This window comes from Hyaena hyaena, unplaced genomic scaffold, assembly GCF_003009895.1.
Source record: "Hyaena hyaena isolate Hyena2069 unplaced genomic scaffold, ASM300989v1 scaffold_313, whole genome shotgun sequence".
Classification (NCBI taxonomy): Eukaryota; Metazoa; Chordata; class Mammalia; order Carnivora; family Hyaenidae; genus Hyaena; species Hyaena hyaena.
In genome coordinates this window covers 1,808,660-1,880,748 of record NW_024080945.1, presented here as the reverse complement: position 1 = coordinate 1,880,748, position 72,089 = coordinate 1,808,660, and the positions used below count along the sequence as shown (strand labels likewise).

The 72,089-nt window shown below is 42.7% G+C and overlaps 1 long non-coding RNA gene across 1 annotated transcript; it reads right to left on the bottom strand.

The window, feature by feature from the left end:
* Window positions 1-27,586: 27,586 nt before the first annotated feature.
* On the bottom strand, window positions 27,587-53,691 carry LOC120242686. Its single transcript, XR_005531136.1, has 4 exons — window positions 53,539-53,691; window positions 37,338-37,475; window positions 33,351-33,538; window positions 27,587-27,866 (listed from the first exon to the last, which is right to left on the bottom strand). It is a non-coding gene; the product is annotated as an uncharacterized LOC120242686 (long non-coding RNA).
* Between the last annotated feature and the right edge of the window lie 18,398 nt (window positions 53,692-72,089).

The following is a 72,089-nucleotide window of genomic DNA, read 5'->3' as shown; positions in this document are numbered from 1 at the left end:
TTTCTTCTTTTTAAAGTTTATTTACTTAGAGCACACGTGCACACGATATGTATATAGATAGATAGAGATATATAGATATATATATAGATATAGAGACATATATATAGATGTATAGATATAGATAGATATAGATATATCTATATAGATATAGATATATCTATATCTATATAGAGAGAGAGAGAAAGAGAGAGAGAGAGTGCTGGGGAAGGGCAGAGAGAAAGAGAATCCCAAGCAGACTCCACATTGCCAGTATGGAGCCCAGCACAGGGCTTGAATTCACAAGCCATGAGATCGTGACCTGAGCCAAAATCTAGAGTTGGACGCTTAACTGACTGAACCACCCAGGCGCCCCCATCTAAATTTCTAAATACCACAGCAGCTCAGCATTTACCTGCAAATTAGATGTATATTTGAAGAATGATGTCAGGATGTAGTATATTAGGGGATAAAAAGTGCAATCGGGTTCTTGTAAAACATGTTTCAAGTTAGGCTAAACCGGGGGAGGGGATCCAGATGCCCAGCTCTGTCCCAGATGCTACTGTGAGGCAAGGACAACCGGAGATCAGGAGGGGGCTTTTTAAAAGTTGTCAAGTAAATACAACTTCCGTTCTGTTCCATTAACAGTCCTCAGGGGCTAGAAGTCCGAAATCAAGGGGTCAACACGGCCATCCTCCCCTTGAAGGCTTGTAGGGGAGAGTCCTTCCTTGTCTCTTCCAGCTTCTGGTGGTTGCCAGCAAATTTCCACGTTCCTTGGTTCATAGTTGTCTCATCAGGTCTCAGCCTCCACTGTCACATGGCCTCTTCCCTCCATGTGCGTCTCTACCAATACTCACGCAGAACCACCTCATCTTAGCTTGATTACATCTTCAAAGACCCTGTCCCCAGGTCGGCTCACATTCACAAGGACTGGAGGCTTGGACCTGAACATTCCTTTTGGGGGCGACACAAATCAACCCATGGCACCTAAATGTAGAAAACCAATGTTTCCCTTCCTTTCTTCTGTTTTATATAGAAAATGCGGGTGATTGTTGGAGTCTTTTCTCTCGTTTATATTGGTCAGTCGGGCTACAGGCCTGTCCTTTTTGTTGGTGGCTGTTAACGTTACAATTTAGTCTTTCGATTACAGAATATAATAAATCAAGATTATGGCTGAACTAGAAGCAGAATTACCATCTCCCAGAGGTGGCTATGGTAGTGGATAAGATTTTGCATTTTCCCTCTCTAGGAGGAGGGTGAGGGTATGTTTGTCTAAGCTGGAGGAGTTGCATGCTGTTAGGCAGATGTATGATGCTGTTCCTACACTTGCTCTAGGGTAGAATGATGAGGATAGTGCCTGGTAGCCAAAGTGTAGACCATTCAGTTATCTATGCAAGACTGATGGGGATTTAACTAAAGAGAAAAGAAGCCACTCTTTGTTTCCTGCTTCTGATGGAGCTTCCAGAAACTTCTGGGTGCCTACTCAGTCAGGGCAGTTCTAACATTTGTAGCAGGAACGTGTGCCCTGCCTTCTCGGAGCTCTGACTTTGGCAGTGGTGGTTACAATGGTAGGTGACCATGGGCTCCTGCAACTTGAGTGTGGGTGTGGGTTCTTGGCTTACTTCTTCTATTCCTTCTCTGATGTTCTTCCTTGCTTTACACAGATCTGAGTTTCTGACCTAGATCATTTTCCATCTTTTCAAAGGATTTTTCATAACATTTCTTCCAAGGCAGGTCTACTTGTGACAAATCTTAATTTTTATTTGTCTGAGAAAGTCATTCCTTCTTTACTTTTGAAGAATCATTTCATGGGGTCGAGAATTCCAGTTTGGTGGATTTTTCTTTCAACATTTTAAATATTTCACTCCACTCTCCATGCAAGGCATGGTTTCTGAAAGGAAGTCTGATATAATTCTTGTCTTTGTTCCTCTGTAGTAAGTTAAAAAAAAAACCTCTGGCTTCTTTCAAGATATCCTCTTTGTTTTTTCTTTTCTTTTTTTTAAATGTTTTATTTATTTCTGAGAGAGAGAGAGAGACGGCGTGAACAGGGGAAGGTCAGAGAGAGAGGGAGACACAGAATCCGAAGCAGGCTCCAGGCTCTGAGCTGGCTGTCAGCACAGAGCCCGACGCGGGGCTTGAACCCACGAACCGCAAGATTGTGACCTGAGCCGAAGTCGAACACTTAACCGACTGAGCCACCCAGGTGCCCCTGTTTTTTTATTTTCTACAGTTTGAATATGGTACATATAGGTGTCAAGTTTTTTTTGTATTTATATTACTGCTGTTCTCTCAGCTCCCTGCATCTGTGGTTTGGGGTCTGTTATTAATTTTGGAAATTCTCTTGTTATTACTGAAACATTTTTTTCTGTTTCTTTCTTTCTTCTCCTTCTGGGATTCCCTCCTCCTGAATGTTAAACCTTTTGTAATTGTCACCCAGTTCTTGGATCGTCTATTCTGCCTTAATTTTCTTTTCTCTTTGCATCGCAGCTTTAGAAGTTTTTACTGACATATCTTCAAGCTCACTGCTTCTTTCTGTAGCTATGTCCAGTTTCCTGAGAAGCCCATCAAAGACATTCTTCATTTTTGTTACAGCGTTTTAGATTTCTAGCATTTACTTTTGATTCTTTCTTTGAGTTTCCATCTCTCTGTCTACATCACCCACCTTTCATGTTGTCTCCTTTACCTGTTAGAGCCCTTAGCATATTAATGACAGTTATTTTGAAATTCTTATTGTGATATTTCTCAACTTTCTGTCATGTCAGAGTCTGGTTCTGAGGCTTGCTTTGGCATACCATGGTTTTTGCCTTATATTTTTGTTATTTTTGTTGTTGTTGTTGTTGTAAGCTGGACATGATATATGGGGTGAAAGAAACTGAAATAGACTTTTAACATGAGGTTTTGTGTGGATCTGGCCAGCAGTTAGGCTGTGTTTACTCTTTGCTGTATCTGTGACATCAGAGGGTAAAAGTCCCTCTCATGTCATTATTTTCATCCGCCCCATGTGTCTGGGGTTTTCCTAGAGCCTGAGGCCGCAGGTCTTTTAGCCGTAATCACCCCTTCTCATACAGGAGCCCTAAGTGATGTCGTGGGAAGGTGTGGGGGCAGGGAGAGTGTTCTGCAGCCCTGTCCTTAGGTCTTCCTTCCAGGGAGCCTGGGGTGGGTGTTTCCCTTCCGCCATGTCAAAGGCTAGAGGGCGCTGTAGTCGGTATTTCCCTTCCCCTGGTTGGTTATGTTCCAGTGAAATCCCCTTCGGTTACATTTGGCTAAAGAGTTTCTCTCAAGGGTAGGCTTTTCTGAGGAGAATAGATGCTTTGGGCTTGTTTAAAAATGTTTACTCCCTTCACTCCCACTCCTCAACCAGAAGGAGGAGGGGATTTTCCACCCATCTTCACTGCAGGAGACTGGAAGGGCTCCTGGAGTTTAAAACTCAGGAAAGGGGGTAGGAAGCCTTTAGGACTAGGCCTCAAGGAAGCTCTTAACCCCCAATCTCAAGTACCCTGAGCCTCCAGTAATTGGTCCATCAGAGTTTAAGTGTTCCTACGGATACGGGTTTCAGTTGTGGATTTCTGTTCCCTGTGAGCTGCGATTCCCTGTATCTGTCTGTCTGTCTCTCCAGTTTTGGGGGCAGCAGTTTGCTCTGTGACCTCAGTTCTCTGGTGGATCTCAGAAAAGTCATGGAATTTTAGCTTATTCCACTTTTTTCTTATTGTAAGGACAGGGGTGACAATTTTCAGGCTCTTTACAGGTTGGGCTGGAAACTGGAAGTTCAAATACAACTTTTTAAGTTTATCTTAGAAAATCTGAAAAATGCAGAAAATTAGTAGGTAGAAAATAAAAATCTCCAATAATTCCACTACACAGAGATACTCACTGTTAAACTAGGGGTGGATATTTTTTCCTATGCCTATGTGTATGCAGGTATAATATATGGAATATAGTTTTTAAAAGAATTATGCTATACATAGTTTCACAGCTTTATTCACTCACAAAATAATAAGCTCTATACTTCCCCATGTCAGGAAATGTTCTACATTTAATTGTCTATTAATTGCAAATATTGCAAAATATTTAGTCATATTTAAATGGAGGTAACATAGCAGAGAGGCAAGTTCATAAATTCTGGGGTTAGATGGCCTGGCTTAAACCTTAGTTTTTCTGCTTACAAGCTACATGTTCTTCGTTAAGTTCTTTCACTTCTCTGTGCCTCAGTTTCTCACCTGTTATATAGAACCAATAATCCTCACTGATGTGAGATTCAGCAGGATAATAAAGATTATTAGAACAATCACTTAGAATAGTCACTTATTGAATGATTTATTACATGTCAATGGGAAAGTTAATTTTAAAATAATCTCTTTTGTGAGGAGCCTGGGTGGCTCAGTTGGTTAAGCATCCATCTTCAGCTCAGGTCATGATTTCATGATTCACGAGTTTGAGGCCCTCAATGGGCTCTCTGCTGTCCTGCTTCAGATCCTCTGTTCCTCTCTCTCTACCCCCCTCCCTCTCCTGTTCACACTCTCTCTCAAAAATAAATAAACATTTAAAAATAAACTAAAATAATCTATTTTGCATCTTGTTTGTGTATAAAAATGCAAAATATTTTCACACATGCTCTGTAGTAATTTTCCCTGGAGGCAGGAGGGCACATAGGTATATGAAGCTGGCTTGCCAGCTTTGGTTGCTTCTCCTTCCTCTGTCACACTCTTCTGTGTTATTATTACATCACTTCCATGTAAGGTTAAAAATAATGGGGGCACCTGGGTGGCTCAGTCGGTTAAGTGTCTGGCTTCCACTCAGGTCATGACCTCATGGTTCGTGGGTTTGAGCCCCACGTCAGGCTCTGTGCTGACAGCTAGCTCAGAGCCTGGAGCCTGCTTCGGATTCTGTGTCTCCCTCTCTCTGACCCTCCCCTGCTCACGCTGTCCCTCTTTTCTCAGAAATAAGTAAAACATTTAAAAAATTTTAAAAACAATGTCGTATGCAAATAAGAAGCATGCAAAAAGCACTAAGCAAGCCCACACCCACACACATACCAAAATGACACAGACTAAGCAAGCAACATAACTCTAAACAAACTATAACTTCAAACTCTCAAAAACACATTTTCCCAAAAGCTCAACATTCCTTTGAATGTAATTTTCTTATGTCATTAATATCTCATTGCCATGTAAAGTCTATGGACATTAAGACTCCTTTTGTTTGTGGGTTTCATTTATAAAGCCTTTATGATTATCCAAATGCAGCCAGTCTGCAGATCACTCACCTTTTGTAAGCACGGTGCTCTGTATAGCACAGGTTATCCGTGTCTGTTAGCATAAAGGAGACCACTGCCCAATGGGCCTCACCAATCTGATAAAAAAAAAACCACAAGAGTCTTGTTTTCATACTCCCCTTACCTGTTATCTCTCACATTCAATTAGCTGCCATGTTCCTGTGGGTTCTTTTTCCTCTGGGATGTCTTTGAAATCCATCTCTTCTGGTACCATCTTAGCACAGGCCCCCATTCCTGGCCACCTGGTTTATTATAATAGTCTCCATGCTGTTCTTCTTGCCTACAGATTTTCCCTGTTCATAACCTCTTACCACAACATTTTGATCTCCTCAAAACACTAATCTGATTGTTGTACTCTCCTGGTTAAGGTGAAGTCCAAATGCTTTTGTGTATCATTCAAAGTCCCCTCAAATTCCTACTTTCATTTCTAGCTATATTTGATGGCAATCCTTCTCCCTCCCAAATAACCCTCTAGATTACCTGGCCCCTGTGTCAGCCCCTGTTTTTCTCTACTTTGTCTTTTAGAGCCTGGTTTGATGTCACCTGATCCAGGAAGACTTCTTTCTCCTTTCCCTTTTTAGGCAGAGTAGATTATTCCATCCTTTGGGTGCTTTGTCAGGGGGCTTCTTATACTAAGACCCGCTTGGTACCATATCACAGAACAGAAGGGCACCTGCTATATTCCCTGCTGAGTCTGAGCTCTGAGGGCAGAGACCATGTGGCTTTCACCTGTGTGACTCCCCTTTCCCTCCCAAACCCAAGTACATAATATGTGGTCAGGAAACGTTTTTGAATAATCAGCATTCATGCAAGTCCAATCTGAGAGAGAGAGAATAGGGGAGGGGGCAGATGGAAAGAGAGAATCTTAAGCAGGTTCCATGCTCAGTGTGGAGACCAACATGGGGCTCGATCCCACAATCCTGGTATCATGACCTGAGACGAAATCAAGAGTCGGATGCTCAACTGACTGGGTCCTTCAGGTGTCCTGAGATGCTGTATATTCTTAAAGGAAAACATAGAACTATTTTTGGAATTTAATGTCCGTTGTTTTTGTTGTCATTAAACTTCTGAGAGTTTCAGGGATGAAAAATTATGTTACACTGGGGCAGGATCCTCTAATTAGTACAAGGCACTCTTACTGGCCTGAAAATGGCAATCCTGCTTGAAGGCTCTGGATACACACATTAAAGAAAGTAAACAGGGAGGGTCCCTAGAGGCAAGTTGGCTCAATACTCTCATTTTAAAGTAGATGAAGAGATGGAGACCTGGAGAGGTTAATGGTCTTGGCCAAAGTGAATGGAGGAGAGAAGTAGAATCAAGAACTCATTCTAATTCAGATTCCTTTTCATTAAGTCAGAGCTTTAAAAAAAAAAACCAAAAGCTGTGATTAAGACTTTTGCTAATTCAAGTTAGTCTTTTCCCCAAGTAAGCTGAATTAAGGAGCTATAGTTATAGCTGTTTTTTTTTCAGCCTGTACAGTTTTTATTAGAAAGAACTGACCCACATATAGTCAGGTGAGAATGGATCTTATTATCTGTTCTCATTACCTATCACTGAAGGATAGGTAAGAGAAAGAAAGATAGGTAAGGAAAGAGAAAAGAAAAGAAAAGGAAAGAAAAGAAAAAAGAAAGGAAAGGAAATGAGAGGAGAGGAAAGGAGAGGAAAGAAAAAAAAGAAAAGGAAAAGAAAAGAAAAGAAAAGAAAAGAAAAGAAAAAAGAAAAGAGAAAATGGATCTCCTTAACCATTGTGAATGGGGAGAAGGGAGGGACTACCTAGCACCTCTGGTCTAGGGACCTGTGTTCATACTCCCCAGTGTCCTTATTTAAATATTGTTTGCAATGTGTTGTGAGAGGACAAGAGATTGAGAAGCACTGGTAACTAACCCTGACTCACGAGAAGAGAAAGCACCAACATCACACAGTTAGTGGCCTGACCACAGCAACTCCCAAAGGAGCCGGGCAGACGGCACCATTTTTCTCTTGAATTCCTATTGGCTTAAGGCCCAAAACCCGAGGTTGGACCTTTATGTCGCTCCTCCTACTGCCACAGAGTCTGTGTTGAGCTTACTTTTCCAACATCATGAATTAAGCCACTACTCCCGGGGAAGAAAAGGCCACGGGTGCCAAACCGTAGTTTTCCCACCAGGAGCCACGGATCTCTGCGTCTCTCAACTTTGCAAGGAGCCTCTGGTGCGACGCTTGCAGAGAAAGACCAGCATATTCGTCCCTCGGCACACATCACAAGAACCACGGGTTAGGACGACGTCAACGTATGCTTCTCTGGTGTTGTCTTCTGGCTTTTTTAATATGTTTTTCAGAAATAGGATTGGATAAACACACACATAAATAAATAAATAAATAAATAAGTGGAAATCTCCTGGGTACTGAAACATGTTAGGCAAATTCCACGATGTTTTTATTAGACAAAATAAATGTCTACGGCTGAGGCACCCAGGTTTGTTCCAATAGCTAAATAGGCCTGGAAAAAAGCCATCATTTGGACAAAAATTAGACTATGACCAAACACATAGAACATTCTCCCTTGAAAAGGGTTCACTTTTTAATTTTTTTAAGCTCTCCACAAATAGAGCTTTATGAGGAGACTCTCCAGAAGTCTTTAGGAAAGTTATAGGAACAAATTAGAATCATATAAACCAACACTGGATAATCATAAAATATGAAAAAGCTATCCTTTTTTCCGGATATTTTCTTTTCTCCTGTTCTAATTTGGATTATGTATCATCATTGTCTATCTACACTAAATACCACAAGTATTTTGTTTTATGTGCAATTTACCAAATGTACAATATACTGAATTTTATGTGTAGCAGAGAATTACAGCAATGATTCCCTTTCTGGAAAATATCCAGGCTAAGTGCTTGTATTTTAGGTCAGAGTAGAAACCTAGCCACTCACACACAGATAACTGTGTCTCCAAATTATCAGAAGGGTTTATTCGATGTTGTACACAACTATTGAGAACAACCTGAAATGAGGCATTTCTGGAAAAAGACTACACAGTCTCAGAATTTGTGCCATCTTTCTAGGATCATCGATGCGGAACTCTAATAAATAACAATCCAGGGAAAAGGAAGAAAAAGCACCAAAGCCATAAGAAGGACGATGCACGTGGCAAAGGGAAAAGCTATTTGAAGTGAGATTCTAATCACATCACTTCCAAGTCCAAGATCTCCATTCATCAGATGTGTGACTTTGGACCATTCATTTAAACTCCCCAACCCCAATTTTTTTCCATGAGCAAAACAGTACTGAGACAATAGTTGGTCCTTTCTCACAAAGGTTTCAAATATATGACTGTCACAAAAGTACTTTGTAAACCATGACCAGAGGGCAGCACAGTAAAACCGTGGTTTGCGAGTAACTTGTTCTGCGTGTGTTCTACAAGATGAGCAAACATGTCTAATAAATTTTAACTTGATAAACAAGCAATGTAATAGGAGTTGTACGCGATGCCAAATGTCACATGATCATAACTGAGCCAACGGTTCTTGAAATTCGTTTTGATATACCAGTGCTTTGGATTACAAGCATGTTCCTGGAATGAATGAGGCTTGCCAAGCCAGGTTTTACTGGATTTAACTTTGAAAATAAAAAAGAAAGAAAACCCAACTCTACAGTTTATTGAGCATCTCCTACATGCCCAGCATTCTACCACGTGTTTTGCAGGCTTTTGTTTCTTCTCACAACCCCAAGAAGTAAGTATCCTTATTCACATATCAGGACAGAATTGTCAGTCACATTTCCCAAGCCTTTCTCTGCCTTCTTATTGCCAGGTAATCTCATCTCTGGTCTCTAGTTTCAGCTCTGGGGCTGCTGGGTTGCTTAGAAGAAACCCCAGGCACCTTGCACTTGACTTTATCTCCTCTACTCTGTGTCACTGTGTGTGTAACAGCTTGGCACAGCCACAGGGAGAAAGCGTTGAGCTAATCTTTGACTTTGTTTTCTTCCACTCTTCTCAAATGTGCCAGACAATGAAAATAGACCATGACCTTTTGGTTAAAACAAGGTGGAGCCTGAAATGATGGCACAGTCCTCTAAGGCAGTGACGTGCAAGGTTGCACGTACTTTGCGTGTCCTCACATCTGACTTGTCCCCCCTGGCCCTTCTCTGCAGGTGGTTCTGTTCCTGGTGGCTCTTACCAGGGTGGGCCTTGGTTTTTTAGCCCATGTGCTGAAGTATAGCAGCCAACTGGCAATATAGAATAGGGTTTATTCTGGGTGCTCTGGTGTCTATATCGATTGGATCAAAGGGAGATCCATCTAGAATCTACTTAGAGTCCTCCCAGATGGTAAGCTTGCTTCCAGATGGTACATGTAATAGGAGAGAAAGAAATCACTGAACATCATCATAGCAGCAAGGAAGGCCCTGTGACCTTATTTCTTTCAGGATTCTTCAGGACTCCGGATAGTTTTGCCTGCCTTAGATTTTCACAGAAAGTTTTCCCTCTTCCTGAATCTCGGACTGAAATCAGGGGCCTTCAGAGAGGGATGGTATTTATGTATATCCAAATTTTGACCATCTGTAACCACGATCGTGGCTTGATTCATCGTACTTTAAGAGTCTACATGAATTGGACCAAGCCGTTATCAAACTCCGTAGGGCGTTCAGGGGCTGTTGTTATCAAAGTGCTATCTACTGTATGCAAAGCTAATGTTTGACTGATCCTTAAAAAGTGGATGACTTTCAGCAAAACAGCAGTGTCCCTGGTGTATCACCAACTTAAAAATGGTAGTTTCCCCTTACAAGATGCGAGACCCCGAGAAAGATCACAAGGATGTATCTCAGAAGAGGCAATGAGGTGGGCTCTCTATTGAACAAAGGATGGGCGCTCGACATTTGGAACCTGGGCTCCTAGGCAAGCAATTTCAGAAAGGACACATCCTGCCTCGTTAACTTTGCTCCTACCCTCGTAAATGGGCTTTGGCCCAGACTTGGCCACACGTAATTTTGTGCGGCCTGGAAATCTCTATTCATTCAACCAAGAAACAAACACTTATTCATTCATTTGTTTGTTCATTGTATTGGGAGCCTACTATGTGATGAGCGCTGGGCTTGGAGCTAGGGACACAGGATCGTGATAGTCAGCCAACTTCTGGCAGAGCCTGGATTGTCCCTGCTGTCGCTGGCCAGGCACTTGTCCCATCTTGATTCTTGGCTGGCTTCTCTTCTGCGTGCACCAGCCAGTCCCCTCCAGGCCCTCCACTTCCCCAGCACCCAACCCTGGGGCAGGCTGTGCTGCTCTGTGGAATTTGCACCTCTGCTCTGAACTTGCCCTTGCTCCTTGTAACTCTCAGTCCAGTCAATACACGGGGCCCCAAGGGGCAACCCCAGTTGAACCCAGAAGCTACGTGAGCTCGCGCACAGCCCTTTGGCTGTCTACCCAGAATCGAAGGTTCTGGACCCTGACTAAAGTTCTTGTGGGCCTGGATCTGCAGACGGGCTAGTAGGTCATTTAACTTTATTTGTTTTTTTCTCTGAGCCAGTCAGAGATTACAAGCATTCATATGCAGCTTAGTTGCCAAAAATACTGTGGTCAGGATGGAGTGGAGAGCTAGAGGTCCCTACGTGCTGACCAATGCTTACTCCCTAAAGGCCACAGCCTGGGCCCCCAGCCTTCCTGTGACTTTGCACGGTGATTTGAGCCATTTACATGGCCCCAGCCCTTAAGGATGCAGATTCCGTACATTCGAAATTGTGTGATTTATACAGGAAATATTTAGATTTAGGTTCGCACTGTCTATGGAGATAGGGCTTGCTAAGCAAATTAAAGGAGTTCCTATCTTCTTTTTTACACCAAACTCAAAGCAAAACAACGCCTCCCCCCCCCCCCCCCAGGATTGGGGCCAGAGACAGCAGACACAAATTTATATTGAGGATAAACCATTTTTAAGTACCTGGAACTCTCTGTAAACACCTCCTCAGGTACAAGTAACTATAAATAATTTTTATCTGTTACTAGGCAAACACCTCATAGGAACATTTGGTTATTTTGCATCCACTCCTTGTTTTCTAAAAGGGCTCGCTTTGATGGACCGATTGCAATTAAGTGTCTTTCTTCAGTAATTCAGGTGGGCTTTGCTCCCCACTCCTGATGCATTATTCTGAAATTGGTGACGGTGTATCATGGTCATAGAGAACTGGTTAGAAGGTGCTTTGAGGTCATTTAGCCTCCAGGCATAGCTGTCCCTAAAACTATTTTAGACCTTTGGTGGCTTATATCATTAGCCTGTTATCTGTAAAACCATTATGATGAAATGATGCCACCGTTTGTCAACCGCACTGTATTTTTGTGAAGTGCTTTAAAACCCTCATTTTTATTATTCCCTAGGCAGTCCTAAAAATTACTATTTCTTGTTTTCAGATGGGGAGACGAGGCACAGTGAGGACCTCCAGTTGGATTTATGCTTCACGATCCTTGCCTTTCGGAGCCCACAGGTCATTGTGAAGAGAACACGCCCCAACCCTGGTCTTGTCTGCCAGTTCAAGTGTGTTTCAAAGCACGACTTTTCTCTCTTGCTTGAACCCTTGGGAGTATGTTCTCCAGCTTCTAGACGATGTCCTGGTTCCCAAGGTGCTCAGAACCCTGCTGCCCCCTGCAGATGAGGAAACTGCCAGGTGAGAGGAGGAAAGAACGGGAGGAAAGTTCCATAAAGATGGGAGGGAATCAGGAAGTGCTGGCCCTCAGCCTCCTTCTTTCCTAGGCATGAACCGTCCATTCGAAACCAGGCCAAGGCTGCCCTCAGCAATTACTTTGACAGGAGCGAGGTGCTGGTCCAGGAACAATAAAGCTAATTTTTGTTGAGGGCTTGTTAATCAGGCAACATGCTGAGCGCCATCTTGTATCATCTTCACCTTGACCACGGAAGTCAGGAACACTGCTATTTCCTTTCTGCAGGTGAGGAACCCAGAGCTTAAAGAGAGGAAGTCACTTGCTTCAGCTCACCGGGTCCATAAGCTTGTCTGCCTCATGACCGGGCTGCCTGTCCCGGGAATCTGGGTATAGGAGCAGGAATGAGGCATCGGAAGTTTCTGGGCTTGGGGTTGCCCAGAAATAGATGCCGGCCATTTGTGCCAGATCTGAATCCATAGGGGACAACCGGGTAGAGCTTTACAAATGTCAGCTCTGGGGATCGTTGGACTCTGTGTCATGAGTTTTACTTTTTTTTTTTTTTTTTTTTTTTGACCTAACACTTATTTGCAGAGAACCTAAACCCCTTGGATGGACATGGTGCTTATTCCCAGAAATTCTTTTGTCACATCTGTTGGCAGAACTTAGAAGAGTGCATTTCCAAGTAGGTGTGCCAAAGGTCAGTGTTTAAAAAAAAAATGAAAAACTCATCTCTCTGGAGTTTTTATTCATTCACTCAGAAATAATCAGAATGTGAGCAGCAAGGGTGTGCTAGGTGCAATGTTAACCAGTAGGACACGGAGGTGAACAGGATGGGTTTGGTCCCTCTCTCCTAGAGCTCATAGCCTGGGCCAGGGCTTGGCAAACTCTAGCTGTGGGCCAACAGCTGCCTGTTTGTGTCAATAAAGTTTTATTGGAACATAGCCACATCCGTCCATTCACATATTGCCCGTGGCCAACTTTGCACTAAAACAGCAGAGTTGAGTCATCGCAACAGAGACAGAAAGGGCAACAACATCTGAAATATTTACTATCTGGCCCTTTCTGGAAAACCTTGTCCTAGGATAACATTTATTCTTCAAGCCTGGAAATTCTTCTTTTGGATGAACACGTTTATTGACCCTCAAGCCGGTCATCCGTTAAGATTCTTTACTAGCCAGTTCTCTTCCTGTGAAGATGACGGGTCATCACTAATGCTGAGAAAAACATGAAATCATAACAAAGGAACCACCAACATCTACTGAGCGACTTGCCCTAAGCACAGCACGCAGATTATTTCTATCCGTTCCCATAATAACTCTAGGCAGGAAGCACGCTTACGATCCCCATTTTATACACAGAGGCTGCTGGTTCAGTAACCTGGCCAACATTTTGGGATAAACGGAGCAGTATTGGGATTTAATGAACCCCCGCCAGCCGGGCACACACTCTCCCCTGCTGCTTAACCCTGAAACAGGCGGTGGGCGGTGGGGTCACAGCCAAGCAGGTTGGAGAGGAGAAAGTCCCCCCGGGAAGTGGTCACGCGACGCTGGCCAGGGGTGCGCTGGGCCTCTTTTTAAAGAAAAGCCTCATACAAGAAAGGATGAGTCTCTCTCATGCTTTCTGCACTCAGACATCCTCTACTCTTGGAGGGGGATGGAATCTCTAAACCACGCTCCCAGCCTCAGTGTAATTAAGGTGCTTCTCAGACGTGGATGTGTCTAATGCCTCTGCTAATGCTGATCTGAGGGGGAGGCTTTGAAACTCAGTGGTGGGGGGAAAAAACAGAAGCGTTGATTCAGTTTGTCAGAAAGAAGAAATAGCAAGGAGCCAGGAGCCCCTTTAGAGTTTATTCCTCCATCACTGCCTTGGGAATGCCCAAGACCCTAACTGCCCTGCTCTTCCTTTCTCTTCTCAGCTCCCCTGAATTGCTTCTCCCCAGCTCCAGAATAGTGTTGCCTTTCTCACAGCAAGGGTTTTTTCCCCCTAAAATCTGAAGGCCTCACCTGTGGTTCTTACAATGTAAGACAGGACCACAAAACTCATACCAGGGTAACTGCCATGTCTGAGCAGGGGACGGTGCTTTACTGAGTTTGGGAACAGAGTGGAGACGTCTATTACTTATCTCCCTTCCCAGGCATCATGAAGGCATGGCCCTAAGGTTACTCACACTTTCTTTATGAACGTGACGTTAGCTGGTGATGGTCTGGGAAGTTCCACCCAGGCTGCGATTCTCCATAAACAGTCATCGAGCCCATCCCCGGGACCTCATACACATCTCCTGTGTGTACACTTTTCTGTGCACTGGGACAGTTTGGGCATGGGCTGCAGCCTTGACTGATCCAGGAAATCAGAACCGCCCCCATGGAGGCCCTCCTCTGCCTTGGGAGCTGACATCCCTCTAGCCCCGGAGTGCCTCCACGTGGTCATTTGCCCCCTGCCCCCCCTTGCTCTGAAAGACCTGTGCTCCAGGCACATGCAATCAGACCCTCACCCAACGAGCTAGCTTAGTTATTCCCTGCTTCTGACATAAGCCTGGGTTCTGTCTTAACCTTGATATAGCCGTAAGTAGAACGAGCAAATGTACAGAGCCTCTAAAATATGCACGGAATTACAAAAAAGTAACAGGTACCTACTTTTAGGTCTGACAAGCTATTCGCTCCATAGAATTATGCACCACAATCTCTACCGCTCTGTAAAATCTTTGGGAGGCCTTGCATTTCATATGCAAGCGCGATCAGCAATCCATTCCTAGAACATTTAAATAGGCTGTCTCTATAGAATTAGCTAGACAGCCAGCATTGGAGGAGCTGGGAGATAATTATGTCTTCCATAAAATGAAGTTCTGTTCTAAGGAGGGAAGGTGGCCAAGACACCAGGTACGTTCGTTTCTTTTCTATCTTGGCCACCTCAAGCCGAGGCACATTCCAAGCCACCCGTTTGCTGCTCATGCTTCTGTCTTTCATGAAACAACTTTATTCTCTCCGAGCTCACGGGTAACTATCACAACGAGGATATAGATTTCCTTTTTCTCCAAGATTTTATTTAGGACACACTTTGGGGATCTTGCATAACCTCTCTGAAAAGAAGTTTGCAAAATATAATGATCTTGTCATCTGCTTCTCTTTCTCTCTCTCTTTTTTTTTAGCTCAAAATAATTAAATTAACAGAAAGATTCAAGCTTTCTAGTTTAAATTTGTGCCGAATTGATTCAAAGTTAACATGTTTTTGAAAGGGTTATCTAATTGAATCTCAAATGGCTCTTGCTAATGCTTCACCCTATTTCTGATCCCAGCCACCCCATCAGTCTTTGAGAAGCTATGGGGCCAGTTAATAAAGAAGGTAAGGGAAGCAACAGGAGGGGAAAGGGAATCAGAAGATAGATTACATTCATGCCCTTTGTGTGGTATCTTTAACATAACCGTCCCCGAGAAAAAGACGTTTGGAAGAAGTAGAGGGCCACCCCCAATGATATCTCTTGATACCATACCTGTTATGCGACGCTGCCGTGCATAGTTGTTCACTCGGAGCACTGCACAACTCATAATCTGTGTGTATGGACCCAACAACAGACATTTACTCTGACTCCAGGCTGCCTACCCTCTTCCCTAGCTGTGATCTATTCTCAGTCCTCAAAGTGGGGCCTCTTTCAGCCACTCTAGCTATCATCCAAGTCTGGCACAGTCAACTACCTGAAGGTCCATCCCCACAAACAAGTCCTCTACTAGGTTTGCCCCATTCTGAACACAGAAACTTGGACACTCGCTGTGCTCCTGGCAAAGCCTAGTGACTTCTCAGTGCAGCCCTGGCTCCCAGCCAGCTTCTTGGGTCATCAAGGAATCTCTTGCTTATGCTTTAATTACCAGTCGTGTCCATGCCTCCAGACCGCCATCTTTCCTGTCAGTCCTACTTTGTCCCTGGTATGTCTGTGGAAACAGGGAAAGGATTTCCAGAATTCTCTATTTAGAAGGTGGGGGTACAGAAAAGAGGAAAGAAGAAGGAAGGGAATACCAAAGTTGTGTCCAAAAGACTGAAACCTGTCCCATTCTGGCCCACCCTATCTGAGACTGCAACACAGTTTTCATTATGGAAACTACAGAAAGTGCCCGTCTTTTATCTCTATAAAAGTGTTTTGAAATGGTCCTTTCATTAAAATCCACTTGCCAATGGAGAGATGTCAATCCATTTGCTTCAGCTACAGGTGTTCTCTAGCCACCTCTAGAAGCCTTGCTGTGAGCTGTGGGGCATTAGCTGGCTGGCTGTTCCCCCACCAGCCTCTTCTGGACCTTTCTTCTCTTCCTTCCTTCCTTCCTTCCTTCCTTCCTTCCTTCCTTCCTTCCTTCCTCCCTTTCACACACACACACACACACTCACACACACACACTCTCTCTCTCTCTCTTTCTCTCTCCTTCCTTCCTTCCTTCCTCCCTTTCACACACACACACACACACACACACACACACACACACACTCTCTTTCTCTCTCCTTCCTTCCTTTCTCTTTCTTCCCTCCCTCCCTCCCTCCTTTCTGTTTTCTTTCTTTCATTCTTTCTTTCTCCTTTTTCAAGGACCCAGGGGATCTCTTCTCTAGAGCTGAAAGGTACTTCCAGAACTCATCCAATTCAGCACCTTTCATTGAGGTCAATAACACGGCATTATCCCAATTTTATAGAAGAGAAAACAAGCCCAAGGAGAAAAGGAAGCTGGCTTCACAGACATGAATTCATAGAAGCCATAAGCTACTGTTCTAACCTTGGCTGGGAATGAGAATCGCCTAAGGGTGAACCTACCAGAGCAATCAGAATCTCTAAGGATGGTGCTTCTTGAAGCTAACCTGCTCAGAATTCTTTTCAGAAGCTTCTGGAATGTGGTTGAAAGTACAGATGACTGGGCCTACCCTGATCAGGTGGTCTGGGTGGACCAGAGAACATGCGCATACACTCCATTTCCAGGGAAGTTGATGCTGTGGAGCCCCCGCCGTGGGAACCGGAGGTGGTGGCAAATGCCTTTACCGGTGGGTTAGCAGAAGAGATTCTGGCTGGGAGGTGAGTCGGTGATCCTTGGCTCACTTCACAATGCTCCGAGAGTATTTGGTCAGTGACCCAGGAGGTCTGGCCCTTGGGGAGAACTTCATGCTCCCCCACGGTTGACCTACAGGAAGTGTGCTGGATGGGAGGACCCTCAGTCTCCTTTAGTACCTTCTTCTTAGTCTTTGGCCTCAGCATTGCCCGTCATCTTACACCCTTTTTCCCAGGGCTCGGCTATACTTCTGACCTCTGGGTGGTTGTGCATCCAAGGGCCCTCCCGCGGACCCTCGGGCTGTGTGCTGTGCTGCCCTTGCTTCCCTGATGCCTCCCTTCAGATCCTGGTGGCTGGGTGGCCCTGGCACGGGGTGGGGGGTGTCCGTCACCCAGCCCCGTCCCAGCCTTCCTGCCCTGTATTGCTTGTTGACCATCCTAACCGGCCAGTGGCTAGGTCTTTTTGCCTCCTGGGTACTGTCCCTACGGGGGCTTACCTAATCTTGATCATTTCTGCTACAAACATCCAGATTCCTAATAGCTCACTAACCAGATTTCAGATTTGGGTCTGAGAGGTATCTCTTTTTCAGTCCATTTGCTGAACGGAGCTGATGAGCATACTTAACTCATTCACCCATTTGCCGAACATTTACTGAGTACCTAGTGTGACTAGCACTACCCTGCATTTAAAGGTAAGCAGAGAAATAAGACACGTTTCCTGCCCTCCAGGAGTGGTAGGGGGATAGGCTTGTAATACAAACTCTAGTTTGCTGTGATGGGTGCGAAAATAGGATCATGTGCCAGCTTTGGTGGTGTGACATGGGGCTGGAGGGTGCAATTAAACTCTCGGCGCCGGCTGAGGTTGTCAAGCCCTTCATTTCCCCTGGACTTGAGCTTGCACGTTTCTAATCATTACTGTTTGGCAATACAAGATTGATTTATATAAGCAGGAACGATAGCACAGGCAGAGAATTATTCCCTAGCAGCAGTGTGCTCTGTGGGGTACTGGAAAGTTCATAAGGCCTAAGGGGTTTCAAATGGAATTTGAAGGGTTAAGCGGGGGAGGGGTTTCAGGTAGAGGTGTGAAATGGGAGGCGGGACTGCTGGGTTTGGGGGTGGAAGAAGGTGCACACCCACCACGGACGGGGGAGAGGGTTCTCTTAAGTAGGGGAAGAGCTTAGAAGCTGGAATTGCCCTTCTTTGGCTCAGGCCCTGTCCCTACCATGTGGCTTCACCCTATGCTCCCAGGCATTTTCCATGATGACTTGCATGAGGAAAGAGAGACCCCGCACAAGAACCCTGCAGCTGAGCCCCGGCTGAGGAGGTAACCCTTGGGGTGGCTGTAACATCTAAAAACTCCTTGGGGCTGTTGAAGGAGACAAAAGAAACAGAAAATCCTGCCCTCTGAAAGGATGCCCCGGGAAGAAATGCCAAGTGCCCAGGAGCAGTGGCAGAGCTGACCTGAGAGATGGCTGTTGAAGCCACCAGTGGGGCTCACCAGGTGGTGACAAATTAGACAAAATCCCGAGATGTGTGCAGAAGAAGGCAGAGAGATGAGAATTCTTTCGTTACTTTCAACAATTTGCTGATTGTTTCTGGGATACAAGGTGCTTCATTCTCTGCTATGGATATGATTAAGTAGAATTGTTGTAAATAGAATCCTTTGAAATAAGTAGAATTTTTGTAAATAGAATCCTTTGAAAACTGTAAGGGGAGTTGTTATTTAAAGGCAAAAGACAGCCAATCTTATCTAAAGGAGGAATTCTCCTGCAAAATGAATAATCATATCCTATTTTAACTGTTTCTAAAGGCTAAATTAAAAAAAAAAAAAAAGATTTTTGGGAAGTGCCTGGGTAGCTCAGTTGGTTTAGCGTCTAACTTCGGCGCAGGTCATACATGATCTCACAGCTCATGAGTTCAAGCCCGGCGTCGAGCTCTGTGCTGACAGCTCAGAGCCTGGAGCCTGCTTCAGATTCTGTGTCTCCCTCTCTCTCTGCCCCTCCCTGGCTCACGCTCCGTCTCTCTTTCTTCCTCGAAAATAAATAAACATTAAAAAATTTTAAAAAAATAATTTTTTAAAGATTGGGACAGTGCTTCAGCAAAATTGTTCAGCAGTCAAAATCTTTCTTGCATGCCTCTTAGCTTTCTGTAGCTTCTGGAGATACTTCTAGATCCTTGTGAGCTTCCTGACTACCCAGAGTGCCTATCTGTGAGGTCTCCAATGTTATTTCTACTTGCCCTCCATACTCCCACCCAGGCAGGCCCTTTCTGATCTGTACATGCTTAGGGAACAGGCTACCTGGGCTAGGTGTCATCCACCTCCGTAGGCTACTCTTTGCAAAAATAGCAAGTGCTAATGGATTAATTCCTTTGGGGAATATTTGGTGAAAGATTTTGCAGAACTAGTATTCCTTAACCCAAAGGAATATTTCTAATGGTCTTAGGAAACTGGAAGAAGTATTTTAAGCTTAGGAAGTTTTATAGTACTCCACAAACACCCCCACCCACCAGCTCCCCAATTTTTAAAAAAAATTAGATCCAAGTTAGTTAACATATGGTGTCATAATGATTTCAGGAATAGAATTTAGTGATTCATCACTTACATATAATACCCAGCACTCCTTCCAACAAGTACCCTCCTTAATGTCCATCCTTCATTTAGCCCATCCCCCCCCACAACACCTTGCCAGCAACCCTCAGTTTGTTTTCTGTATTTAAGAGTCTCTTATGGGTTCCCTCCGTCTCTGTTTTTATATTATTTTTGCTTGCCTTCCCTTATGTTCATCTGTTTTGTGTCTTAAATTCCACATATGAGTGAAGTTACATGGCATTTGTCTTTCTCTGGCTGACTTATTTTGCTTTGCATAGTACACTCTAGTTCTGTCCACGGTGTTGCAAATGGCACAAATTCATTCTTTTTGATAGCCGAGTAATATTCTAATATATATATATATGGATACCACATCTTCTTTATCCATTCATCAGTAGATGGACATTTGGGCTCTCTCCATTCTTTGGCTATTGTTGATAGTGCTGCTATACACATTGGGGTACACGTGTCCCTTCAAATCAACATTTTTGTATCTTTTGGATAAATACCTAGTAATGCAATAATTGGGTCATAGGGTAGTTCTATGTTTAGTTTTTTGAGGAACCTCCATACTGTTTCACAAATCCTGAGCCTAAATGTGTTTTATCTACTCTCAGCTCTACCATGAAAGAGGTTCAGAGAAGAGCAATAGCCCTTCATACTGGAAAAATAATTTAAGAGAAAAAAATGGAAAGAATTGGGACTCTAGGGTGAGGAAGAGAACACTAGAGAGAAAGATGAACAGTAGCTTAAAATATGGCCAGCACAGGGCTGTTCAACAGAAATATATGTGAGCTGCATAAGTAATGTTAAGTTTCCTCATCACTACATTAAACGAAGTAAAAAAAAATAGGTAAAAATAATTTTAATTATATATTTTCTTTAATTCAATGTATCTGAAATATTATTTCAATATGTAATCAATATGAATTTATTTTCATCCGATATTTTACATTCTTCACACTAAGTCTTAAGAAGCTGGTGTGTTTGTTTTATAATCAGGCATTTCAGTTTGGACAAGCCCCATTTCCCAGCTCCAGTGGTCGAAGGTGGCTAAGTGACTATGTAACGGACAGTTCACGTCTTGGGGGAAGTGTCCTGAATGGCTGAGTATTTGTGAGGAGGAAACCCCATGGAGTTTAAGCTGGGCAAGTGAAAGCAGCTATAAAAATATGGAGGCCTGGGTACCACCATCTTGGAAATTCTGGCTTACTTGGTCTGTCTTGGGCCTGGCCATTATTCGTTTTTTTTAAAGCTTCCCTGGAGATTCTAATGTGTAGCCAGGACTGAGATCCGCTGGGCTAGAGAAAGAATTTCCACCATGCGGGAACACTTACACACTTAATTTTTTTAACATTAATTTATTTTAGAGAGACAGAGAATGAGCAGGGAAAGGGGCAGAGAGAGAGGGAGACACAGAATCTGAAGCAGGCTCCAGGCTCTGAGCTGTCAGCCCACAGCCCAGCATGGGGCTCAAACCTATGAGCCGTGGATTCATGACCCGAGCCGAAGTTGGACGCTTAACTGACAAAGCCACCCAGGTGCCCCAGCAGTTACAGATTTAAATGTAAGCTTCAGGGGGCAGGGAGTTTCCATCACCTCTTGTGTCCAAATTTAAGAACCAGAAGGAAATAAAAAATATCATGGAGTCTACCTCTTGTTTGACAACTCAGCATTGGGTATCCCAGTTTGGTGCTTATTGATGACTTTGTTTGTTTGCTTGCTTAGTCGTTTACATCCTCAACACCCCCTCTCCCTTTTTCTTTTTCAGCCTCCAGGAGACTTTCAAACCCGTTTCTGTTTGGGTTGAACCCGAGGGTAAGTGCTGATGATTCTCAAAGCCCCTCCCACTTCTGAGTGGCTGTAGGTTGTCTTCTCATAGGTGGCATCCAGGCAACTTGACATTGTCCTCTGCCACTGGATATACAGGTTGAGGGACTACGGTCCCTTTGGGGTCCCCATCCTTATCTCTGCTCATGAGAGGAACTCTCTCCATGCCGTTTGCCATCCTCCTCTCCATTTCTGCAAGGCAGAGGGGGGTTTGGACCTGTGGGTGTGATTTATGACCCACATCTGCAGGGCTCTTGCAATTTTACAAGTTCCTGCTAACATCATGGGCAATTTCTGCCAGCAAGTTCAATATTTAGAAATCAGAGGCATGCTCTATTGCCAAAGAAGCACAGTTGTGACGAAGGTCCTATTTGGGGTCTCATGTGTTGGACAAAGCCCTGGGTAGAGCGGATGCATAAATGTCATAGTGTGGAGAAACGTCAGGGCAGGGAACCCTGCAGACCCTGTCCCTCAACACCCCCCCAGAGGGTGACAGGCTCTGTGCTGAAAACCAACTTTGTCAAGAGCTCAGATAACAGCTTTCTCACTCACGGTACCTAGACTCCTTCAATTCCTCTTTTATACCACAGTAAATCGCTCTCTTGCTCGCTCTTATTTCTAAAAGTGGGTCACTCTTCAGTGCTTGCCTTTCAGTTTCTGGGAAATGTCTACTGTCTTCTACCCTCTTGTTTAGCAGCGCAGGCCAAAGAGAATGAAAGAGACAGAACCTCGCCACTTAGGTCATCAAAAGAGTAAGCTGGGATTTTGTCCTTTGCTCCTTCAGGCTTTGAAATGGATTTGTATGGGGCCAGCCTTGTACCAGAAAGGTGGAGGCATAACTTGTTATTTAGCTTAGTAGTCGCTGGTTCTAACAGGATACACACTCAGATCCTTACGAATCTTCCCCATATTCCTTTAAAAACCCCAAGCCCGTGATAATGGCCATTTGGGGCTCCTCTCTGAGGAGCTTTGCTGGTGATGGATGCGGGAACCCCAGAACAGAACAAATTGGTCTCATAAGCAGCGAGTGACAGCCTTTCTGAATACAGCTGCTTTCTTCATTAGAAAACTAAAAATAGCCCCAATCATTGCAGGCTGGTTTCACTTTAAGCCTTCTGCCACATCCATTTGTCTGCTTCATTCAGGGCTCCTGCGTGTCTGTGACACCGTGATACTATTTCAGACGAAAAGTGCATTGAAGAAATGTTTCCTTTTCCTCCCCCACGTACACTCCAGATGTCCTCGACTGTCCAACACTGTTTCATATTAGGGGAGCTCACGGGAATCTTCCGGCATCCCGGGCCACCCCCATCTGCTTCACTCATTTTTGGAAAAATAAACACCATCCACACCGAGAGCAAGAATTTACAATTATTAGCATTGTTTTTTCTTCTTCGAGCAAATGTTCATTACATGTGTGATGTTCTATGGATAGCTCATGGAATCTTGAGTACAACTACCCTTTCCAGCAGACGCAGGATTTTACTAGATTCTCTACCCAGATTCAGTTTGTGGAGACATTTTTTTCCCCCTCCCGGAGCTGGCTGATTGTGACCGCTGGCAAAGCCAGTTTCCTTTCCAGCTTTAAAAAGTGATCCGGAAACACATTGCGGAGGCAGCCTATGTCAGGTCAGTCCGGGGGAATCTGGGAGAACATATACTCAGCCCCTGCCCTTCTCTTTTGTGCCTCCCAGAGGAAACTGGATTTGCATGATGCCTGAGGGTGGCGCCATGATTATGGTAAGGTGGGTTCCTTGCGTGGCTTCGGGCAGTCTGGCTGTTATGTTCTCCCCACTCTCTGCATCCAAGGTATTGAGAAATGGAGCATAAAAGTGGGGAACATTAGGGAAAGAACAAAAGACATCAGCCCGTTGCTTAATAGTATCCATTTACGAAAGACACACTCAACAAAACAGACACAGGAACCCATAACAGGAATCCTTTAGACTTGAAATATGGAAAACAAGACTCAACCTTCAATTGGACCACACTGTATGCACATTTGATGTATATGCAAAAGTATGGCTTTAATGGCTTTAATAGAACTGAAAATCCGAAAGATGAGAGTTAATGTTGCTATGGAAACTTTTACATGTCTTGACTGCAGAACTCCTAGTTTAAATTTGCAAACTTAGTATCACATTAGCTTTTTTCACATTGGATTTCTGGTTGGTCTTTTAAGAAGATAAAAGGAGAAAAATTGCATGTCATACTAGTACTTCTTGTTATACTCATAGCCAGAGGAGAGGTGGCTTGTGATCATTTGACACAATTTTTTTTCTTTTTTGTCTGCACCGGAAACATCCTCAAAAGAGCTTACATAAGGGCTATGTGGGGTGAAGATTTTATAGTGAGGCATGATGAATTCGGTTCCAAATTTTTCAAAATTCGAATGAGTTCCTTTTCTCAGAATCAAGGGTTCAGAGGATGGATCGATATGAATCAGGGGGTTCATAGTTTTAAAATCCCAAGAGTTGCAGAGCTCAAAGTCCTGTAAAGAGCAGAGGAAGTTCTGGAACACGGCTCTCAAAGGCATGGTGATGCCTGAAGCTGGTGTTTCTTCGCAGCCACCACAGCCTGCACTCTGAAATCGGACCCCACGTGAGTAGGGGCCACACAGAAAGAGTGCGAAATGAAGAATTGTGGAGTAATGACTCAGAAAGCTTGAGTATCCCTTCCCTGCTCTCTCTTCATCATCTCTTCCCTCAGTGTCAGCCCCCTCACCTCAGCCATGGGGGCTCGCCCATAAGTTTGGCCAACTGGAAGGTTTGTAAGCTTTAGGGTCAGGTAGAACTGGATATAAAGGTGGCCCCATCATGGGGGCTGATTGGTTATCTCCTCTGAGCTTCAGTGGAGATACTACTCCTAAATGGAAGTAGTAATGCTCATGTCATGTGGATGTAAGACATGATTGGGATAACATATGCAAAGTACTGAGTACTTTCCCTGGAGGGCAGCAAGCCCTCAGTGATTTTTCTTTTCTCCAGTTGAAATGCACGTATCCTTGGCACCTTCAGGAGCATGAAGGGGCAAGCTCGGATCCACGTGGCATCCACTGAGGTCGTGTGGAGTGGATGTAAATTCCCTCCTCTTCTCCGATCCCCACTAGTATGTATTTTGATTGCTTTTACCTAAATTACACAGATAATCTACTTATGAAACTCATTCGCTTGTGCTGTGATGGTCTTGTCTTGTTCCCTACTATGTACTCAGGGTCTAGCAGAATAAATACTTGTTGGATGCGAGAGCGAGAGCAGAGTATGAGGCACATACGATTAGGGGGTGGCCCTATTTAAAAAATTAAAAATATATGAATGTAGAATCAGGTTCAGGACTTAGAAAGGGGCCCACACAAGTGTGGCACCCTAAAGCTAAAGCTTCATGGGCTTCACAGTAAATTTACCTTTGCCTGAAGAAGTGAACGTGGTCCTGAACTCATGAATGATCACCTGCCTTTTTGTGACCTTTTACCGTGTTGTTGCTTTGCTTTGGTCCTAGGACAATTTAGTTTAGGTCTGTTACTTGAGGGGTAGGCTAATGGTGGGAAGTCATTATATCCACAAGGTATGTATGCTGAGGGGGTGTGGATGAACAGACATGAGGCCATAGACTGTCACAAAAAAATTTAGAATCTGGCTTTCATCAATAACCTATGTATTTATCTGCTAGGGCTACTATAACAAAATACCACTGACTGGCTGGCTCCAACGACGGAAATGTATTTCTTGCAGTTCTGAAGGCTAGGAAGTCTAAGATCAAGGTACTGGCCAACTTGATTTCTGGTGAGGACCCTCTTCCTGGCTTTTAGATGGCCCCCTTCTCACTATGTCTTCATATGTCCTTACTTCAAGAGGGAGAGAGAGAGAGGAAGAGAGAGAGAGAGAGAGAGAGAGAGAGAGAGACCTCTTTCTTTTCCAGAAGGCCAACAGCCCTACTAAGTTAGGGCCCCACCCTTATGATCTCATTTAACTTTAATCACCTCCTAAAATATTATTCCCGAATACAATCCCACTGGAGGTTAGAGCTTCGCTTAAGAATTTTGTAGGGGGTGCGCCTGAGTGGCTTAGTCGGTTAAGCGTCCGACTTTTGCTTAGGTCATGATCTCACGGTTCGTGGGTTCGAGCCCTGCGTCGGGCTCTGTGCTGACTGCCAGCTCAGAGCCTGGAGACTGTTTCAGTCTGTGACTCCCTCTCTCTCTGACCCTCCCCTGCTCACGCTGTCTCTCTCTCTTTCTCGTAGAAATAAATAAAAAAACATTAAAAAAAAAAAAAGAATTTTGTAGGGAACACAATTTAGCCCATAGCACTTATCAGGCCAGCTTCTGGCTTCACCTTGGCTCTCAGTTGAGGGCTCACCTCTTTGGGCTCTAATATACTCATCAGATATGAGGATACACCAGAGCCAGGTGGGGGAGGATAGTCACCTCCAGGAGATAGAACCAAAATGGCACCTTGCCTAGAGCAGCAATCCCAACAGGCGTGTTGAGACCGTGTAGGATTTAGAAAGGAGATACCACGCTGGTCACGGATAAATGATTTCCTTGGTTCCTGACGAAACTTTGGTTCTTTCCCTTTCCTGCTCTTTGTCTTTCATGTTTTGCTCTTTTTTCTTCTTTCCTTCCTGTTTTCCTTCTCTTCCTTTCTCCTTCCATTTTCAATAGGATAGTAAGACACAGTGGTTCTCGGCCCTTTTAGTGATGGTTATCTGCTTTGATTTCCCCAAAATGAAAGGGTTGACGTATGAGTAAGGAGCAGGAGAGCAGAGGGGGCGGAATAGATGGGGGGCGGGGGAGGTGCGAGGTCGAGTGGTGTGAGTGTAAGACAAGACAAACAAGGGTGTCATGGCGGTGTGAGGCTGGAGGAGTGGGCGCCAGCACAGAGCGAGAAATTTCCCAAGTGATAACTCTGGGTCTCAAGTTTCTCATTAGTTTAAAAAAAAAAAGAGCCAGAGGAGAGGATCCCCGAGGTGCCCTAGATCTGTAATATTCCTTTCTACCTTCCCTTCCCGGGGAGTGGAATTGACAAACACAACCCTTAGTGTACCTTATAAGAAAATCATTATGCAAATTCAAAGTATTGCTCAAATTAATTCTAATGAGGTTCAAGGGGAAAAACAAGTAACAACCAAAACTCTTTAATAAAGTGTTCTAAAAAGAAAAAAAGAATTATCGCCCACTTCTGCACTTCCTGCTTTTGGCAGGGACTAGAAGTGGAAATCTGAAGACACTGTGAGACAGTCTGTTCTCATGGTATTTCTAGCTGAGAACAGGAAGGAGGGGAAATCTCAGATGAGTGAGAGAGCCTGTTTTTCAGTGATTAGCAGGCCAACGAAGTTTCACTGGGCAATCAAGCTTGACAGCACCTCTAAAAGTTTTACCTTTATTTGGTCAGCATCGCAGACCTTTCTGGCAGCACTGCCGCAGTCACCCAGACGCAACTATCCCCTGTCACCATGACTGGCTCTCAGGGACGGCCACTCTCCCCGAGGCTGGGTGGTAGGTGCTGGAGACCCAGTCGGTAACAATGTGGCCCGACCCTTCTGGAGCGTATAACCTGAGTTGGAAGCACAAGGCATCTGTAAATGAAAAATAATTACAATGCCAAGCAGCATATGCCGAGTGCTAACTTAGCCATGAAGATGAGGCGAGGAAGGAGCCGTCTGCAAGCTTCCCCAAATTCCTTATTAACTTGCATTGCTCTCCCCCTCACCATTGGGCTCTTCTCACTCATCACTGGAGGGTTCCGCACCTTTAGGCAAAATATGTTTCTTAATTCCTTCAGCCCTCTTGCCCGTCTCCAGTCACAACAGACTGTCCTATGTGTGTTCCCAGTGAGTCACTGAAGCTGAATCACGTTAACAATAAGCGTGTAATGATTAATGCGTATCGATTGGCTGGGTGGGCTGGAATCAGAAATGTCCCGTCTAGACTAGTTGTTTTGTCGCTAATTACCTGCCACATGCACGTGTCTAAACTTGCCACAGACATTCCAGGGAACGCCCTTGGTGACTGTGACTCCAGTTGGAGCTCAAAAATCTCCTAAAGGCATCTTTACAACCAAGGCCACTCAAGGGCTCAGGTAGAGGGACGGGCGCCCCTCCCACCCCACCCCCACCCCTGTGGAGAACACAGAAACCCCGGTGGGAGACTCACTGAGGGGGAAGCTTCCTGGAAAAGGATTAAAAAGATGGGATTTCTCTTTGAAATAATGTACTGATGAGGATTGTATGCTGAACAAGGGACTAAAGCTCTGTGTTTTATTGAAATGGCCACCATTACCATGTTTAATCAACTATTTATGGAAACTGGAGTGATATGCCTTTCCAGTGAAGAGGAAAATGCTTACAAAAGTGTTTGTAAATTAGACAGATACAGCAGGAGGCTATCACATTGTGTTTGCTATGATGTTTTAACCGAAGTCGCTGTTCCGCGCCCCAGAAGAGAAGATGGAGGACACGTTCTGTGGTAGCATGGAATTCAGGATTTCTGCTGATTAACTTTGTCTGGATCTTTGAGAAAACCTCTGATGATCTTCTGCGTTTTTCTTTCTTTCCTCTTGGAACCATGAAAATGAAATAGACACAAATTCAGCCATCAGAAGAGCAAACAATCTAGTGAGTAAGGTAAACAGACATCCCATCAACACAAAGTGGGCAAAGAGGGCATCGGGTGGGGAACTTCCCAGAATGGGAGTCAAGTGTAGAATGTGATCATCTTCAATGCCCAAACTGAAATGCTGGAATCGGGGAATCCTTTTTTATTTATTAAAAAATTTTTTTTAAATGTTTATTTGTTTTTGAGAGAGAGAGACAGTGTGAGAGAGGAAAGGCAGAGAAAGAGGGAGGCACAGGATCTGAAACAGGCTCCAGGATATGAGCTGTCAGCACAGAGCCTGACACAGAGCTCGAACCCACAGAACATGAGATTGTGACCTGACTGAAGTCGGGCGCTTAATCGACTGTGCCACCCAGGCGCCCCAGGGAATCCTTTCTTAAAATAATACTTTTTTTTTTTTTTATCACAAGTTCATTGTAGGCAGTTTATAAAATAGAGAAAGGTCCAAATATGGAACTAAAAATTCTTCTAATATGGCCCAGTGAAAACCACTGTCAAATGTTGCTATATATCAGGGCACGTGGGTGGCTTAGTCGGTTAAGCATCCGACTTCAGCTCAGGTCATGATCTCACAGTTTGTAGGTTTGAGCCCTGCACTGGGCTCTGTGCTGACAGCTCAGAGCCTGGAGCCTGCTTTGGATTCTGTCTCTCTCTCTCTCTCTCTCTCTGTCCCTTCCCCCACCCACTTATACTCTGTCTCTCAAAAAAATGAATAAACATTAAAAAATTTTTTTTACATGTTGCTATATATCATTCTAGTCAGTTTTCTATGCATACCTAGGAATTTTAAAAAGACGGTAGAATCACATTGTAGATTGTTTTACAAACTGTTCATTTAACAATATGCTGTGGAATATACCATGATTATTTTCCCCTCACAATTTCATGTCCTCCTACTCCCAGATTTTTAATGGTTTTATAATCTTTCATCCTATGAATACACAGCATTTGATGGATCCACTCTCCGAGAGTAAGACATTAACATTGTTTTCAGTGTTTCACTAATATAACTGATGCTGTGATGAGCATCTTTGTGTATCTGTGCATCTTACTGAGTTTTTCCTCGGGATACATTCCCTAAAATGGAACTGCCAGATTGTAGGTAGGAAAATCCAAGCCCAGCCACGTGGCCGATACTACGATTGCAAAAGGCAAGCTGAGACATTGACCCCTGTATTTCAGCAACGTTTGTTTTTGCTTTATGATTTCCTTTATATTGTGTACACATTGATCCTGGAGATAAAAATGGTCAATCCGGGTCTGCCAGTAGAAAGCTCTCCTCCTAGATTTTTGGCTGTCATTTTATGACCACTAGCAACTTCACTCTGAATTTGGCTGACACGACTTGTTTTACCTGCCTTTAAAATGCATGAACAGACCCTCACCTACTTTACTTACAACTTGCTGTCTTCTGATTCCTTACTGCGTTATTACTTCCCAGGGTCAAAAATCACAGTTCTGGCTGATATGCAATCGCACACGAGAAGAAACAGTTGAGTTTGATAATACACCCACAGTGTCCAAAACAAAAGTTTGACCTCAGCTATATGCATGATGCATTAATTTTTAAAAGCTGTTACAACTTCCACTATAGCATTCCATGTTAGTGGTCATTTTTAGGGTAAAAACCTCACATTTGACTGTACGCTAAGAACACTGATATTTTTACAAACACCCTGGAAGATATGCACCTGAAATGAGGTGGCCAAAGGCACCTTACTCATATTGTTTCAGAGGTCGGCTTTCAGAATTGTCAGCTTATGAGAACGGTAAATAACTCTCTATTTCCACTTTCGGGTTTCAGGACCCTCGCTGGTTTTGTTCAGCCCTTCATTTCACTGCTTCAACATATTGTTTGTTCGGAGCGTGTGTTGTACCTGGAACGTGATCCAGCCGGTGTCTTCACAAGCTCGCAGTCTCATTCAGGAATGGGTAAGTCAAAAAACTTTTATAATACAGTATCCTAATGATTAGCATAGGGATAAATGTACTGTTGGGTCCCTTTCTATCTTCTTCACTTTCTCCTCTTTGCTCTGTTTCCTTTGAGTCTTCCATTCACTGCCTCAGTGTTTCTAGAGAAGATCTGGACTGGGGTCGGCATGGAGCACAAGACGGCGGCTGAGGGGTTCTGTAGGGCCAGCCAGAGCCCCGGAGATGAGGGAGCATGTGCCGTGGGGGCTCCCTGGTGCAGCCTTGCCCCATGCATTTGGGGACCCTGGGGCCAGAGCACAAATGGAGGCCACTTTCCATCTGTGGCAATCTATAAAAGGTATAAATCAAGTTAAAAAGCTCTTAACTAAAATATAATTTCAGATGGACAAAGCCGGAAAAATATGTGCGAAGCTATGGTTTTATATGGTACAGAGTTGGAAGACTCTAAAGCAGCTGGAATTGATTATTATTGTCCATATATGGATGTTCTGTTGATGGGCCAGCAATGTTTGGATAAGAATGAGAGGGTACTTATACCCCTGGGCACACCACTGGTTCTGCTGGTGATTGGGACTGGGGGCATGAAGGGGGACCTTTTACTTCTGAAGTTGGGTAACTTTTAAGAGACATGATGAGATGATGGGCGATTTTATTTTCTTTTTCTCTGCTTTTCCCTATTTTGCAAATTTCTAAAATAATCATATGTTGCTTATATAATTGGGGAACAAAACTAAAAGGAAAGAAAAGGCAAGACTAGAAAACCACTCTAGGATGGGAAAGCGTCTCACTGAGTTAAACTTCTAGAAAAAGGTGTGCTTCAGTTCTTAGGCCTATGCGATTTAAACCATTCACTGAAGGGAATCTCGTTTCTTCAAGAGAATTGGAGAGGCACCCAACTACCCAAAAATGGCCGCGAACCTGTATTTTTAAAGAAGAACGTGTGCATCTTTAGAACTTACTTCCTGACCTTTCTAGGCATATTATTTTTACAAACAATCTGTTTTTCAATGACTTCAGACATTTCAGAGTATGGATTATTTTCATAATGAGATATTGCATTTACTCGGCAACCTCAACTTTTCAAAGTGCTTCATGTCAATCCTCACACATTGGTCTTCTAATAACCGCAGGAGGCTGGAAAATGTTATCTCCCTTTTCCAGGAAGGAAAATGAGCCTCAGAGAACTGAGATTGAGTGCACATGTCACAACAGCTCCCGATGGGACACGGACAGAGTATAGTTCGCTTTCATCTGAGTCCCATTCTTGTGCCACTGACATTAGTAAACTTACACACTGGGTTTCTAAACGTGTACATATTTTTCAGACATTTTTGTAAATATTCCCACTGTTGTTTGTTTCTTCTTTTATTTTTTTTAATCTTACTTATTTTGAGAAAGAGAGGGGGGAGAGAGAGAGAGAGAGAGAGAGAGCACAAGTGAGGGAGGGACCGAGAGAGGGGGAGAGAGAGAATCCCAAGCTATCAGCGCAGAGCCTGACTTGGGGCTTGAACTCATGAAACTGTGAGATTATGACCTGAGCCGAAACCAAGGGGCGCACACTTAACTAACCGCCTGAGCTGCCCAGGTGCCCCTGTTTGCTTCTTTTAAAATAGAAGTTATCTTTAAAAGGCAGCTACAAGTTCTCAATAAGCTACTAAAGAATACTCAGCACCCTTCTAAGGCATGCCTGACTCCCTGTAAGTAATTCCATAAGTAAGGATCTTCATAGAAGCTGCTAATTAGCGCTAAGCACCTTTAGAGATGCCTTCCAGGGTATGTCCAAAGATGCACTGTGTGTGTGTATGTGTATGTGTTTGTGTGTCTGTGTTTCTGTGTGTGTGTGTGTGTGTGTGTGTGTGTGTGTCTCAGGCGGGGGGCAGGGGGGCAGGGAGGCGGTTATAATACTTTCCCCTCAGAGACTCAGCCGATTTTCTGTAATGATGAGAGACCAGAAGATTATTTTACTTAGTGCTTAAAATATACATAAGTACTAGGTTAGTATCATTACAGGATAAACAGTATCCCATTTACTGAATCTATTTCTTCAACTGGGATCATTTTGAAATGGCCAGTGGTTACCCATTTCTATGGGTAATAACGCTGCATTGCCTATTTGAAAGTCACTAAGGAAGTCGATCTTTAATGTCCTCATTATAAGAAACAGATTTTTTTTTGGTAACTATGTATGGTGATAGATGTCAACTGGACTTATTGTGGTGATTATTTTGCAATATAATGTCGATTCATTATATCTGCAATATGATATCTAATACAAATATCAAATCACTCTATTCTACTCACATTATGTTCTATGTCAGTTGTACCTTAATAAAAACAAAGCAATGCTTAGCTGCTTTTTTAAAGTTAATAAATCTATGGTGCTATAAAGACAGTTCATTTGATTTTTGTAATATATATTTTCACAAGTTAGTGTTTTATTAATTTCAGAATATAGTTCAAAATGTTTATAACTTAACTCATGGCTTACTTGTCATGGTTTACTGAGATGTATGTAAAAGTCTAAAGGACTCACTCCCACACCACACCACACGAACCAACAGCCGTAATTAACAAAGGCTGTTGGTCATGACAAGTAAAAAAGATTTTTTTTCACCAGAAAAAAAATTATGAAACCAAACCAAAAGTCTCAGGCAAATTTATTTTAATTTTATTTCAAATTCTTCAAGTAAATCTGGAACTTCAGGTAAAAGGCTGTCACTCAGTCAAAACACAACAAAACCAACGAACAAAACTAAGCCCTCGTTGTCCAGGATATGGAGATCCAATAATGAAGTCCCCATGTAAATGGAACCAGAGTTTTGCTGGGAAGAGACCTGTGTTTGATCGAACCAGCAGACCCTTCACAGAACTATTTTACAGCTAATAAAACAGAGCAATTTAGAGAATCGAGGATGTAATGTCAGCCTTGTAAAGAAGTCTCGGAAATCTTTAATAGTTGCATAGACAACCCTGGTTTTAAGGTTCAAAGATTCTTCTGTCCTGGAGGAATCCTGGGTCAGCAAAAACCAGTGCTCACTGGCACAGCTGCTTTGGGAGAGGGTGATGTGTGTTTCCAAGAGGAATGTAAAACCCAGCTCCCCACAGCAGATCACTGCTCAAGAGCCTTTAGCCTTTGGAGCTCAACTTATTGTCTCCTAGTGGCTCTCTAGCCCATGGACTGAAAGTTGATGGGTCCGAAGCAAGAGGAAAGCCATCAAGGAGGACAATTACTGCATAATTCCACTTGTATGAGGTATCTAAAATAGTCAAACCCAGGAGTGCCTAGGTGGCCCAGTAAGTTGAGCGTCTGATTTCAGCTCAGGTCATGATCTCGCCGTTCATGAGCTCGAGCCCCACAATGGGCTTGCTGCTGTTGGCATGGAGCCCACTTCAGATCCCCCATCTCCCTCTGTCTCTCTGCCCCATCCCTGCTCACACTCTCTATCAAAAGGAAACAGTTAAAAAAGTAAGAATAAATTGAAATAGTCCAACCTGGAGAAGCAGAGAGCAAAAGCAGAGAGCAAAAGCGTAACCGGTTGCTGGGGGTGAAGTGAAGGAGGAAATAAGGTGGCGATCCGTGGGTATCGAAGCTTCAGTAATGCAAGATGAATGGATTGTGGAGATCTGCCATATGACTCTGGGGCTAACGGTTAACCAGCCAGTATTGTCCACCTAAAAATCTGTTAAGAAGGTACGTCTCAGGTTGAGTATTCTTATCACAATAAAATTTAAAAAACCTTTTTTTTGAAAGGACTTGAGCACAAACCACAAAAATGGCAGGAAGACAAGTAATTAAAAGGATATAAAAAGAAAGTCCGAGGCAGGTAGCTCACACCACCAGGACAGTGCCTGAACATAGTGACTCCATTCCGAGAGCTGAAGTTGCTCAAGTCACCACGGTGATTTACAAGGTGGGGTGCTCCTCCAACAGGCAGACCTTTGCTTGCCTTTGTTTATAATGCCAGGCAAGGTACAGGGCATCCTGAGTTACTACCCAGAAACAGCCAACTTTACAGTCTAACCACACTCTTTCAGTCCCCAGTCCCCAGCCTCACACTGGGGCATTGTGTGGGCATTTGGAGGAAGAGTAAGATAATAGAGAAGATCTGGAGAACCTTCTGTTTTTATAACCTTACTAATGACTTTAACACTATTTCTTTGACCTTCCCTGCCAACGTGGACACCCCCCCTGGTGGAGAATATTCTGGGACATATATGGCTTTTCTGCTTTCTGTCTGAAGGGGGAATTGCATTTTAACTGTAACAGTATGATCATTGCTTCTGACAGATTGGAGATAAAAAAATCACTAAACATAAACACCAGACTTCTTCTCCCCAAGGGCAGAATTCAACAGTTACACAGGCACATACATTTTATTCCTATACATTCATTTTATTCATATCCTTATCATAATTATGTTGACACATTAATATAATTAATCTGCCCTGTTGGAGAAATTAGCAGACGTCTCACAGTCTTGGAAAAAGGAGGGCAGGCTTCTTCCATTCACTGATTCTGTGTCAGTTTCGGCCAGTAGCAAAATAATTATAGTAAAAAGCTCCAGCAGATCTTAGCATTTGCAGGGCAGGGTCATAATTGAACTAAAACTGTTAAGAAATATGAGAAGATCAGCTTTCCACTGCCCTTAGCATTTGTGTAACACGGGGGAAATATTAGTGAGTCTGTTATTTTAAGTGGGCGCCAGCCATTCAGAAAGCTAAAAGCAGCTATATCTAAGCCTTTTTAAGTTTTCTTAGTCATGGACTCATGTTCTGTCCTTTCGGTTGATGGCAACCTGACTTTGAGCCAAGCAAACAATAAGTGAGGAGCATAAACAAGACGGGTCCCTCTCACTTTTACAGTTGAGGTACATCCTTAACAAAATCTATGACTGTCTGGGGATTTATGTGCGCCACGTCTACGATCACCACATCGCAGCTGTTTAAAAATCTAGTAACGTCAGGAATTACTCTTCTGAGCAGGCTGTAAACCTTTGCAGAGTTATTTGGGCATAACCGATACAGTTTGCAGGGAGATTTAAACATGATTATAGCTCATAACTGTCAACAAGTAACACAAAGCCTCCTTCCCTTAATCAGAAAATCTGAACTTCAGGTGTTGAAATTGAGTGGGGAACGGCACCATCTGCTACCATCTCCTGACAACCCAGAACCCCCTCTGAGGATCAGCAGCCTTCCAGCACTCTTCGCTCCCGTGTTCTGGAATTTCCAGGAAGCTGGCTGCCCACACTTAATGGGGAGGTGAAGTTGGGATGTCTGGGAGGCCAGCGTGCACCTGTCAGCTCTCAAAGCCAATCAGAGACGTCCCATCGGGTCAGGAGGTCCTGGCAGCAAGGCAGCCCGATGGGGGTCCCAGGGTGGCTTGGTGGGAGGGGCTTCATTCTCCTCCCCTAGCGCCCCAATGATGTTAATAAGCATTGGGATGTATCCCACAGCTCTCACCGGATTGTGTCTCATTGGCCCCGTGTCACAAAGGCACATTGTGGTTCAGGGTAAACGTGGACTTGTGTAAAGTTATTGGCAGATGTCCCAAACCTTGACCTCCACCTAGAATTTCCTAATGCCATAAGGTAATAGAATAAGCCAGGTCTGAGCAGAATGGTATGTATGTGTATTAGGCTAAATCTATTTTTAAATTACTAATCCATTTGAGCTATGCGGCTCACATTACAGAGGATGGAGGATTTAGTGTTGCGTATGTAGAGACACAAGAAAATTTGTTATGTAAATGAACCCTAAGTACATAGTGCTTACACGGTGGTGAATTCAGGGCTCACCGGCCCTCACAGAGCTCCAGGGCTAGTGAGGGAGAAGAAATGAGGCAGTTCTAAAGAATTCTTTGACAGGAAACAAAAACAAAACTAAAAACCTTCCCCTGAGCTGGAAGACCAGACCGCAGGGACACCCAGCTCTGCACTTCCGGGAGAAAAGTCCTATCAGAAGGCTGTGGAGGTGCTAGCTGTTGGGGTGGCTGAGGGGAAGGGAGAATATTGAGGTCAGGGAGCCCTTGCTTGGAGGCGGGACCTCAGTCGTGAGGGCCTCCCGAGGTCTCACTGGGAGTTTTGGGGTTTAACGTTAAGAATGATGGGAGCCATTGAAGGTGTGAAGCAGGCGTGTGATATGATCCTATCTGGATTTTAGAAAGTCATTCTCCATTTTGAACTTATTTCATATCCATACTCATATGGACACTCTCTACTTAACAGTTTGCAAATGATGAGGGCTACAGCTGGATGCATTATTGTCATTTTCTAATACAGGAGTATAATATTGGCATTATTATGTAAGGCATGTTGCTTTGTTTTAAATGACCATGCTGCATATCAAATAATAATAATTATAAATAACCTTATTAAATTCCTATTTAAACATATATTTGATTCTTTAAATAGAATTATTAGTTATGTAATTATTTAAATATAAATTCACCTTATATATTGGTTATTTAAATAGAAATATTATCAGTTATTATTTAAAACCATAGTGATAATAATATAATAATAATTCTTATTGTTATAAATAACAATAATTTATTACAAGCTCTTAGCATGCCAGAAACTAAGCTTTTGATACATTTTATAATGGAATTCCTTTGAAAAGCAATTTTTGCCAGCATGATTGGGTGAGTGAGTGACAGGTGTACAGCTTTGTACTTACCGACCAGGCCACTGGAGACCAGACCTGTAAGCCCGTCTGCCTGTGTGTAGGCAGCGGACACCAGTGTAGCCTCTTGCTGAAGGTGTGTGAGCCACATTCCAGCCCAGAGGTTTAAGGAACTTTAAATGAAGTCCTATTAGTGTTCCCATTTTATGGATGAGGGTGTTGAGGGTTAGACTTAAATCACTAGCATAGGTCATCGGAGAAGCAAAGAGCGGGGGCAAAATCACCATGCTGCCCATTAAAGGAACTTCAAATCCAAGCTAACTCATTGGAGGGAATGATAATTAGAAACGTGGACTTAGTGACATTGGAATATCTTCATTTTAATGAAGGGCCTTGCGGAAAAGGTGAACTGAAACTACAAAGAAGGTGACGAGACTCGCTTTGTATCAGGGATGGAAGGTTGTGAACGGCTTCCCCAATACCCCTGGACTGGGAACGGAATCGGACTGTTTGGCTAGTGGCATATCTGACCTATGTAACAATATAACAAGCATAACTGGAATTTTATCCCAGTGAAATAATGGAAGTGGCTCCTCTCCCCAGTATATTGTACCAGCCATAATTATGTTTTCCTAGTGCGTGTCCCTATCTGGGAGATTGCATATCACCTTCCTAACCACACGTGTGATGAGTGCTTTAGCGGAAGATAACATTATGCTCTTGTTAATTGCCTGCTTATCTGGGCTGACATTTCCAAACCCACACAGAAAGCCCATAACTTTGTGCTCAAGAATATTTTAGTCCCGCTAAATGAGCATCTAACTGTTGACATCCTAAATAAAAGGGTTGACTCACACGTTACCCTGAAGCCAGAGCTGTGTTCTTAGATGGTGTCACCTTACAGAGCTCCCGGTGTCCTTAAAAAAGAGTCTGCCTCCTCCTGGACTCCCATGAACTTCTCTCCATCCTTTCCGTCTGCAAGCTGGAGGCATGCTAAATGGTAACAACAGAAAATGAGACGTTGTCATGTGGGAAAACGAAGCAAGATAGGCTAAAGAAAGCAGAGAACTTCCTCGAGAATAATTGGATTGAGCGTCTTATTCATAGAACAGACTTGAAGCGGAGGGGAAGACAAATTGATTTCTGTGGGGCTTACTGCCTGGGCCTGCAGAAAGGAAGCCTTCTTCATGCCTCTGCAGCGACTGGGATATGGATCCCCAGGCCAGGCTGGTCCCTCAGCCTCTCTCTCCCCTCTTTAGCTCTGGTTGTAGCACAGGCCGCAAATAAATTGCTAACATTTAAGTGCATCTGTTGCAAAGACAGAAGCACAGAGGACACTGGGGAAATTTCAAACCGAATTTCAGGACTGAGCTCATAAAAGCATGCACCATCTGTGGAATTTTGCTCATATGCATCCCCATAATGGAGGGGGCAATGCAGAAGCAAAAACAAGAGAAAGGGTTGTAGTAACTGCATTGAAAACTCCAAGTCTCTAGGCTCAGATCAGTTCCCAGGTGGCGCTTGGACCAGGCAGGATCTCCGTGCCTTTCCTCACACCGAGCCCTCTGGCCCCTGGGGACTTAACTGCTTGAATAGGCAGGTTACGTGGATTTCATCCTGCCCCTGTGTCTACACACAGCCTCCTCCCCGCCCTTTTCCTGGCCCTGCGCAAATATTCAAGCCTTTCCATCTTTCTTCCTGCTGGTTTGCTTGAGGCTGGGACCAGAGTCTCGGCTCTTTCTCCCTTATCATCCCCGTGGCAAAACTGAAACAAAAACAAAAACAACCCCCCCCCCCAGATCATTTTCTGATAAGCACTTTACATTTCTATGGTGCAGGAAAAGGGAAGTTCCTTCAGAATCCCTTTATAGATGATCGCTCTCATTGTCTAACAAGCTTTTCATTGTTTGTGATTTCCATTTTCCTGAGCAGTTCAGGGCACTTTGGAAAAATTTTTCTATTCAGCACTTTTCCACTCATAATTCACGAAAAAAAGAGTCATGCAGTATAATAAAGATAATTAGCTCCGACTGAAAATTATAAGCTTGGCAACACAGAGCCCCTCCACCGCACACAGTATCCATTTATCGTTTTGTGTATTCTCTGTCAAGGCTAATCGCTACTTCTGTAATTACTAACCTGTTGAAAGAACAAAGGAAAATGCAACGCAGTACTTCAATAAGTAACACTGTTTCTTCCAATACCATCTCAATAAAACTCTTCTGGAACAGAATCTGTCTTTCCCATCTTCCAGTAAAAAAAACTGCTCTTGTGTGGCCGCAAAAGTATGATCAGCTATTACAGGAATGACTTTCAGTGCGTATGTATGGAAGTGGGGCTTGAATTTCTTTCATTGAGATTCTTGTAAAATAAAGATGGCTCAGAGTGACGATCTCATGCTTAATAAGGTTCAACATTTATGCAGCACGGTTCCTCTTTATTAATTTGTTAACCTTGGCGCAGTGTGGGAACGAGCACTGTGTAAATGACCATATGCTTCCTCTGTTAATGCGTCTTAATCCAGACCGGCAGACACTTGTCCTCTCCCTCGGAGAAGCGATATTGCAGATTATGCCAAACCAAAGTGGAGAAATACAGAGACAAATATAGTTCTGTCTCTTTTCCAGGGGTGCTGCACATTGGGAAGTTTTTAAAGCACAGGTTCTAATTTTCATTCATTTCATCCCTCATTTACTTGCTTATCCCTCTTGATTCCGCTCATGATTCTTGTCCCTTCTACACCTGCTGTGGACCTAAGACTACCAGGAAATAATGCACGCTCTTTTGAACCATGCATGAAATGAACAAAGAGGGGTGTAGATTCTGGCTTTTCAAGATAGTCGAGGCTGCTGTCACCAGCCTCCCTCCAGAGAGAAATCTGGGACCTCAGAAATAGGTGTCCATAGGAAGAAGTGCCTATGCTGGACACACATAGTCAGATGCATGTATTCTTCAATCCAAATGGTGTTCCTCTCTTCATCTCTTAGCAAGAGATAAAAATGAGCAATGTTGTAAATGAGATCACTGGGACATTGTCATTAATCTGTGAAGAATTAGAGGGAAAGAGGGATGTTCAAAAACTGAGAAGCCATTCTGATTTCCAGAAAAGGAATGAAAGTGGATTCTGGCCAAGATGTTAGGAGAGATTATTTACAGAAGAAGCTGTGATCAACAGGAACTAGCTCTGATTCACTAGGAACAAATCACATCAAAGACAATTGATTTCTGTCATTGATAATGTTTTAAGCTTGCAGATAAGGAAATAAGCTACATTTTGGACATTCTTTCTTAGTCTGTATTTGGACCTTCACAAAATCACTCATCATAATCTTGTTGAGGAATTGGCAGATTATTAGCTGAATATTATTAGTATTAGCCATTATTATTCATATTACAATCAAGCTAGGAAAACTGAATGTGTTTAGAGAGAAGAAAACAAAGCAGTGCAGAATTAGGCAATATATCTACAAGAAACTGTAGGGAAAAACAATTTTTTTGGCAGAAAAGGAAATGGCTTTATTTTTTTTTTAATTTTATTTTAGAGACAGAGAGAGTATGTGAACAGGGGAGAAAGGCAGATGGAAAGAGAGAGAATCTTTGATCCCACGACCCTGGGATCCTGACCTGAACTGAAACCAAGAGTTGGACACTCCACCAACTGAGACACCCAGGTGCCCTGGAAATGTCTTTAAATATGTATATAATTATTATGCAGAACAGTGATTAGAATTCTGTTGAGTAGCACTTGGACCACATTGGGACTCATGTTCTAGTTCAATCATTGGAGCCATCCAAAGTTAGAACAGGGTTTCTCAGAAGGTCCAGTGAATACTCCATTATTGCACAAGCCATAATGACCACAGGGATAATCAAGGCAAATGACCTTGGCAGTGGCTACTTTACAATAGATTAGAATCATACAGTCTACATCACCTTTACATATCAACTGCTCTCAAATCCTTTCTAGGCAAGCCAAAGCCTGAAGCTGTGTCCTTGTCAGAATTTAAGGACAAGGGATTGAGCACGTGCTGTACGGGTCTAGCCTAGGACTTCTGGGAGTGATTCAGAAAGGAGCTGGACACTACGTTTTGGATGAAGGCCATGTTGGGAAGTTCCAAAGAACTTTGGAAAAGATCATGTTGAAAGGGGAGGGGGAGGACCTCATCAGAAGCAGACTCTGCACCTGGGTTTGCGGAGGGGTGGGGGGCGGGGGGGAGGGGGAGGTACAAGCTAGTGGATTGCAGGGCGAGACACAAGTCTACAGCAACCTCTGTGAACGGGAGGACTTGAGGGGGGCCTTCCTAGACTTGTCTTGTCACTGGCAGACAGCTCTTCAGGACCCAGAGACAGTTCCAAAATTATCACATGTTATCCTCATGGCTATGTTTCTGGGTGGACAGGGAACGCACCTGTGGCCTCATGTTTTCAGAATAAGAACCTCAGAATGGAGCTCAGGGAGAGGATGTAAAGCTTCCCAAGCCACACAGCAAGGGTAAGGCAGAGTGAGGCATGCCACATGGGTCTCCTGACTTCAGTGGACAGCATCAGGCTGAGGCAGATGTGAGAACACAGATAGCAGACCAAGAATTAGAGAAAAATGTATCTTATCTCCGGGGCACCCTCTTGTCCTGAGTTCTAGAATTTCTGCAGCTCCAGGTAACTGTAAAACTTTAGAGGTCTTCCTCTGGATCTACCCATCGGCCTACACATCCGATATGGTTTTGAGGTAGAGCTCACGCAATCAGTTCTTTTTCTGGATTCTTTCTTAACATCATATCAGATGGACGTTCATTTGCCCCTGTTTATAATTACAGACTAAAGGAAATTGTCCTAGCTTTTGAGGAGTTGGACATTTGCAGCTACTCATTTGCAATTAGACAGCTTACAGCTATCAGTCTAAAAGTAAGCTGATGAGGTCTTTATTAGTCTGTAACCAGATCCCCAAATGGAGGCTGGGCCTGAGTGTTTGAGAGGATCTGGGCTTACTAAATCTCCTGGGCACCACTGTCATTATTTTGGAAAGAAAACTCTCCCTCACACTTACATTTACATCTTTAAAAGTAAACAGTTTGCTGAATCATTTATTGAAGTTAATCAAATATTACCATTAAGAAGCCAGCTCTTGTCCTTCTAAAAAGGATTTTTTCTAAACTGGTAAAGACAGAGCTACATAATAATAGATTAACAAAAAGATATGAATATGTAAAGAAGGCAGACTAATCACTCTGAGGCATAAATTATTTCAAAGAAAAACCAAATTACAGTTCTTGATAATGAGAAGAGCATTTCTGACTTTGCAACCATTCTAAGTGGGGCATTGTGGTCTTCGGAACATGAGTCTTAGCTTTCCAAAGACTGTTGAGGCTTGCATTGAGTTATGGAAATGAGAAAGGATTTATTGGCAGAGTTTTCTTCTCACCTTAGTTGAGCATTTCGTGAGCTGTCAGAGGGGTAAGGAGGCTCTAAATCCTAATTCCTGGGACCTTTGTTGTGCCTGTTTTATGGGGGAGTTAGGAAGTCTTGGAAGACTCTTGTCTAAACTGTCTAGTATGGGTAATTATGTACAGAGGAAGGTAATTCTGAAAACCTTGTGGAACAAACAAAATGGAAAAGTTCAGTTAAAACAAGACTGTTAGGAACATAAAGTGGAACTTCCCTTTTATCTCCTTCACTCTGCCTCTAAATGTCTTTTTCTTCCTTTTCCATTAATCCTCCTCAATAGACATGTTCTTTCTCAATTTCCAGTTATCAAATAGATAGCTCATTGCCCCATATTGCACTGTCTAATTGATGGAATTATGGGATTATCTCATTATTTTATATGACCTAATGTGGGAGATATAAAAGTATTTTAGATACACTCCTCATCTAGTTAAGAAGAGTGTCCCTGTGTAAAGGTAGAGCCAAAGAGACGAAGATAATTCAATGCCAGACAATGGTAAGTTCCTGGCAGTTGGTACAGATCATTAGAGCTGTATAAATTCAAAAAAAGAGAGACTCTTTAGGCTCAGGCAGTCAGGGAAGGCTTCCTGAAGATGAGCACTGAGTTGAGCAATCCATGGTGGCTCAAGTTCACACTGAAGGCAAGTTCACCCAAAAGGCTTGCACAAGTGTTACTCAAATGTGGCCATTTAATTGCAAAATGACTCAGCCCAACTGCTACATACTTAGTTCTTTGTGGGTACTCAACATTCTTTGTTCTCTGACTATGCCCCAGAACACCTAAATGGACACGTTGACCTAGTATTGTGCTGTGCTTGCGGTTGGATTCGGGATCGGAGGCCAGATATAGGTGAGCCAAGGCAAGGTGGAGGCAGTCATGAAAGGGGGTTTCTCTGAAGAGTTGAGTTGCCAGGAGCACAACAAAGTTAGAAATCAAAACAAAGGTGGGGCGCCTGGGTGGCTTAGTCGGTTAAGTGTCCGACTTTCACTTAGGTCATGATCTTGCGGTTCGTGGGTTCGAGTCCCGCGTCGGGCACTGTGCTGGCTGCCGGTTCAGAGCCTGGAGCCTGTTTCAGAGTCTGTGACTCCTTCTCTCTCTGCCCCTCCCCTGCTCACGCTGTCTCTCTCTCTCTCTCCTAGAAATAAAAAAAAAAAAAGAAAAGAAATCAAAACAAAGGCAAGCCTGGAACCAGATGGACAGGGCACCAACAATCATGGCGATACGAGGTGCTAGGCAGATGGACACCTCAAAACTAAGTCTGCCTTTCACAAAACTGTTCTATGGACTTCATACTGGAATAAAACTATGGCAAGAATTAAGTAGTCTAGAATCCAAAATAGAGACTGATTACTTAGAAGAGGAGGTAATTAGATTGTGCTGGCGTTGTGAAGTATTTGGGGCAAAACATGGAGGCCACCCTTCATGCTCGGTTGTGCTTTTGGGGGTCTCATAGTTAACCGAGCTCAATTTCTAGACCGTAGAGCGAGAAATATGTATTATGTTTAAAAATTGGTTGTGGGGAAGAGAGGTCATATTGGTTCTGAAATCCGCTCACTGGAGCTCTCAGAGTGCTGAAGTTTGATCGAATCAGCTCCCCTCTTCCCCCGCTCGAATACCCCGTGCCTGCTGGAACTTTCCGGAGAGGCTAACTACAGTATTCATCTCCTCAATGTAGGCAGACCTTATGATTTTCAATGAAAGTGCTCATGTAAGACCTTTAAAACCAAGACCTGCGTGTTCTTCATGAAAATGTAAGAGTCCGTGACATTTAGGGTAACAGAAGGAGTTGCTCTGATATTCTTTGCTAAATTTACAAGATTTGGCTAAAACCCCAAGCGTCTGTCCCATCACAGTGGCGTATTAGTCACTCTTTAAGAGATTTAACGTGCTGTATTTTGCAGTGTGAGTGTGGTAAATGCCGTGAACTATAGGACTGGTGGGCAGATCCATTGCCCAGATTCAAGCTCAAGCCACTTAAATTTTTTTTTCTTTTCACTAGTGGCTCTATGGAGTTAACATTTAGTTTAACTGAGCTGAGACCTAAGCATTCAAATCTTCTGTGAGAAGAAGAACCGAAGAACAGAAGGGAATCACAGAGTGTCCATTACGGTGAGACCAGTCTCCTAAAGATCGCCTCGTGTGGCATTCACGTGTTTTCTCGCTGAAGCCGGAGCTGATCTGAAACTGATCTCAGAAGTAGGGTTCTGAGATCGAATAATTTGTGGGACATTTGGTTAAGCAAAGTCAAACGAGTTTCTTTGCTGTAGGACTTCTTGGAACCTTTTCTTTACTAATACAAGTTATGAATCAAGAGGGTCACATGTTTATTTCCCTGACACATTTTTTTTTTCCGGTTTACAGACATAGGGTTCTGAGAGATGCTGATTTGTTTTCTTTTCAGGAAAGAAAGCAAGGCCCAGAGTGGTCCAGGGCTTTGCCCAAAGTTATAAAACCTCCTACATGCAAATAGCTGTAGAATGATTCACTTGAATGGTAGACCACCATAGACGTGTAACATTGAATGAAGAATGGAAGGAGAAAAGATGGTGCCCATTTCTGAAAAAATTAATGGCTCTGGATTTGAAGTTTTGACACACGTCTGGAAAGAGGCCAGGGACAGAAGAACTTTGCTGGGCCAGACTGGATCAGGGCATATGATCTGTTGGGTGATGGAGAGCCCGTAGGCGAGGCAGCTCCCACACCAGAGAAGCTCACCAGAAGCCACTTTATGTTCACCACGATTTGCATGGATATTTTGGCCCCAACAATAAGGCTGGATGGATATTGGGGATTCATTGTGGACCTTCAATGAAAAGAGAGCATTATTCTCTAATAATGAACATTTGTGGTGGCTTATCAATCTTCTGGGAGATAGATAACACAGTGTATATTAGTAATACACTTTTGTTTGTTTTAAATTTTGCACTAGAATATATTTCCAAGCATGCCTGGAAGAATACCGTTAGAGAGGGACTTTACTTTTCATTAATAATTTTAGGAGAAAAAGTTTATAGTAGGATTTGTGACCCACAGATCCCAAAGTGTTACATAAATAATACAGGAAACTGCAAAATGATCTTATGTAAAGTCACTCCACAAGATGCATGTTTAATTAGCACCTACTAATAAAACAGATGCATGTGAAATTATTTAGGGTGACATGTACTATTCTGAACAATACGATATCAGTGCAGGATGCCAAGGGCATGCAACATAACCTGTTTTTAATTGAGCATTTTATCACCAAACAGAATAAGAGACAGCTTGTGTTTTATATATTTCTGTAGTACATCATTATCCAACAATAAATGCAAAAATAAATTACAAAAAAAAAAAAAACTTCAAGCAGGAAAAATATTTAAAGGCACAGATTTTTTTTTTTTTTGGATTTAGCTGTTCAAGGATTTTATATGAAAATTAAGAGTTGGCTTAGTAGCATGCTAGTTATTAAAGCAAAACTTTAGTGCTTTCCTTTTAACTTGACCACATTATTTTTAATCTATTTTAAGAACTACCTTTGAAGAATAGCCAGGAGCATTCTTAAAGATATGACTCTCAAATTCAGAATTTCTTTGGACTTTGTAAAAACTCAAAAAGGAAGCTTTCTTTTAGTTGAAGAAGGTTATTTTCATTCACACACAAACACACACACTCACACACACACACACACACACACACCATCAAGGAAATGACTGGCAAATCAGATGGTAAGAAATAGCTAAAAGGGAATTCGTAGTAGGACTGACCTCATGGGCTTTCAGTATCCAGCACTCTTCTGGAAACTTCTGAGTTAGATCTCTTTAATCAGTCTTTGGCAACAATTCTGAAATGTCAACAGCAGTTGACTATTTGACTATTTGCACAGACTATTGCTTTTTTTCTTAAAAATTTTTAATGTTTATTTTTGAGACAGAGAGAGACAGAGCACGAGCAGGGGAGGGGTGGAGAGAGAGGGAGACACAGAATCTGAAATAGGCTCCATGCTCTGAGCTGTCAGCACAGAACCCAAAGTGGGGTTTGAACCCACAAACCGTGAGATCATGACCTGAGCCAAAGTTGAACGCTTAATGGACTGAGCCACCCAGGCGCCCCCAGACTATTGTTTTTTGAAATATAAATATGGAAGGGTTAAAGGGCAGCACTTCCTACTTGCCTTGAGACCATTCAAGGCGGTGACCATGGTTCATTGTTTGTATCTGACCCTCTTCTCTGTGTTATTTCAGGACCGGCTATGTCACTTCTTATTATCCAGCCGCTGCCGCTTCCTCTTGCCCCATCTCCCTACGCTTTCAACCTGTCCCTGCCCTTGCAAGTCACAGCCGAGTGCTGGTAGCCCTAGTCATGCAGCACCAGCGTGGGACATGGATTTACTGCCAGGTTGAAATGCGTGAAAGAATCTGAATCTTGTTCTGACCTGTAAGGACTATCCGTTCAGAAATCAGAAGAAATTTGTTCCCTCCTTCCCCCATGCAACATTCAGAACGTATTTTAGGTGACTACTGTATTCACAGTGTTGAATTAGGTGCTATCTGGTGAGATAGGCTTATTCTTGAGGAGGTTATAACTTAGCAAACAATATAATGGGAATATTTTAGAGGACGAGGAGGTGACTAAGATGAGAACCTACAGATGTGTGATTTCTTCTTAAAGTTGATTGGAATACAGAATCCTGGCCTTCTGGGAGAGGCATATGCTGTTATTTCCATTGCTTGCATACCATATATGTTTTTGGTTAAATACCTCTAAGGCAGTTATGGGTGCATATTGTACACTCACGTCCTTTGCAATAGAACTGATTTACTTACATCTGTCATAGAAAGGATTTGAAATGGCATACACAGATAAGCTGAACTTTTATCTACATCCACATGAATGCATTTTGTAGTGCTTATTTATTTATTTTGAGAGGGGGACAGGCGGGGTGGAGGGGAAGAGAATCCCAAGCAGGCTCCATGCAGTCAGTGCAGAGCCTGACGTGATATTCATCCCACGAACTGTGAGATCATGACCTGACCCCAAATCAAGAGTTGGACACTCAACCAACTTAGCAACCTAGGTGCCCCAACATGAAAGTATTTTAAATGCAAAAGCACCACTAAATAAGAATATATAGGCACACCTCAGAGATATTGTGGATTGGGTCGCAGACTATTGCAATAAAGTGAATATTGCAATAAAGCAAGTCAAATGAAGTTTTTGGTTTCCCAGTGCATACAAATGTTTATATTATACTATAGTCTATTAAGTGTGCAATTACATCATGTCTAAAATATGTATCTATTAAAAATACTTTATTGCTGAAAAATGCTGAATATCATCCGAACTTTCAGCAGGTCACAGTGGAGGGTCTTGCCTCGTTGTGGATGGGTGCTTACTGGTCAGGGTGGTGGGTGTTGACGGTGTGGGTGGCTGTCACAAGTTCTTAAAATAAGACAACGGTGAACTTTGCCACATCCATTGACCCATTTACTTTTCCTTTCATGATTTCTCTGTAGCTCGTGATGCTGTTTGATAGCATTGTACCTACAGTAGAACTTCTCTCAGAACTAGAGTTCATCCTCTTGGATCCTGTTGCTGTTTTCTCAACTCAGTTTATGGAATATTCTACATCCCTTGTTGTCATTTCAACAATCTTCACAGCATTGTCGCCAGGAATAGATTTAATTTCAAGAAAACACATGCTTTGCTCGTCCCTAAGAAGCAGATCTGCATCCCTTCAAGTTTGATCATGAGACGGTAGCCATTCTGTCCCATCTCCAAGCTCCACTTCTAAATCTAGTTCTTCTGATTCCACCACATCTGCAGTTACTTCCTTCACTGAAGTCTCAACTCCCCCAAAGTCATCCATGAGGGTTGGAATCAACTTCTTCCAAATTCCTCTTCACGTTGATATTTTAACCTCTTCCCATGAATGATGAAAGTGCTGAATGGCATCTAGAATGGTGCAACCTTTCCAGAAGGTTTTCGACGGACTTTGCCAGATGCATCAGGGCAATCACTGTGGTAGCTGTAGCCTCACGAAGTGTATCTCTTAAATAATGAGACTTGTGAGTCAAAATGACTCCTTGATCCACGGGCTGCAGAATGGATGCTGTGTTAATAGACATGAAAACAGCGTTACTCTCATTGTCCGTCTCCATCTGAGCTTGGGGTGACCAGGCACATGGTCAATAAACAGTAATCTTTTGAAAGGACTCTTTTTTCCTAGTGGTAGGTCTCAACAGTGGGCTTAAAATATTCCACAAACCATGTTGTAAACAGATGTGCCGTCATCCAGCGGTGTTGTTCCATTTATAGAGCACTGGCAGAGTAAATTTAGCATCATTCTTAAGGGCCCTAGGATTTTTGTTATGGTAAATAAGCACTGGCTTCAACACTAAGTCACCAGCTCATTAGCCCCTAACGAGAGAGTCAGCCTCAGCCTGTGCTTTGAGGCTTTGAAACCAAGCAATTACTTCTCTCTAGTCATGAAAGTGCTCGATGGCATCTTCTTCCAATAAAAGGCTGTTTTGTTTACATTGAAAATCTGTGGCTCAGTGTAGCCACCTTCATTAACCGCCTCAGCTACATCTTCTGGAGAACTTGCTGCGGCTTCTATGTTGGCACTGGCTGCTTCCTCTTGCACTTTTATGTCATGGAGATGGCTTCCTTCCTCAAATCTCATGAATCAGCCTCTGCTGGCTTCAACTTTCCCTCTGAAGTTCCTTCACTTCTCTCCACTTTCATAGAGGTGTGGGAGCCAAGGCCTTGCTCTGGGTTAGGCTTTGACTTAAGGGAATGTTGTGGCTGGTTTGAAGACCTGTCCAGACCACTCAAACTTTCTCCATATGAGCAATACAAGCATATTTTGCCTTCTTATCATCTATGTGTTCACTGGAGTAGCACTTTTAAGAACTTTTCCTCTGCATACACAACTTGGCTAACTGTATGGCATAAGAGGCCTAGCTTTTGGCCCATCTTGGCTTTACTTTTAATTAAAAAAAAAGTTTTTTACAGTGTGGAGGTTCCTCAGGAAACTAACAATAGAACTCCCCTATGACCCAGCAATAGCACTGCTAGGAATTTACCCAAGGGATACAGGAGTGCTGATGCACAGGGGCACATGTACCCCGATATTCATAGCAGCACTTTCGACAATAGCCAAATCATGGAAAGAGCCTAAGTGCCCATCCACTGATGAATGGATCAGGAAGATGTGGTTTATCTATACAATGGAATACTACACGGCAATAGGAAAGAATGGAATCTGGGCATGTGTAGCAACGTGGATGGAACTTGAGGGTGTTATGCTGAGTGAAATAAGTCAGGCAGAGAAGGACAAATACCATATGTTTGCACATATAGGAGGATTAGGAGGAACTTAACAGAGGACCATGGGGGAGAAGAAGGGGAAAAATAGTGGGGGAGAGGGAGGGAGACAAACCATGAGAGACTCTTGAATGCCGAAAACAAACTGAGGGCAGATGGGGTTGGGGGAGGGTAAGGGGCTGATGGGCATGGAGGAGGGCACTTGTGAGGATGAGCCCTGGGTGTTATATGGAAACCAACTTGACAATAAACTATTTAAAAAAAAGTAAATAGACATCTGTAACTTCCCCAGTAAGACGAAAAGGCTGCATATGTTTATGCTTTAAAAACTCTCTTCCTGCCTTTCTCCAGCCTGACCTCAATGTTTTGATATTATCTAGAAACTGAAATAGGGGTTATTATATATGTATTTTTTCTTTTTTCTTCAAATGTAACTGTTCTAAATAAAAAAACTCTAGTAAGATAAAAAAAAGTAAAGAAAAAAAATAAGAAAAGTTTTTTAATGTTTATTTTGAGATAGAAAGACAGAGTGCAAGCAGGGGAGGGTCAGAGAGAGAGGGAGACACAGAATTGGAAGCAGGCTTCAGGCTCTCAGCTGTCAGCACAGAGCCCGATGTGGGGCTCAAACCCATGAGTCATGACCTGACCTAAGTCCAACACTTAACTGACTGAGTCACCGAGGCACCCCTGACCCATCTTGGCTTTAGACATGTCTTCTGCACTAAGTGTAATCATTTCTAGCCTTTGATTTACTGTGAGAGATGTGTGACTTTTTCTTCCACTTAAACACTTAGAGACCATCATAAAATTATTAACTGGACTCATTTCAATATTGTCATGTCTCAGAAAATAGGGAGGCTCCAGAAGAGGGAGGGAGATGGGGACACAACCAGTCAGTGAAGCTGTCAGAATACACACAACATGTTTGAGGTCTGCCATCTTGAATGGGTGTGGTTCATGGGGCCCCAAAACAATGAACAATAGTAACTTCAAGGATCACTGATCACAGGTGACCATAACAAATATAATAATAATAATAATGAAATAGAAATATTGTGAGAATTGCCCAAATGTGACAGAGACACAAAGTGAGCAAATCTTGTTGGAAAAATGACACAAAAAGACTTGCTATATGCAGTGCTGTCACAAACCTTTAATCTTTAAAAAAGAAGTACACTCTGTAAAGCACAATAAAACCAAATGCAGTAAAAGGACGTATGCCTGTAGTGATGCATTCTTTGGTGAACTGAAAAATGCTTTTGAAATGTAAATATTAGCTTCATAAGTTCTCTGGCTTAAAGCCTGGGTTTGTGTATGTTGGGTACTCCAAAAGTAAGGCACACCTATGCATATTTCTTAGCTGAAAAAAATCTGGCATTGATTTAAAACTTTGCATCTCAAATTCCATACACATTTCATATACCGCCCTCACTTTCCTTTGACTTCACTTTCCCCATTCATTTCACCTGTTTTCCGTTTTTTCTCCTTTTACTGTAAGTCTCTGTGTAAGGTGCCTTAAATCCTTTCTGTGTCTAGATGGGATATTACTAAATAAAATGTAACGGCGTATCTTCCTTCTCTTTGTGATACAATATATTCTTATGTCGATATACCAGAGGCAGGAGAACCCTATTCGATTCGATGGTGGCATTAAAAACAGTCACTAACTGGGCACTGGCAAAACCCTGTTAGGTTTCTAATTTATAAGAGTCACTTTCTGTTAAAGCTCTGTGCCTTTTGGGGCCCTAGAAAGCAGGGCACACATCTTCTCTCTCAAAGAGATGATTAACTTGTTATATAAGAAGGGGCTTTCCCATATAGCTTTTGCATATGAAGCAAAAAAAAAAAAAAAAAAAAAAAGATTCAGCCTGCCAGCTAGCCTCCCCGAATGGCAGAGGCCGGGCAAACAACATTTTCAAACCTTTTATGTATCAACAGAATAAAATATTTTGAAGACACAAAAGTCACATATGGCTATCCCAGAATATCACAATCCATGAATATGGGTGTTATTGTTTTTTGTTCTGCAAGAAAGCTTCACACGCTCTTTCACAGATATGCCCAGTAGAGCTTGATTCATAATAGATTCATAATAGATGCTGAAAGATAAGTACACCAACTGACTGTAAAGTAGTCACCCATGTTTTCTTTGCTGTTGACAAAGCTCACAACATTTTCTTTGCCTTGGAGTGAGAATAGGGAAATGTAATCTGAAAAGCAGATGGGGTAAATGTTTGAAATTGACTATAGCTGTGTGAAGAAGTGACTTCTTTACCTCAGTGAGTCCTTTGAGAAATACTTTCTTTTTTTTAAATAGTACTTCGTCCCCACTGGAGTATGAAAGGAAAGGAGAAATCTGAAAAATCCTTTAGAATGTTCTGAAGGAAGGTACAGTAAAAAAACACATACAGCTAGTTGGCTTTTGTAATACAGAAAACCCAAGGAACCCAAAAGCCCAAGTTCCGGCTGCCACCTGTCGACTAGTTGTGTGACCTTGGCCTTAGTGTGTTCATTTTCTCGCTCATTCAGTCCATCAATATTTAGTAGGGTGTTCAAGGCACCCTTCTGGATAGAGGATTCATGGGACAGAGACCCAGTGCTCTTGGAGTTTGTAGTCACTAGCTTCCAAGAGAGAAAGAAGACATTTACAAAGTCAGGTTATAGAGTGGTAAAACCGAACACAACGGGAGTTTAGAAGTTTGAATGAAGCCATCTTGTAAGGTCTTTCTGAGCTCTATAATGCTGTAACAACCTTGTCTCGACTGGGAAGACAATTTCACTGTTTCTGATTTTCCATCTTAAGAAATTATTATTATTATTTTTTAAATGTTTTATTTATTTCTGAGAGAGAAACAGCGAGAGCAGGGAAGGGTCAGAGAGAGAGGGAGACACAGAATCTGAAGCAGGCTCCAGGCTCTGAGCTGTCAGCACAGAGCCCGACGCGGGGCTCAAACCCACGAACTATGAGATCATGACCTGAGCCGAAGTCGGATGCTTAACGAACTGAGCCACCCAGGCGCCCCTCCATCTTAAGAAATTATTGACTAATGACTAGATTGATCACATCAGGAATGGGTCATGGCCCTTACAAACTTTGTGGTAGAGCTGGTAAGCATTAACAGGAACTAGCCCTGGGTCTCCCTGTGAGGCCAGGGAGTGGGGCTGGAAATTGAAGCTCACCATACAGGCAAGTCATTGGGAGCGGGGAAGCCAAAAATAATGGCAAAGTATCCCAGTAATTGGCCGACTCCGCATGAAAAATTCAGAGCGGGAGACACAGACAAGCAAGACAGAGCAGACAAGTAGCTGATATGGAAGAAAGTCAGCAGAAAAAGAAAAAGGCTTACAGCTTCCCAGAGGGTTTCATGCCCCCTCCCCCCCTACACATCAGGCAGTAGACAGGCTAGTGGGGGGAGAGATTCGGAGAGATTATAGGAATTAGCAAACTGGAGAACTAGAGAAACTGATCATGTAATTCAGTCCAAGTCCAAAGGCCTGAGAACCAGGAGAGTCACTGCCTGAGGGCAGGAGAAAATAGATGTCCCAGTTCAGACGGACAGAGAAAATTTACCCTTCTTTCACCTTTTTATTCCATTTGGGCCCTCAGTGGATTGGATGATACCCATTCCCATGGATGAAGAAGATATTCTTTAATGTACCAGTTCAGATGCTAATGTCTTCTAGAAACATGCCCATAGACAAACTCAGAAATAACATTCTTCCAGCTGTCTGGGCATCCTTTAGCCCATTCAAACTGACAATAAATTAACCATCACATGTGGTAAGAGGAAGTTTACTAAGAGCTTCAGGTAAGTTTCCTTGGCCCTAATGGAGATGTGCGGAAGAGATAGCCTTTCCTTCCCACTGGTCTTGTAAGATGAGAATGGATACTATTACAACCATTTCACAGCCTGCTTGAGCAGAAGGAGCAGGGAGAGGGTCAGAGCCGTGGGAACACCAGAAGACAGGCTAGGCTCTGCAACAGGTCCTTATGTAAGACCTGGCTGACCTCTAGACTTTCAATCAAGTGAGCCAATAAAATTCTTTATTAAGCCAATTAACTTGGATTTTCTGTCGCTTGCAGCCAAAAGCATTTTATCTAACATAGTGCTTCAAGTGGGGGCTATTTTCTCATTTGCAAGCTAGTTTACAAATCACGCTGGATCCTATAGGATTCTAAAAGCAGAAACAGGTTATTGAAAAAGAATCAATTTAAAAATACTGAGCCTGCTTCAATTCTGAGGCTATGTGGCACAGAGCGATGGACCAGACGTGGCTTCTAGCCCCGGCTCTGCCACTAACTACCTGTATGTGACAGGCCATCTGGTTCTTCTGCTTCTCTGCTGTAGAATGAGGCGTTTGAGTTACATCCTCTGTAGATTTCCTCCGGCTCCACAATTTCTTTATAAAAATGCGTCAAATTCAAGAGTACTGGTAAAAGCACTCATGTTTCAGGCATTTTCTCAGGCACCAGGAATAGAACATTGACACATGGTTCCCATGGCCATGGAGCTTGGAGTCTGTGGTGGTTCCATTCTGTCCAGAGCAACTAACCTGACTGATGGTTAACAGAATGGGGACTGAGCTAGAGGATGTTCTTGATGTTTCTGTCTGAAGCAGACTAAGACTAAGACAAATCAGGACTGTTTTGGTCTGAACAGATGAAGTCAGGGAGAAATAAGATTTACATGAGGAAAGTAAACGCAGACTAATTACTCATTTTTTCCCCCTAAAAACAATTCTTGAAGCTCAAAATAGGAAAACTTAGGACAGATAAACAGAAACGAAGTTTAACTTTCCTCTGTAACTGAGCATCTGAGGGCTAGGACACTGTGGACAGCTTTGTAATTTGCTCCAGCTTAAAATCAGGGTGTTTTGGATTTGGGAGTATGGGTTTTCTGGAGAGAAATTCTTCGCCTCGTTGCACCTTCTCTGCCTAAGATAGAGAATAAGTAGACTGTGGTCACCAATTGCCTACCCCATGATCCTTAAAAGATACAGAGTGGTGGGAGGTCTCTGAGAATGTCCCTGGCAGTTCCCTGTGGGGATCCAAGGGTCTATGAAGATCCCACATCTCTGCCCACAACAATATCCAAGATGGAGTACTCTCCACAGCATCTCCTATTTGCGATGGCTTGGATCGCGGGGACACCACAGGGTAGCTTCCAGATGAAGTGCCTTTCTTTCTTAAGATCCTCACAGTTCTTGCTGCTGTTGACCACCCCCAAGGGTTGCCTGCACACGACACCAACTATGATAGAAAGAACACAAACCTTAGAGTTCAAAAGACTAGAGCTTGAGTTCCAGGTCTATCATTTGCACATCATGTGAACTCGAGCAGGTCATTTCACCCCTTTGAGCCTCAGTTTCTACCCTGTAAGTTGGGAATAATACCCTGTAGTGTTGTGAGTAGTACCTTGATAGCACATGCAAAATAACTAGTAAAGTGCCTGGCAAAGAAAGTGGTCACAAAATGCTGCCTCGCTTCTCCTTCCCAAAATCCCTCATTAGCCGGTCAACCAGAAATTACTGACCACCCCTGGGGGGTCAGGAAAGAGAGTTAGCAGCAAGATCCCCAATGGCTACTTTGGTAGCTATTCTGTTGCTACCTGACTCTTTTAAGGAATAGAGGGGTCTTCTGAAGGAGCCATTAAAACATCCTGAGACCTGCAGGTGGAAAGCCAATCTGGGCAGTAACATCTCAGGGTGTTCCATTCCTTCTGCGTCTTCTCTTTTTTCTTTTTTTCTGATCCTAATGTGTTGAGTAACTCCTTCCAAGTCCTCTTTATAGTGGCTTGCTGCCAAAGGCGATATGAATGTGCATATAGATCACTCCCAAGGGCAGCCTTTGTTCCTAAGAGAGGTACAAACTCACACCACTTGAACAGTGGATGATGACCTTGGCTTAGGTTACATTTGAATAAGGAATGCTACAAATATGGTAACAGTTTCATTCAAGAGGAAATACAGGATAAACTATGATTTTAAAAGATTTAGCTGGATTCACTGAAGACCAAATTCAATAGGTTATTAAAAGAATGGTTTGAGGAACATCTTCAGCCTTGGAAGTTACATATATAGTGGTAACTTTTTCTCACCATTTCCTCAGAGTGTTATTCTGAGATGTCTCCATAGTTCTGTGATGATATGACAAAGCTAACCATTTCATGGGCTGATTTTTATTCTTGTGTTCATCAAAAATATACCACACTGCAGCATGGTTAGACTCTCCACCTTCTGCTATGAAGACACGACGATGGATCAGAAATGGCCACTATTGTTAAGAAATTTCAAGGCAAGAGGTTTTAAAACATCAGGGTTCTGTCAGGCATTTTGGAAACCTTTCTTTTTCTTTTTAATGTAGGCTCCATGCCCAACACGAGGCTTGAACTCATGACGCTGAGATCAAGAGTCACATGTTCTACTGACTGAGCCAGTCAGGCACCCCCATTTTAGAAACCTTTCTAATGGATATGATATTGGACCAATAATTGTATTCTTTAGATTGCTAGAAGTCTACAATCCGCAGGAACTTCAGTCTTTTCATATATAAAGTGAAAACAAGGTTGAGAGCTGTTGAGTGCTAGTGCTCAGGATAAAATTAATGTGACCCTACTGAGAAATAAAAAAGCAACTTTGCTGTTATTTAATAACAAAGCTCTGTGTTTCTTGGCCAAGAGCATTATCTTGAGCGCCTGTCACCATATGGGACATAGAGGACGCTCTCTCTGCTGTTTCCTAGAAAAGAAAAGTCACTGAACTCAAGGCTGAGTGTCAACAGGTTGGCAGGTCTTTGGGTAAACATACTGGAAGAAAAATCAAAAGAAATATGAAAATTATAAAATATTTTTCTATAGTGTAGAGTCCTGCTACACCATAAGGCTTTTGTTTCATTAATACATTGACAAGACAAGAAAAATATTTATTGAATGACATTTTTTTGCAATGAAAATGACAATTTGCTAGAGCAACAGAAAGCACATTTTAGTTGGAAAAAAATATATATATATCTGAAGCTACAATTATCCTGTGGTCTATCACACCTAGGAATTTCAGATGAGGGAAGAATAACCAGTCATGTCTCATTCTGGAGTCCTGAGGACAAGCAGGAGAAAATGAATAAGGCAGTAGAATAGAGGAAATGAATGAGGCTCACAATAAGCCAAAGCCCAGGGAGCTAGAAGCCATCTTGAACAACCTCTGCCAACCTTTCAGTGCTCTGTGCACATGTCTTAACTACCTACCCGTGGATCGTAAGGAAATATGCAATAACACTCCCTCAAATCCATGCTTAGCCGTCAGTGGCTGTAAACAGTGGCATCGGGGTAAATTCTGTTCTCTGCTACCTCTGACATCTTCCCTAACAGATTTCTAAAAATGCTCAACTGACATTTCATTAACATACAGGTGCTTGAGAATATGTTCTTCCACTGTCTCATCAAAACTTACAGGTAGCCTTGACTCCCATACATGCTTTACCGGAATTTGCAAGGATGAATGTCCTGGGCACAAGCCTCTAAAATAGGGGAATAATCAAGGGGTACGAGATATTAGCCGTAGGAGATGGCCGTAAGAGATATTAGCATCCAAAGGCATGGGATAAACTTCATGGTGTTTGCTTTGCCAGTTTTACTCAAAGATTTGATTGACAGAATATTTTAATTTTAATACAAACATACTATGTGTGTGTGTGTGCGCGCGCACGCGCGCACGTGTGCACATGTGTGATAAAAAATCTTGTAGCAATTTTACAGATAAAACAAGAAACTTACAAATGTTTCAGGCTTCAAGTTCTGGTCTCAGACCCTGAGATGTATTTGTTCATTCTTCTTTGTCATTAGGGGATAATTCAGCAGACCTATATAAACACCACTTCCCGAAAGAATGTAATTTCCTTTTCCCCACCATACTAGCCCTCTGTTACCTCCTCAAACACTCAACCCACCTCAATATTAATAAGTGGAGAGTTTTTGCTGAGCTGTTTTGAGAGCCACAGGTGAAAATGAGTTTTTTGAGGTGAATGAGGGAGAAGGGGAGGAGAGGGGGAAAGAATATGAAATAATGGAGGGAAGCGTGCCCTCTGAGCAATGAGAATAAAAACTGACCTCCTCACATCATTAGAGTGAGTAAAATTACATCTCCACTTCTCTGGGAAGAACTTTTAAGGTAGGGGATGGCATTTTCCAATTCTGGGGAATTAAATTAGCTCCTCAAGTTTAAAACTTCATAGCAACTGCTGCAGTGAGTGGAAGATGGAAGGGTGCAATGGGGAGACTTTTATTCCCTCGATTTATCTGTTCTTTGTTTTGGTTCCTAACTGGGTCATTGTATTGGCAGGGGGCCTTCAGTTTCAAACTGTCTTTTTGCTGTTTCCAGTCATTTTCATTGAAGGGGAAACCTTCCTCTTTAATGAAGGCTCCCAACAACCTGTTATCTCGAAGAAATCTTAGTTAGAAATGGGTCATCCTTAGAAAGAATCTGAAGGAGGGGTGGGTGGGAGGAGGGAAGGACTTCGAGAAAGGAGGTCAAATCACACTGGTAAAACTAGCAGTGTGTATGGAGATGAGTTGTCTCTCAGAATCTTCCTTCGCTCCCTAATGCGACTGTCATCACATGTGTCCCCGTAAATGTCGTGGGGAGAGCTATATGGCTGCCATTTGTTCAACCCATTTATACCAGAACCATTTATTGACCACCTATACATGTTGGCACGTATGCTGGAGATAAAAAAAACATGAATGAATTAGTTTTTTTGGAAAAGCTCATTGTCTAGAGGGTAACCAACACCTAAACAGATAATCATAAAGGGGGATAAAAGGTGGTGAAAGAGGCAGACCCTTGGTTACTGGGGGAGCTCTAGAAACGATCACTCAACTGAGCTGGTAGTGGTCATGGTGAATGAGATGGTGGCTTCCAGGAGGAGATGAGGGCTAAGAATGATTTGACTCCTGTTCACTTCAATTCATCTTATTCCATTCTTTCCCTATTCACTACACTGCAGCCCTAACGGCTTCTCTTTTTATTCATCAGCCATGCTCTGTATGCTCTTTCTCAGCTCAGTGCCTTTCCCCTTGTTGTTCCCTCTTTCAGGAGTGTTCCTGCCCTTGGCTTGGCTGTTTCCTTCTCATTATTTATTCACATCCAACACCACCTCCTTGGACAGGCCTTTCCTGAAGCACCCTAGCTAAAGTGTGGTGCGTTTGTTCAGGCTGGTCAGGCTATGGTCACAAATAAACTCGAATGTGTGGAGTGGCTTAACTACAGTGAAGTTTAATGGTCACTTCCACAATAGTCCAAGGTGGGTGTACTTAGTCCTGATGCAAGGACTCAAAGAGCCGTTTTGCAGCCATGCTATGTCCCGGGGCCTCCTCCATCTGGCAGAAGGGAGGGGACATACTCATGTCTTAAAAACTTTGACCCAGAAATGACATGTATCTCCTCCAGCCATATTTCATTGCCTAGAATGGCCAGACCTGGACACAAAAAGAGGCTGAGAAATGTAGTCTAGTTATGTGCCTAGGGAAGAGACACATCGAAGACCTGCTAGGCCAGTTGTGCGAGTGCTTGTGTACCTCTTCCCATTAATCCTCACCTCACATCATCTCACCATTCTCTCTGTGGCCCTTACTTCAGACCTGCCACCATCTAGTTTATTGATTTCCCCTCTGTCAGAATGTGTTTTGTGAAGGTAGATTACATATAGTTGTCTGCTTAGTTTAACACTCTGTCACCACTCATCACAGAGTATGTGATGCCCAATAGATAGTGAATGAAAAATGGTTGGCTGAATTAACAATGGGGCGATTGTGGCCAGGTAAGTAGGAGAGGAAAGTTGGGGAAAGCTTGGGTGTGTGTATGGGCAGTGGAAGGGGAAAGAGGGGCCTTCCAGACAGAGGGGGTAGCTGTAGCAATGTCAGGGAGGTGGAAAGTAGGACAATGAGTGCGGATAATTACCTGCCTTGGGTAATAAACACCTGAGTTAAGGAGTGGTTGTTGATGGTGCTGGAGATGTAAAGAGGAGCCCACTTTGTGCTCCTCTCCCTCTTCAAGGACCTTTAATACTTAACTTTAGGTCTATAATTTCCATATTTCACAAGCTTCAAGAGGTTCCTTTCTTCTGTACTATGCTCCAAAATTTACCTTTTGTTATTGGTCTCTTCATTCCTATTTTCAGTCCATTGTGATTGGAGTCGGCACTTTGTATTTTTTTTTTTTTTGGTCAATCTTTTAACATTAATTAAGGCTAGCTATATGGCCTGAGATATATATGGTCCATACTACAGAATGTTCCGTGTGCGCTTGAGAAAATGTGTATGCTCCTGTTTGCAGATGGAGTGTTCTATAAATTTCTGTTAACTTGAGTTGGTCTATACTGTTGTTCATGTCACTTATCTCTTATTGACCTTCAGCTTCGTTGTTTTATCCATATTGAAACAGGGTTTTGAAGTTTGCAACTATTACTATAGACTTATGTATCCTTCCTTCAATTCAGTCAATGTTTGCTTCATATATTTTGAAGTTTTGTTGTGAAGTACTGATATGTTTACAATTGTTACAGCTCTTTGGTGGACTGATCTTTATACCAATATATAATATCTTTTCTCGGTTCTTGTAAGAGCTCTTTTTTAAATTAAAGTCCATTTGGTCTGATATTAGTATAGCGATCCCAGCTCTGTTTTGTTTACTATTTTCATGGACTATCTTTTTCTAGCCTTCATGTTTGATCCATTTGTATCCTTGAATTTAAATTGTGTTTCCTGTAGATTGCATATAGTTGTATCTTGTATTTTCATCCAATCTGACAATCTCCACCTTTGGATTACATTGTTGAATTCATTCACATTGAATGTTATCATCTGCCCTTTTACTGTTTATTTGCTGTATTTTCTTATCTTTTTTGTTTCTCTGCTTTTCCTTTCCTGCTTTCTCTTGTATTAAGTGATTATCTTCTAATGTACCATTTAATTTCTGTAATGATTTATTTTCACCATACTTTTTGAGTTATTTCCTTGTGGCTGCTCTAAACTTACAATATACATCTTAACTCATCAGAATCAGTTTCCAGGTTTATGCTAAATTACAGTGAGATACATAAATATTACTCCTAGATAGCTCTTTTCCCTTGCCCGCTTTTGAGGTATTATAGCTGTACATATTACATATGTAAATGTTACAAACTCCAGAATACATTGTTATAGTAATTACTTTTCAAAATTTTATATCTTTTTAAAAGGAAAATAAAGGAGAGCAAATTACATAGTTATAGCTTTTAAAAATATTAGCTTTCTTATTTATTACTTCTGATTCTTTTCATTTGTTCTTATGAATTCAAATTACCATCTGGACTCACTTCCTTTAGCTCAACACAGCTTTGTTTCCACCCACTTTCTTTGTGCTTTTATTGGCAAAGATATTACATTTCTATGTGTTATAGGGCCAACAATACATTATATACATATTATGTGTAAACCAAAAAAAAAAAAAAATGCTTTTAAAAGCAGTACAGAGAAGAAAGGAGAAGACATTTGCAGACATGGGAAAGGAGGAGATGATCTTTTATAATTACCCAACGATATTTAATGGTGCCCTTTGTTTATTTGTGTGGATTCAAATTACCATCTGGGTGCTTGCTTTCAGCCTGAAGTTACTTGCTTTTGTTTTAGATTTTTAGTTTGGTTTTTTTTTCCTTTTTTTTAGTATTAATGAAATACTAAATTGCCCTTAGAATTCTGTCCTCTAGCCAAAAAGTTTTTATTTTGGTTATCCAGGAACTTCTTTATTTCACACTCAGTTTTGAAAGATAGCTTTGCTAGATATTGGATTCTTGGTTGACAATTTTTTCTTCGAGCGATTTGCATATATTATTTCATTAGCTTTTAACCTTTGCTGTTTCTGAGAAGTTACCTATAAATCTTGTTGCCGTTACCTTGTAAATTACAAGACAATTTTTCTCTTGCTGCTTTCAGGATTTTTGTCTGCCATCTTTGGTCTTCAACATTTTTACTATAATGTGTCCTGTCTGTGAATTTTTTTTCATTTGGACTACGTAGACTTCACTGAACTTCTGGACGTATTGATTAATGTTTTTCAATAAATTTGGGGAGTTTGGGACCATTATTTCTCCAGATATATGTTCTTCTCCTTTCTTTTCTCCCTCTCTTTCTCTAGTACTCCCACCGCACGTATGTTGGTGCTGTTAGCGGTGTTCCCCATTTCTCAGAGGTTTTGTTCATTTTTCTTCATTTTTTCCCTCTCTCTTCTGTGAATTGCGTATTCTCTATTGCTCTATCTGCAAGTTAGCTAATTTTTTCTTCCACCAGTTCAAATCTCCTGGTGAGTCCCTCTAGTGAAATTTTCACTCAGCCCATTGTACTTCTCAACTTCCATCATTTGTGCTTGGTTCCTTTTTTGTAATTTCTATCTCTTTACTAGTACTTGATGTCACATTGTCATCATACTTTCCTTTACTTCTTTAATTATAGTTTCCTTTAGTTCTCTGAGCATATTTATAATGGCTACTTTGAGGCCTTTGTGAAATCCAACATCGTGTTGCTCTCACAGGCAGTTTCTGTTGCTTGATTGCTTTTCCAATACATACTTTACACTTTCCTGTTTCTCTTCATGTCTCCTAATCTTTTGTTAGAAATTGGACATTTTAGGTAATATATTGTGGTAATTCTCAATATTGCCCTTCTCATGCCCTCAGGCTGGTTAATTCCTGTTTATTTGTTTAGCAACTGTTGGATTCTTTTAGGAAAGTCCATTCTCCTCTCTGTTCCCAGTCTTAAGAGTCTGGTGTTCTTCACAGGATGTAGCTTTGGTTAAGCCCACAGTCACTTTGAAATGACACTGGTTTTGGCAGAGTGACAGGGTTTCTTTAGCTACTCTCTCCCTAGCCACACCTAGCTTTTAAGATCCACCAACTTCTAGGATTCTCTCCCCAGTTGTCTTGGGCAAACTAACAGGCCTAGAGTTAACTCCCTATCTTTAAGGAAACTATCAATGTCCTCTCAACTGCCTTTTACCAAAAATCCATTGTTTTTCAGAGTGTCCTTAGGCTTAAACTTCTCCACACTCTGTTGCAAAAGAGGTCAGTTCCTTTAGGAAGAGATTTGGAGCTTTTTGCTTGTGGTCTGCATCTCTAGCTGGTTAAAATCTCTGGGGATGGAAACGGGAAGAATGGTGTGTGTGCTTCCTCACTCAATTTTGGAGTTGAGTGGTTGGTGAAGGGTGATGGGGCCAGTAACCTTAGACCTTATGAACTGTTACAAGGGCAATCTGGGGTGTGGTCTACTCGGTAGCACTGTACACCCAAGGTAGAGACTCCTTCCCCAAAGTGCAGGCTGGCTGGAAGAAAGGACTCCTCCCACCTCTTGGCTACACTCACCTCTTAACCTCAGCAATAGGTAGGTGGGGACAGGATGAAAGATACTGGCATCTCTCTCTGACTAGGAACTGGGGAGAGAGGGGTCCTTGTGTTCTGGGCTGCACCTGTCTACAGCACAGTTGTCATCTCACTAAATTTGGGAAGAGGGAAGGAGAAAGTGACATTGGTTCAGAGATCGGACTGCCACTGTTCTCATGAATGAGTTAGGTAGATTTTCCTGCATTAATGTTTCTTGATTTGCTGTATACCTTTAGACCGCTTTCCAGAGACTTTCAATGATTCTTTTGTTTTTCTTTTGTTGTTTAACTTTGACCAGTTTCATTGGGGAGCAGGTTCATAGAGCTCTTTGTGCTCTCATGCCAAAAACGGATCCCTAGTCCCTACCCCTGAATTTGGCATATAGTACGTGCTTACACTGTATATTGAACAAATGGATGGATGGATAGATGGATGATTGGGTGAGTGACGGTAACCAGGAAGTGTGATTGTTAATTTTATGTGTATCTTTGTGTATCTGTAAGTGTGTTTCTGGATGAGATTAACATTTGAGTTCGTCAACATATGCCTAACATGGTGGACCTCATCCAATCAGTTGAAGTCCTGAATAGAACACAAAAGTTGACCCTTTCTCAAGTAAGACAGACTTCTCCCTGCCTATCTGTCTTTGAACTTGGATATTGCTTTTTTCTGCCTTCAAACTGGGTTTTGAGCCTACCTATCTTCAGACTGGAATGATACCATTGTCTGTCCTGTTTCTCAGGTTTTCAGACTCAAAACTGTTCATGTCAGTTGGCTTTCCTGGGCCTCTAACTTCCTGATTTCAGATCTTAGGACTACTCAGCCTCCATAATTGCATGAGCCAATCCTTTATAATAAACTTTATCTGTCTATCTATCTGTCTATCCATCCATCCATCCTCTATCTATGTATCTATCTGTCTATCCATAACTTATTGGTCTGTTTCTCTGAAGAACCCTGAGTAATTCAGGAAGGAACATGCCGAGAACTAACATATTTGACCTATTTTTTTTAATGTTTTATTTATTTCTAGGAGACAGAGAAAGAGACAGCGTGAGCAGGGGAGGGTCAGAGAGAGAGGGAGTCACAGACTGAAACAGGCTCCAGGCTCTGAGCTGGCAGTCAGCACAGAGCCCAACGCGGGGCTCAAACCCACGAACCGCAAGATCATGACCTAAGCGAAAGTCGGACGCTTAACCAACTAAGCCACCCAGGCACCCCGCTGACCTATTTAGGATATGCCAAGATTAACATTTTTGGCATTTATGGAATTTCATGACCCAGTCTCTTTTGGTTATTATAGTACTAAAAGTAGCGTCTTCACTATATGCATTATTTCCTTTGGATCATTAAGTTAGTATATCAATTATATTTCTCTTAAAAAAAAAGACTCCTTTTCAAATCAATTACTCCTTGAGTACCCAAATTAAATCAGTGATAATCATATCCATTATTGGTTGTTTATTTCAAGTGTTACATTCAAAGCATGTGCGGTTTATATTAAAATATAAATAGTATAGACAAGTGGTCACTACATACTAAATTTTGTTTTTCAACCTGACTTTTTGAGAGTTAAGCTAGTTTTGTTTTAAAAAGAGGGGTGCCTGAGTGGATCAGCCAGTTAAGCATCCAGCCTCACCTCAGGTCATGATCTCATGATTCGTGGGTTTGAGCCCTCCGTCAGGCTCTGTGCTGACAGCTCGGAGCCCTGGAACCTGCTTCTGATTCTGTGTCTCCCTCTCTCTGCCCTCTCCCACTCGTGCTCTGTCTCTCTCAGCCTCTTAAAAATGAATAAATGTTTTAAAAAATTAAAAAAAAATCTTCCCCAAAGCTTTTAAGAAATCACAAAAAATGGCAGTTGAGAGAGTGGTATTTTTATATTATGTGCCTCCGTAAATGAAAGTCTCAGCTGAATAACTTCTAATCGGCATGAGTATGCATCTTTCTCTCTCTCTTTTGTATTACATTCACACAGATCCTATTATCTGATCCTACAGAGATCTTGTTTAGAGTACACAAAACTTCCCTGGAGGGTTTTCCATTTAGAGCAAAAGAACCAGATCGACAGTGCTGTAGTGCACATGGCCTCAGAAAGATGCAAAGCCTACAATTGATTTCCACTGTGGGAGATTGTGCAGCATTTTTCTGTTCATCAGCCTCTGTGCAAACCCAGCACTAAGGCTAAGCCAAGAACTGAGAACTGGCTTCTGAGAACATTAGGGAAACAACAGCCTTTGCTCAACCATCTATTTTTTGCCCAGTTTTAACACTGAGGGGCTTAGGAAGAGAATTGACAAGATTTTCAAGGTGAGGCTTATTCATTGGTTCTGTGTTGCTACAATTAAGCATTTCAGGAGTGTACGTGCTGCCTTGCGGTTCAAACCCAATCGTCCGTTCTGACAGGTCATGGACGAAACCCAGGATAAGGAAAATCTATCTTCATCGCAGGATCCAGACACACCAGTCTGGTGTAGATCAGAAAAGAAAACCACCACCCAAATGCTGATTTAATTTCCTATTCCTCAAATATTGAGTTCATATTGAAACTGAGCATACCAAGTGTGAATTTTGCTAAGAATAGCACTCTTAGTGTTATGTGAAATCTGCAGAAGTTTCTCCAGGTAATTGCGAAGGCCTAACACATTATGACCCATGTTCTTTTCTTCTTCTGCACATTCAGACACTGGCTTGTACACTTTCCTATCTATCTAAGCCAAATGAAGGGGATAATTGAGGAGATTACCTAGGTAAGGTAGAAATTTAAGGAAAAATGGCTTTCAAAGATCTGGAACATTAAGGAGAAAGTGATGTAAATTATTTTAAGTACACAATATCAGTTTAGCTTGAACCCCTTCTCACTCTGGTGGTTTTTGTTTGTTTGTTTGTTTTGTGCTGTTACCATTAAAATGATCAATCATCTAGTCTGCACAGATTTCACTCAAGATACAGCGAACCCAAGCAATTTTCTCTGGAGCTATCGCTTCAAAGAGTATCTCGCTTTCTCAGGCATCGTGGTATAATAATTTCCTCCCCTTGCCCAGATTTGACCCCCATTCAGTAGCTTTCCTGAGGATAGAACATTAGGGAAAACATAATAATCACATGCTTGTTTTCAATTTCTGGCTAGTTTTTCTGCTCTGAAGCCCCAACATCAAATGGTCGTGTGCGACATTCAAAACACCCTGTGATGGGCTGAATAAACAGTCCCCAGAGATGTTCATTCTCTAAACCCGGGAATGGGTGAGTAATGAAGCTTCCATGGAAAAAGAAGCTTTGCAGATGTGATTCAAGTGAAGATTTTGAGATGAGATTGCTTGTCTTGGATTATCCCCATGGGTCCACTGCAATCCCAGGGTCTTTATAAGACATGGTTTGGGGGGTGCGGAGCGGTGGGGTCAGAGGAGATATCATGATGAAAGGTGAGGTAGGAGTGCAGTGTGACTGTGAATCAAGGAACTGTAGCATGCTCTAGAAGCTGGGATAGTCAAGGAAACAGATTCTCCCCTAGAACCTCTAGAAGGAACAGAGCCCTGCTGCACCATTTTAGGCTTCTGATCTCCAGATAATTAATCTGTGCTGTGCCCAGGCACCAACTTTGTAAGGATTTGTTACAGCAGCAGTAAGAAAGCGACATTGCACTCCTTCCCCACCTCAGCCCTCTAGAGAGAATCAGCCTAATGAGCCATCACCCCTTGCCATCTTCCCCTTGATGCTTCGGATCAGAGCTCTTCCACTGGGTTCGAAGTGGCAGCCAGCCTTCTAAAGTTGTACTCACAATTTTGTGTCCCACGCATTTCTCTGGGAAAGGAATCCATAGATTTCCTCAGATTAGCCAAGCGACCTGCGCACTCAAAATTTAAAATGTTGCTCTTGACTGGGCATTCCCGACGTCGCATCTTAACCCCCAGCAGGCTGTGGGTGGAGTAAAAGAAAACTGTGAGAAAGAGAACTTCTAAAATATCTTTGCTCCTTCATAAGTGGTCCTTCCTCCACTCCTGGGGATGACGCTGGGTGGGACTTTTCTCAGGGCTGTGGCTCCTGCGTGTCTTCGAGGTGATGCTCTTGTTTCTTAAATGTGCCACAGTCTACCCCTCGGAAGGAAACCCTAGCTATCAATGACGTCACCGAGCCCAGGGCCCCTCACTGCCCTGCCAGGCACGGTGGCAATGGCCATGATGGTGGTGTGGACAGAGGTGTCCATGGGAGCAGAGCATCACTCAATGACTCTGCGCTCCTTGGATTACGTCTTGGCAGTTACACAGAGTACGTGACTTGGGGCCCTTTTCCATGCCTGTAAAGATGTGGGCAGGGAGCAGAAGAAAAGATTTCTCGTCTCTAGCCTTCAAGGGATGTATTACTAATATCATCTCAGACGCAAAGCAGGAGAAACAAATCATACTGAAATAGAGACACGGTAGTGTCTGAAAAGGCTTTATATTTAGTGTCAGCGTAGAGCAAGGCAGAGCTGAAGTTTCTTCTCTCCATTGTGCAGCAGTCGGGACTCCGGCTCTAAAGAGTGTAATTGTACTTCATTGTTACTGGGTGGCACCTGCCAGCGAGGATGCTCAGGTTCTGCTCACTTTATATCTGCTACACCTTTAAGTAGTGACATGTGGGGGAACTGCTGTCCTGTTTGCGTCAGACAGCCATTTACCCCTAAAATACGTGCTGTTATTCCAAATTTAATAAATGCCCACTGGGTGTTGGGCAATGTCCAAGACACATTGACAGTCCCTGCCCACACACGTGCGTGTGCCAAAGAAAGTTGGCGATCGGCACTGGGACACGCTTCTCTGACCGTCGTGGATGGCATTCTTCTGAAACAAAGGATGTCAACAGCAACTCAGCTGTAGATGTCTTCCAAGAAAGCTGTAAAAGAAACTGAATGCATTTTGTTTGCTTAGCAGCAAATTATGAAAGAGCCCGTAACGATGACTTGACAGTGCACGCAAAAACACTGCAGTTGCCAAGAACTTTCACACTGACTCTGTGTCTTGACTTTTGCCACTGTGTGAGGACTCAGGGCAGATGTTCCTGTCGTCCCAATGACGTGGATCTCCAAGGGGTTAAGGGACTGGTCCAAGGAGAACAGGCCAGCAAATGGCAGAGCCGGGACCAAAATTCACACAGCTCTTCTGACTCTGATTTCAGCCGTCCCTCTCCCCCACCCCACCCCAGGCATCATATTGTCCCTCACCCCCAAGGAGCTTGAGACTAGAAATTGTGAAATCTTGTCTTTTGATCCTGCCTCTTTTCATGCAATAAGAGAGCCCAGGGAAAAGTAATTTATATTGTCTTTCTCATTAGTGAGAAGTTTACTCCGCGCTATCTTTATGTGTACATCGGTAACTACTGAAGTTTGGGGACAGGCAAGACAACCGGATAAATAGTTAAATAGCATTACAATTCTCTTTGGCTCTGCATATCTTTGGAAATGGCAACATTTTAAAAAATAGAGTTTTGCCATAAGGCATTAAGTTGATTTAAACATTTAGAGTCACCTTTTGTTATATAGTCTGTGTGTGTGTGTGTGTGTGTGTGTGTGTGTGTGTGTAAAATTACTGAGTTCCCTAGAGCTCCACAGAACATGAATAAACATATGGACTGTTCTCTTACACCTACCCCACAAGTCTGAGTATTGAGGATTTATATAGTTAGAGACTATGTGGTGTAAATATGTATAAATTTATATTGTGTTAATTTATGGCATGCAGTACAGAAGGCTGTTTGCAAGTTGCAGTGTACTTCTTCCCACGTTTCTGCTGAAATATTCATCCCTGGGTTCCTTCCTCATGTTTTCCTTTGTCTCCCCACAGATGTTTAGGCAACTTGTTTGCAGGGGAGCGAATATGTCTTGGAAATGTGCTTACCCAACGCAAGTCAGGTGAGGAATATACTCTCTCTATCGGAGTTTGTCCCAAGGAGTCTCACACTTGCACCTCAGTCCTCTCACTTCTAGTAGGGAATACAATTGCTCTGAGCAGCTACACTCTGGATGAATCTTGTTCCCTGGACTGATGACCTTAAATGTCCAAAGAGCTCTAAGTAGATGAGTAGCATTTCATTATATGTAAAAGGAAAAAAGAAAGCCAAAAAACCACACAGAAACCCCAAAACCATCCCTACAAGCCGTATTTTTATCAGAGGGACTCCAGTATAGCCCATGCCTAGTTATTTGTGGTTATATTAAGAGGAAAGGATGGTCATAGATGAATGAAGTTCACCGAATGCTCACAAACCACATCTTATCTGACCTGGTTCTTTACCAGCTTAACCTGTTAAAAAGTATGCATATTGACTTCTTTGAGTTAATCAATAGTTTCTTTCCTGGTCGTCCGACAGGGAGGTATGCTAATGGATAGGGGATGATTGAGAAGGAGGCAGTGAGCGGGAAGAGGAAGAAAAACAAAGCCCCAAGTGTCAACAGCCCCTGAATGATCAAAAGCTGGCTGTAAATGGAAAATGGAAAGAGGTTTGAATCACCCATGAGTGCTCTGAGGCAAGGTGACTGCCTGTGTAGATAATATTTGTTGCTTTAAGTTTAGGAAAACTTTTAGATTATTTAACTGCTCTTTCTCTGCTCTTAGAGTGGCCCTGCTTATACATTTGAAAGCAGACCTCTTGAGGGAATAATGGAATTAGCTACCATAGGGATTGTACAAGGATTTGTTGATCAATAGAACTGCCTTGCAGAAATGTGTCAAACACTAAGAATTCACTAGTCCTCAAAATGACCCCTTAATGGCAAGCCAACATCTGCATAATCCTTTAGCTTTCTGAAACTTTCTTTCCTTCCTTCCTTCCTTCCTTCCTTCCTTCCTTCCTTCCTTCCTTCCTCCTTCCTTCCTTCCTTCCTTCCTTCCTTCCTTCCTTCCTTCCTTCCTTCCTTCCTTTTTCTTTCTTTCTTTCTTTCTTTCTTNTTCCTTCCTTCCTTCCTTCCTTTTTCTTTCTTTCTTTCTTTCTTTCTTTCTTTCTTTCTTTCTTTCTTTCTTTCTTTCTTTCTTTCTTTCTTTCTTCTTTCTTTCTTACACGCATTGTCCCTCCACTCCTCCTGACAATCTGGTAAGGTTCAAACTTTTTCACAGGGAAAGATAGGAAGCCTGAAGACGTTAACTAAGTGTCCTAAGGCTACACACTTGGAAAATATCATAGCCAGACACCAAACCTGATCAGTTTTGCCAAGTTAAAGACACTGAGTTGGTGGACTCTCCCATTCTGATTTGGGGGGTGGAGGGGGGACTTATGTCTAAAATGTTTATTTAAATCTATTGCCAGCTCATCTGGTGTTTCTGTCACGTTTCCTCAATGTCCTGAATTTCTCCAGACTTTATTATTCCACATCAGCCGCACCCAGTGAGAACTTGGGTATACACGTCCAGCTTGGAAAGAAGGTTCATATCTGAAAGTAAGAGAAAGTAAACGCAATAAAAAGGTATTTGGGTGGATTTGGTTATAGAGCTGTTTAATGGCCAGGGCAGTGTTTGAACTTTAGGTAAGGAGAAGCCATAGAAAGATTTTGAAAAATAATGAATACCTGCTAAGACTTTATAATTCACAAATCTCTTCATGTAGTTTCTCAGGGAATGCTCCCAACAATCTTTCAAAGAAACTACAACGTTATCCCACTGTCACATTTCAGAAAGGTGAGGCTCAGAGAAGTGGTGATGTTACTTCCTTGGGCAGCTAGTCAATGACGCAACTGGGTCTCCAGGCTAAAGAGTAAACGGTCCTTTTAGAAGTTTGATCCAAGAGTGGCTTGTAGAATGTAAGGTATATTCGAAGGAGGGACACATTTGGAAACTCTTGCAGAGACTCACGCAGTAGCCATGTAGGCAAAGGGGACGGTCTCTAAATCTAAAAGTAGTTTCTACTCATCCATGCGTCTTTCTTTTCTTCTGACAGATAGATGAGTAATTGACTTCATTTACCAAACAGTCTGAGCAACGTAAAATCATGCTACTCATCTGAGCTGAAAAATAGTCTCTATTTTCCAGAAAAGTCTCTGAACACCATGTGTGAGGGAACACGACAGAATAGAAACTGATTATGCAAAATGTGTGAGAGAGAACTGCAATGCTGGGTGACATGTGGCAGCTTTGCTGGGAAGAGAGAGCCGTGGAACTCGGTGCTGTCTCAAGCTGACTGCTGTGTGTCATAAGCTGAATGGCAGGAAAGGGTTAAAAGAGGAATTTGTGGATTCTTGGCCCAGGACCCTCAGAGGCCTTCTCATGCTGCACGTGCAGGCAGGAAGAGATCTAGAGACTACAGTCAGTCGCCACACTCGCATAGAGGTAAAGGGGGAAATGCCATTCCTTTTTTTGTTTGTTTGTTTAACACTATGTTCCAAGGTCTTTATTTTGGGTTTCTGGGTTTTGTAGATCTTAAGATATGAATATTCCATTAAAGCTCCTACACTCCATGTAAAAATTACAACAAAACCTCTTAGGAAGATTGCATTAGCTGTGTTCTCCAGAGAAATAGAACCAATAATATCTCTCTCTCTCTCTCTCGTCTCTTTATTTATCTACCTACTGATTTATTATAAGGAATTGCCTCATGCAATCATAGAGGCAGAGGAGCCCCAAGATTTCCCGTCAGCAAGCTGGAGACCCAGGAGAGCCAATGCTGTAAGTTCTAGTCCAAAAGCTGGGAGACTGGCAGACTCAAGACCCCAGAATACCCGATGTTTCAGTTTGGGTCTGAAGGCAAGGAAAAAACTGAAGGCAGTTGGTTTGTCCCTCTTACACAGGCTTTTGGTTCTATTCAGGTCCCCAACTGACTGAATGACTCTCCCCCACATTGGAGAGGGCAATCTGCTTTACTCAGTCTACTGATTCGAGTGTTAATTTCATCCAGAAACAGCCTCACAGAAACACTTGGAACAATGCTTGACTGGGCCCTCTGTGGCCCAATCAGGTTGACACATAAAATCAACCATCACAAGAATGAAAGCCATTTAAAGTTTGGACATGTGAGGAGTGGGAACATGCAGGGATAAAAATTTTTACAAACTTGAGAATTTCAGACAAAGAATCAAAATAGCATTCTAAAGATAAGCCTCAGTTTGCCTAGAGAAATTGTCCCGTGCAGGGAGCTATCCAGTGTATTAGGCTGCTTCCACCTCTGGTTCTTCCTGACCTGGAGACCAGAACCTTCTCTTTTGTGACTTACATCGAGCCTATACTATTGGACTTGGCTGTAGCATTAATTTTAGCTTCCTCCCTCATCTGCATTTTGCTGGACTTCACCGATCCTAGGAGCAACTACTTGCAAGCATCAACAATGTTAGTCTGGTTTTGATAACCAACTGTACCCAATACTGCCTTCACTGTGGTTTCAATAAGTCACAGCTTGTTCCTAGGATACTTTTTAACAACAGTGAGCACACACGTACACCATCATCATCATCATCATCATCATCATCATCAGACTATGCAGGCATGGGGTTCAT